The 71584-nt window shown below is 46.5% G+C and overlaps 2 long non-coding RNA genes across 3 annotated transcripts; both read left to right on the forward strand.

The window, feature by feature from the left end:
- Positions 1–29958: 29958 nt before the first annotated feature.
- LOC135303359 (uncharacterized) lies at positions 29959–34355 on the forward strand. Its single transcript, XR_010364862.1, has 4 exons — positions 29959–30339; positions 33345–33451; positions 33870–33950; positions 34307–34355. It is a non-coding gene; the product is annotated as an uncharacterized LOC135303359 (long non-coding RNA).
- Positions 34356–41266: 6911 nt separating this feature from the next.
- LOC135303392 (uncharacterized) lies at positions 41267–59185 on the forward strand. 2 transcript variants are annotated; one of them, XR_010364915.1, is made up of 3 exons: positions 41267–41530; positions 43228–43272; positions 56707–59185. It is a non-coding gene; the product is annotated as an uncharacterized LOC135303392 (long non-coding RNA). The 2 variants fall into 2 exon arrangements; XR_010364899.1 differs by lacking the exon at positions 41267–41530 and adding an exon at positions 41822–41931.
- The last annotated feature ends 12399 nt before the right edge of the window (positions 59186–71584 follow it).

Raw genomic sequence — 71584 nt, forward strand, 5'->3', positions numbered from 1 at the left:
ACCTCTGCTTCTGCCCACTGACCATGGGAACCTTGAGGGACTAACATAGCTGAGAACATGTCTGGACTTAGATGGGACAAATATCATCCTCACTGACTCTTCTAACCTTGGGTTCATGCCTGTAATGTCAGCTGGTCCCTGCAAGAAACTCCATCCTGAGACCCTGAAGATCTTTTGCCTCCACTCCTCTTCTTGAAGGGTTCTGAGAGCCAGCCAAAACTTCATTCCTGAGACAATTAGGAAAAGGCTTCTGATTTCCATTTCTGTCTCACGTTTGTTTTGCTAGGCAGAGCAAACCAAACAACTTTAGTCTCCTGTCACCAGACACTGCAGCCAGCTTTCCGCTGCACCTGCTCCGGTATAAAGTTGCATAGTGACAATTCCCCATCAGCAGTGATGTTTGGAGATCTCTATCAAGGCAGGTGTTCAGCAAATGGCCTCTTTGTAGGGGGAGTACCCCACTCTGCTAATTGCCAGCACAAGAGCCATAGGACACACTGACACCAGGCTTTGCAGCCTAAGGCTCTTCATGGGGTGAATGTAATCTTCTCCTGCACCTGTAAATGTGATTTAAGAATATTATCAGGCATCTACACAAACTGGGTGCAGTACAAAATATTTCTGCTCACCAAATGGGCTGGGCAGGGGGCACTTTGTGTTGTCTTTTCAGTGGTGTGGGTGAGAAAAACCATCACAAGTAGAGTGATAGCAAACACCAGATAAACCTGTGCTCCTGCAATCTGCTATATCAGCAAGTATGGAGCTGGAAACTGGAGCTGGACAGCAGGCAGAGACTGTCATTTGTGAAGGAAATGGAAACTTGATGTGTTTGGTCTTCCTACTACACTCTCTTCTAAGTGAGAAAGTGCTTCTCACTGTATTCCTTTCTGGCGTTACTCTGAAAGTATATTTAAGTGAAGTTTGCCTTTATCAGATGAGTTATAGGATCATCTAAGACAGATTATAAGATGTCTCCTAGAAATTAGTTTATCCCACCACTACTTCCCTACTGCATTTAACCATTAGGAAGGATCATCATAACAGGCATTAGTAAAATGACAGACAGGCAGAAATCTGCCTCCTTAGGTAGAATGACTTTTCCCTTCCCACTTCCCCTCCCAGACTATTCTGCTACATTAAAAAAAAAAAAAAAAAAAAAAACTGATCTGAGCTTTGCAGCTTGACTTTCATGTTTGCTCACAACCAAGGAGCTGAAAGGCCTTGGTTTAGAGAAAGTGAATATGAAAAAGCACCTCCTTGGGCAAGAGGATATTTCCAGTTTTTGTCACCTCGCGGGCCACGTTCATTTGTTACTGATGGGAAAAAGCATCGGCTGGATGAGGGAAAGAGATGATTCCCAGCCAGCTTCTGTTTGATTGCTCCTGCCAGGCATCTGCAGGAGATGTTTTTTTGCTGGAAGCCAAGTGGGTGCCATAGATAAGCTTTCTCAAAGGCCTGTCCCTCTCAGATCGTGCTCTTCCACTGGTGGTGCACAATAAAATAAACCCGGCTGTGCGCGCGCCATGTGCGCGGAGCCCAGCTCCCGGACGTGGAATTCCTGGTCCTCGCCAACTTTCCCCTAAAGCTTCGTTATTCCAATAAATCACGGAGCTGAATTATGGGGCTCTGTTTGGTGGGGGCTGCTTTTAATTGCAGTTTTAGGAACTGTGGGAAAGCAGAATTAATGCCATATGTTTTTTAGGCTTTCGGACCAGTCGCGAGGTCTCGCTTTCAGTTTTGGCTGGGATTCAAACATCACAGCGAACTTTCAGGTTCCTCTGTGTGAAGCCACAGCGAGAGAGGGGGAAGGGCAGGAGGGGAGATGGTGGCAGGGTGAGGGAGGGTGCTGCTGTGCTGCTGGCCTGGAGAGGCAGACAGGAAGGAGAGGGCGCTTCCAGAGGCAAGGAGAGGCACTCCAGGTAAAATCCATCTGCTCCTGAGTCTCAGCATGGACAAATGAGGCTGAAACTTGTGACAAAGGGGAACCTGCTGAGAAGGAGTATGAAAGATAGAGTGCTGTGCTCTTTTCTCTGGACACTCTCTTCCCTCACACTCCTTCTTTCGCTGATTTTCCTTCCCTCAAAGCCCCCAGTGCTGAGGCATGTGGTGCCTTCACTCCTCTCCTTACCGATGTCAGGCTGCGCTGTGGACCTGCATTTATAAACCATGAACTTGGAGGTAGTTCAGAGTGGGGCTTACATACCATAGGACTGATTTTGTCAACACAGGCAAACCCCTAGGATGGTGGGACAAACGTCACAAGACAGCCAGGCCCCCTCCAGCTGTGTGAATCCTCCTGGTCCCAGCCCCTGTGCCCCCTGTCTCTGTTCTCTGGCTCTTAGTAGTTCTTGCATGAGTCCAGTTGCTCTCTGTTCAGGCAGGATGTGACCATACCCAACGCTCCAGGTCAGCACCAGCCACCTGGCAACTCATCACAGTCTCTATCTGATAAGATTTTGTAGACTCTTATCAAAATCTTATCTATCTGATAAGATTTTGTAGACTCGCACACACTTAGCCACAGGCATTTGAAGATCATCCCGACACACTCGCTGAGGCTGAAAAGGGGTAATTTTGCCTTTTCTCATGCAAATCAGCTGACCCAGTTGCAGGTGATAGAAATGATGAAGCCTTTATCCTCTGAAAGCCTGGTCCAGGAGTGTGTTGGAACATCCTTCCCCTCCAAATCTCACCAGTGCTGCACAGAGCATTTGCTTTGCCAGACACAGAAATAAGAGTGCTCTGAGAAAACAAAAAATAGAGCATTTTGTAAGCTCTGGGCATGTGGGAACTGAGGCAGGTGAGAGACTGAATGGTGAAAAAAGTCCCAGCTGAGCACAAAAGACCCAGAGGCACCCCTATTTTCCCTGCTGTTGCTGGGACCTTTGATGTTGGAACACAGTCATGAACACGCTTTTCTCTCTGCTCTTCTATTCTTTCAGGTTCTTTCTCTTCTTCCTTTCTTTCGGGTTTAAAATATCCTGAAAGCAGCACAGACTATCCTCTTAGTCAGCAGTGTGGTGGGGAGGAGACAACTCTTGTCCAGGTGGGAACCCATCCAGCACGTGTGACTTTGCAACCAGTTGTTTGGAGCATGACTAATTAGTCACCAATGGTAAATAACAGGAGGATGACTCCTGGCCGAGACAGAGGTAAATAATTAGTTACCTCGTTTGTTAAATGGTATGAGGAAGGAGGGATCTGTCAGATGACTCAGCTCTGATGAGGAGGAAAAAATGTGTAACGTCACAGGGAATATATGGATTTTCCAGGTCTGAGGATGATGTTGCCCAATGTAGATGTTGTCAGCAGTGTTACCAAAACAGCTCACTATGAAATTTATCCAGCAACCAAAAAGCATCTGCCTGTAATAACAGAAGAGTTGTGATGTGCATTAAAAAGGGTCTGAGGGATTGTTTCTACCAGCTCTGAGTAGGTGTAAATACCTGATTTCTTCTAGGTCTTGCCAACTATTTGAAGTGATGTAATTTTTGTAGAAAAATAAAGACCTCGCATCAAAGAGATGCTTAACATTGTTTTTGACAAAATCACTATCTTAAAATGCATGCACACGAGGACATAAATGTTCATGAAAAGCTTTCAGTGAAACATTTCAGCAGATTCCATTTTCTCAGTTTCACTTCAGCAAAGTTAAAATATTTTGGTGACATAGAGAGATCTTGTTTCAACTTGTTTTGAATCATTTTGTATTGCATTGCAATATTAATTGAAATATTTTCAATGTGTGCTATATTTTATTGTGCTGGGATTTATGCTGCACCTCTCTTTGTTATGTTTAGTTTTGACATTATCAAAGTGAACTGTTTCAGTTGTGTCAGACCAAATGGCTTTTACATTATTCCTCCATCAAACGTTTTTAAATTTTATGGGTTTTATTCAGATTTGGAATGATAAATTGGAAGCAAATTTGTGCGTTTCATGAAGGACAAAAATTCTAATATGCAGCCAAGTCTGTCTGTGTGTTTGAAATGAAATTTTGTGTTTTCTGGGCATTAAATCAGCAACTTGGGAGAGCTGGTCTGTCTCCCAGCTTCACCAACACCCTGGCTATGTCATTAGGGCTTGACCACATGAAAAAAGTGCCTGTAAGAGGTATCTAGGATCACTCAGAGCACATCACTCCATATGAAGGATGAATTCTTGTCTGCAATAGTTCTCCAACCTGTATCACTCACCCTAAACTTGAGGTTTCACCCTGTGTGAAATGTCAGTTGTGGTCAGACGAATCTTCCTCCACGCTGACTTCAAGAGAAGCCCAAGGTGAGCACCCAGCTGAAGATGTCCAGCATTCCTGTGATTAATCCCCCCACTAGAGCCTGGTGCAGTGAATTTTGGCCCAGCCTCAGAACAGCTCACACTCATGCACAGAGGTTTTGGTGACACTGGTGTCCCTGTGTCTGCAGGGTAGCAGCCTCTGTGGGGCAAAGAGAGGCTGCAGACTGCACCCCAGACAGCAATGAGGACTTAAAGCAAAGCACCAGATCCAGCATTTGGTCTGGACCTGGTTTAAAGCCCAAAAAGTGGCATTGGGTTTTAAATTCCTACCAAAATTTAACTCCCTACACAAAAAATCCCTCAGTCTACCAGTCCATCCTATTTGTCAGCTGCAAAATGAGCATTATGCTGAAGCTTCTTGTCTCAGATTGGTGTATCCAGGTAGATCAGAATCATCTCTTTCCTTGTGTGAGTTCAGGGATGAATTTGAAGCAACTCAGACCTCATTACTACCCAGTATCACCCACGTATATCAATAGTTGTCCTTTGAATTTCCTGCATCGTGGAAATATTTTCTTTCTGAATGATCAAACACACCACCACTGAAATCCTTAAAACCACCCCATGGCAAAAGCAGATTGCTTTTTCCCTACCACTTTTCCCAGTCTGACTGTGCATTGTTTGTATATCTGCACTGACAGCATCAAGCCACTCAGGGTGTTAGGACAGCATTGGGCACAACTCATGAAGACTCATCCCACTGACAGCCAGGGCAAATCCCCACCTGGAGATTCCTGCTGGCAACAAGGTGATGAGCAAAAGGATGTCCCATCCCTCATGTGGCTGGCTGGGGAGCAGAGGGTGAGCAGTCAGGACGAGGAGGAACAGCCAGGACCACAGCAGATGTTTTCCCATCCTATCTGGTCTGAGCAGCTGCTTCTCTGGAGATGGTGAAAAGAGGAAGAGCTGTCAAAGACAGACAACACAGGGGTTTCAGTTGTGCATTTCAGTTCACCTCAAAGACCTCGCTGCTTTGTTTTTGTAGTGCCTTTGTCTTATTTTCCTTCACATGCAAGTGTTAGGAAGCACCTTCTTGCCTGGGGAGCCCCTCAGGAACTCTGCAGACCTGACTGTCTACTCCCTCCTCCCTCCAGAACAGGTTTGTAAATCACTTTATTGAGACAAGAAGTGTGATGGGTTATTTGCACTCCTCTTTCTAGCAGCCCACCTTGCTATAAAATGGTCAAACTGTGGCCAAGTCTGGGAGACAAACCACAAACCTCTTCTATATTCTCTGGCTTGTTTTCGAAGACTGTGCAATTCTTTGCACACTTTTTCCACCCCACCCCCCCTGCAACTTCTTGGGCTTGTTAAAAAACAAAACAAAAGATAAAAGCTCAAATAAAGTTGCAGCTGCTCGGCACCAGCCCAGCTCTTTATCACCAAAGGGGTGTGCAGGCAGAGAGGGGCAGCATGTGGCTTCTGTCCTGTGACTCAACAAGGGAAGAAAAGCATCAGAAGGGGCTGATTTTGAATCTGTCATGAAAAACTGTTTGACACCTTGTGTTCCTTGTCTTTCGACGTGATCTGGGCAGCTACCCACCTTCCTGCCCCTCCAGTTCAGCAAACAGCTCTCAAATGTGAGGTGTTTTCTGCTGCTTGCAGTAGTGTCTGCTCCATTTCTGAGACTTCTTCTCTTCATAGCTGCTACAGAAGGGCATTGGAGCTGCTGCTCTGGGTCACATCAAAGGCAGAAAAGCCAATAAATAGTATTTCCCAGCAGCCTGATGATCCTTCCCTTCCAACTGTTGGGCACTGGATGAAGCTTGAGCTGCATCAACAACTCAACAGAGGTTTTGATTCCCCCAGGCAAAAGGTGCACATGGTTTTCATAAAGAAATTGGAGTATGAACATGGCTGGACACACTGCTGCTCTCTGCCTTAGGCCTGAACCCCTTGGCAGCTGGGTCCCAAAGAAACAAAGAAGTCACACAAAAACAACAGGTTAGCAAGAGCTGTGGTTGCATCAGACAACATTTAATCAGGTGTTTTGTCTCTTTTCAACCCAAACCCAAGTGCTGAGTATGCAGAGCAAAAGGTCACAGCCAACAGCACCTTTGGGTTGACCAGAGCCACAGCACCATGACGTAAAGCAAGACAAAGAGCAGGTTTCTTCCTCCCTTTTTATTCCAGATGAGAGGTAGACAACAGTGAAATCAATCCTAAAGGACCTGGGATGGGGATAAACCTTCCACAGCAGCCAGTCTGGCCAAGGAAAAAAAAAAAGATAAATTTATTACCAAATTAGATCCAAGCCCATCCCATGTCCCAGTGTTCAGCAGATTTGACTCTGTGTGCTCTTTTTACCCCTCATCCCCCAATCCCCCCCAGATTTTACAAACAGCCTAAGGGACATTAACATTTACTTTAGCACCTTAATTATTAGTGGGGGAATATATGTGGACAACCCATGAAGAATTTATCTCCCCTTTCTGAAGGATAAGCTGTGTTCAACTTTACTCCAAACAAACTTGCCTCTTAAAGCACTAGTCTGTGTAGGGACACTCATTTTGAAATAAAAATGACTGAATTTCATCAAAGATTGACTTTCACTAGCAGGATGAAACTTGTTTTTTTCATACAATGTGCAACACTTGCACTGATGAGACAAACAGCCCAAAACCCAAATGTCTTTATTTCTGTGCAAAATTTACATACAGAAATGTCTCCAGAGCATTTACTTCGTGACTTAGAGAAAACAGCTAAATTTGGGGCTTCCATTTCCTCTTCTATAAAGTGAGGGGGATGCTATTTATGCATTTTTCAGTTTAAATAGCGTGGAGCAGGTGCATCAAGTCCACACGTGCTGAAGTCCCGAGATTTACTCAGTGGGCATCAGTGGGAAGGGGATTAATAACTTTGGAGGTGACACGAAGCTCTCCATCACTTTGGATGGCTGTAGGCACAGAGGTTTGTAATTTAAACTATATTAATAGGCTATGGAAGGAAACAGCCACCCACCCAAACTGCCTTTTTTTTCATTATTTAAGGAAAAAATTAATCAGGGCTGTTTAATGCATGCTGCTCACCCTCATATTTACTATGTGGGAGATTTACACATTATTAAAATCCTCACACTGGTCCATTAGCCCTGAATCTCAACACACCACATACAATATTTTTTAGACCTCTAGAGCCCCAACAACAGCAGTGCCTTATAGGGGTGCCTGCCACTTCCATGGAAAAAACTAAATTATAAATGGTAAGTGTGGAGTTAAAAGCAGGCTGGATTTTACATCCCTGTTGCTGTGAGCAGAGAGGCAATTTCAGAGAGAAAAACTAAAATAGCACAGCACAAACTAAGAGGAAACTACCTTCCCTAGCTCTCAGGAAACCAAAACCAAACAAGGGTTAACTGGGCAGAGCCAGCACTGACTGTAAGTGGGAGGCTTGGGCTTTATTTTATTGTTGTCATTAATTTCCTTCCTTTTACTTTCAGTAGAGGAGCACAGAGTTATTTACATTAGACTCAACTGTGCCCCACTGAGATATGTATACCAGAAGAAACCTCAGGAGTAACAGACAAAAGCAGCTGAAGGGACGTGGATGATTTCTGGTGCTAACACCAGGGCCTGGTGCCATTTTTTCCCTTTGAAGGACACTGTGACAATGCCAGTTCCCCAGTTCTTCTCTGGCCCATCTCTAGGGTGTCAGAAGGAGGGATGAGCCACTCTCACATGATGTGACATGAGATGCCAGTGATATTCCAGATTATTTTCTCTAATCATACCTCTATTGCAGAAATACAATATGAGTAAGAGACACTTAGTTGGAGCTGTAGGTTCCAGAGTTAATGAACTGGAGCAGATCATGGCCCTTGCTGCACACCTCTGCTCAGAAGAAGGCTCTGTGCCAGTTTCCATTTTTGCATATTGGGTAGTGGGTTCCTTTCCCTGAGAGCAGGGGGATGGAGGCAGCAAAGCCTACACGACTCTGCCTGAACCACTCCCTTTCTTTACACATTTCCTTTCTTCCTCCTATTTGGCTGTCTTGGCTAATTAGATTATTAAAACACGTGCCTTTTGTGCAGCCCCGGGAACGGTGGGGACCTGACCTCACCAGTGGCTCCACACACAAATGCTCACTCAAAGGAAGGGACGAGTTCCCCACAGCCACCTCCACCCTGTTCCCCCCTCGGCTCCCTGGGACCTTGTTTATCTTAACACCAGCTGAGTTTCCCAGGGAAACCCAGCACAAGGCATTTGCCAGATGATCCCTTTGTGCAGCTGAGCCGAATTCGCTGCCAGGCGGTTTTTGCCTAAATCACAATAAATTCACCAGGGCTCGTGGCTCCTTTCCTGAGGCTGCTCCTCCAGCGTGGCCTTGATGGACACAGGCTCGTGGAAAAGCTGGGAACCTCAGCAGGAACCAAAGCATTTCACACTCCTGGCACGGCCAAAAGTCAACGCCTCATTGCTGCACGGCTTCCCTCCCGCCCGGGATTCTGCACAGCCGGCCAGAGGCTTTATTTATGGGCTGGGATGCTCAGCAGTGAAATGGTTAGAACTCTTGGCATCAGGGGGTCATAATTACCCTTCCAAGTTAACACCCATTGAGATGAATGGAGCACACCCTTTTCTGAGGGTGTTATTGTTGCAGTCTGCCTGGCTGTAGACACAAAAGCGAGAATTTACCTTGGTTTGCAATCAGAAAGGCTGGAAAGCGCCTCTCCCTCTCTCTTGCTCTCTTTTCTTAAATAGGAAAACAGTTTGCTTTTTCAGATTTGTGGGGTGGGGAACATGGGGGAATGGTGAAGCCATATAATTTGGGTCTAGTGGTGCTGAGCACCTATGAAGTTGCCTGGCTTTGGAGTGCAGGAAAGGGCTGGAGTGCTCTTGGAATCAAGCTCCCCAGTTCCTGTTGGGGAAAGCAGCTCTGTTATCTTTTCCCCATATCTGAGAAAGGGAGCTGGAGCTGATCAACCCCCAAAACTGCAGGTGTTTCCCACATTTGGCTGCTGCAGGTATAGTCAGGGGCATAGTCACAGTACCAGCAGCACCACCACAGTGTCCAGCTGAGAGATGGAGATGGAGCTGGAGCTGCAGCATGGACATCCCTCCAAGGGTATCTCCCTGCCTTTCCCTCCAAACATCTCTGGCAGGTGCAAACCAGAAGTGAGGGAAAGGGGGTGAACCCTGGCCTGGAATGAAACACCTCCAGCCTATGGCTTCTTCAGACATCAAGTGTTGTTCTGGGTACAGCAGAGGAGCTGCCAGCCCCACAGTGGAGGAGATGCTCGCCCCACCTGCCTGCCAGAAGTGGCTCTCCCCTGAGCAGGAGTTGGCTGAGGAGGCAGAGTATCTGCTCTTTAATCCTCAATTCCCATCCTGGCACACCTTACCCATTTCAGCACCCGTTACCATTCCCTGGGAATCTGCAATCAGAGCAGCTAAAACCAGCTGGGATCACAAACTGGTGCCTGGAGGCCACGTTTGCAAGAGGAGATGTTTACTGAGCAGCCCAGAGGGACTCAGCTCCACTAGCTCATGTTTTGTGTCGGGATAACAAACTCACCTCAGGGGCTTGTGTGTACTTGAAAGGGTTCAGGTGGGAGAAGCAGCAAAACACCTGTCCCCCAGGGAAGATGCAGATTTTGCCATCAGAGGAGAGCTTTGGCATAGATAGTCTGGAGCAGTTCCTAGAAAAAAAATAAATTATCCTGGCACAAAGGTTTCCTCTCCTGATTAACCACAGTTATACATTTATCAGGGGGACTAAGGGCCTGCAATGCTGCCCACCCTGCTCACAGCATGACTAGAGTGAGTGTAACCCAGAGAGCATAACAAAAAGCAAGCAAAAATACCTTTACCACTCCACTGTGCCCCCCTTGCAGCTGCTTTCCCTCTAAGGTGCAAATGAGAATTGCAAACGCCCATGTGCCAGGGGTTATTTGCAGGAAAAATTATGCTGGCTAGGGGATTAAGGGTGTTTTCATCCACACTTTTCAGTGTAGTAAAACAAGGCTGAAGCACAGGCTGCCTGGTGTGCAGCAGGAGCAGCCCTGAGGCCTCAGGTGCTTGAGATTTACATCCCCTTGGAGCTTCCCCATATTTGTTTGTGCAGCCAAGGCCCCGTGGGGATACTGGTAGGATGCTCTGTGTGTGTGTGATGTAGACACACACCTGCATGCACAAACAAAACCATGGCTGGACAGATAATCCCAGGGCAAACCATTTTATATAACCTTCTCTTTCAGCACCGAAAAGCATCAGAGCTGGGGATTTGAGGGGATCTGGGCACCCCATGGGTTGGCAGCACCTGTTTCTGGGGATCATGCTCCTCCTGACCCCTCTGCTCCAACCACCTGGCCACAGCCAACCTCTGTACCCTGCAAAAATCACACCTCAGGCACAGCTGCCAGTACATGCAGCTTCAATTAGCTCAAAATCAGGAGGCAAGCCCCCAAATTCCTGAGGTGGGAAATAAAATCTTCTACCGTGGTCTCATTTGCTTTTCTAATGGTTACCCTTAATCAAAAAGGCTTCAGATACACTGAAAAATAAATTCCAGTTAATAAAGTCCTGTAAAGCTGCAGACTTTGAAGAGATTTGGTTTTAAGATAAATAATTGGCAAAGGACAGGATTGTCCAAGGAGCTGGAAAAAAAATCTGGGTGTCATTTCTGCCGAAACGAAACTGCTCCTGCTCCGGGTGCAGCCTGTAAACACCCGAGTGGCCCCAAGAGCCAGGGAGCTAAGTGAAATCACATGATCTCCTATAAAAACTTCAGGAATCAGATGTGAACTGGTTCTGTGAGCTGAGGATAATGCAGACACGTAATAAATAAGGGAGGAGAAACGTGGTTGGAAAGAAGCGCACTCCTAAGTAAATCCTTATCTAAACACGCTGCTCAGAATTGCTCAGCCTGTGCTGCTGGGACTGTGCTCCCCATTACTTTTCAGAGAAGCAGCAGGTAAAATATCATTAAAACCCTCTTCCCACCCAGTTACACCAAATCAAGAGGTTTTGCCAGCCTGAGAAATTTGTGTGCTTGCAACCAGAGATGCAAATCACAGTCAGCCTGGCCAATCCCCGCATGGCAGCTCTGAGTTTTGCAGGGATGACTTTGCTGTGTGCTGTTTATTTTTCCTGGTTCAGCTGGGAGTCAGGCTCTTCATGTAAAAGCAAAAGGTGATGCTATGCTCAAAAATAAAGTGCTGCTTGAGTGATCATGGGCTGCTTTACAGACAGCCTGAAAACAAGAACCCAAGAATAACTGGTGCAAATATCCATGGGCAAAACCACATTAGAATCAATGAATCATAAAATGGCTTGAGGTGGAAGGGACCTTAAAGATCATCTCTTTCCACTCTCCTGCCATGGACAGGAACACCTTCCACTATCTCAGGTTGCTCAGAGCCCTGTCCAGCCTCACCTTGAACATTTTTGGGAATGTGGCAGCCACAGCTTCTCTGGGTAATCTGTTCCAGTGCCCCACCACCCTCACAGGAAAAAAAATCCTCTTAACATTTAATATGAATCTCCCCTTGTCCTCTATCAACCCATGCAGTAATTACTGTGGACGTGTGCTGATCAGAGCTATGTGAGCATCACCCTTCAAATTCAAGTTGTTGCAACAAGTTATGTGTCTTTTGTCTTCAGAGCACTGACTATGCACAATGGCCACAGCAGGGTACTCCAGCCAAGGAGCACCCACAGCAGCTCAGCCCCAGCAACTTTTCCTCCTTCTCCCACAGTTCCTTGACCTGCTTCAGATCCCATGAGCTGTGAGGAGTCATCTGAGGGATGTGTGCACTGAGCTGCAGTGATGGGGCTGCAAAGCCTTGGTGAGACCCAGCTGCTGGCTCAGCTCCAGTGGGCCAGGGCTGAGCAGGGTGCACGGGTGAGTCAGGTTAGCTGATGGGAAAAGTCACCGTGGTTTTGTTGTTGGAGCCCAGGCCAGCACAGCAGAAGAGCTGAGAGCTCTTGCTCCATCTGTCACCAGCTTCCTCTGCGAGCTGGAGTGTTTATTCACACACCCGAGACTTGGAAAAGAGCTCGGAAAGCTGTTTTCTTTCCAACCCAGCTGACTGTGCCTCGGATTAAAATGATACCGAGAGAGAGAGCAGAGCAGCCTCCCTCTCCGTGCCCACGGAACAGAGAGGAGCTGTGCTCTGCTAATGTTTGCAGGCAATAGATCTGGTCAGACTCTAATGATCACCTTCCCTGCTTCGCAGGACTTCCCTCTCATGCTCATCTGCTGGGCTTGTATCCTTGGCTGTCAGCTGTGTAAATTTGCTGAAAAGCAGAACTGCACAAATAACTGATAGGGGTGAGGGGTGGCCAGGCTGGAAAAAATCAACGTATTTTCTGTGGGGTAACCAGAAACGGCATTTTAATGAAATAACTGTGTTTTGGGCCAAGCAAGCACTTTGTCTGACCACAGTGATCTCTTAAGTATTTTTATAAATTGCTCAGATAATTTGTTAATGTGAGAGAAGCTTCAAAGAGAAGTGAAATATTTCTGCTAAAAAAAAATAACGTATTTTATTTTTTTTTCACTCGGGAACAATTTCCTGAAATTGCTTTCAGTCAGTGAAACATTGCAGTCAAACCCATCTGCATATTTTTGAACAGAAAAAATTGCTTTCTTCCACCTTGCATCTTCCCTGGCTGTTAACTTAACTGTATCCTCACCCATTTCATCCCCTTTACTTGCTTCCTCCCTTTCTCCCATAACAAATGTGAATTTCCTGTCTTTTTTTTTTCACCCTGCCTAACCGGTTATCTGATCCGTGCTCTCTCAGCCCTGACCTCTCCTTCCTCCAGCTGACCTCCTGATATCCATTTATCTCCTACTCCCCAAACCCACCTTTTCCTGTGTTCTTTCCCATAGCCACAGATTGTGGAGCAGCCCCAGGGAGGGGTCTGCTGGGTGTTACAGGAATAAGAGCAGGGAAATAGGAATAAATCCAAACCCAAGCTGCACAGGGCTGGGAAAAGAGCCCTGTGGCAATATTCCCTATGCTCTGACAGCCTGAACTGAAACTCTGAATCCCACATCCTTCGATTGGAGGTGTGAAGTCAGCATTGTTCAGTGTTAAACTCCAAGGATGGGAATTTAAATTAACGAGGTCCCTTCATGACACTCATTAACCTTGCCCAGCGTTTGGTGCTGTGAATGGGGCGCAGGGACTCTGCCCTCCAGGTTGCTCTCCACCCTGGTGCGATGGAATAAAGCCTTTCCAGGCTTCCCAGCTGCTCCTCACAGCAAACATCTGAAGGTGGCTGGGAGCCAGCCGGGGCTGGGACGGAGCTGTGGCGCTCACACGGCCGGTATCTGATCACGTACGGCGAGCAGGGATCGCTAATGAAAGCCAGGGCTCCTCCGAGGGCAGCTCTGCAAGCCAGCAGGACACAAGAAAGGGAAATATTCCCTTCCCCCCTCCACAACTCTTTTGTTCACAGCTTGCTGCCTCCCTCCTTGCCATAAAACAGCAAAGCAGTGGGACATGTGAGCTCTTCTCCCTGGGATGCAGTGGCAGGACACATGGGAATGGTTCAAAGCTGTGCCTGGGAGGTTTGGACAGGACGTTAGGAAGCATTTCTTTACTGGAAGGGTGGCCAAACACTGGAACAGGCTTCCTGAAGAGGTGGTCCATACCCCAGGCCTATCAGTATTTGAGAGGCATTTGGACAATGCTTTAAATTTGATCACTCTCAAATTGGTCAGGCAGTTGGGCCAGATGATCATTCAGGGTCCCTTCCAAATGAAATCTCTTCTCTTCTCTTCTCTTCTCTTCTCTTCTCTTCTCTTCTCTTCTCTTCTCTTCTCTTCTCTTCTCTCCTCTCCTCTCCAGGACAGGTAGGGATTTGAACACTCACCCCTCAGCAATCATTTTTGGACAGGGTTAAATCTTCAAAGGTATGTTTTGGTTTTTTTTTTACTGTGGTGTTTCCCAATCCAAATTCCTGTTAAACCCAAAAATACCCCCAGCCACTTGGCTGCTCAATGAGCACAGCTCCTCACCCTCCTGGAGCCACAGGCAGAACCTCAGTGGCTTTAACCCACTGTCTTGGACCTTCCCAGGGGGATTGCCCTAAACTGGGAGCACCAGCCCTGCAGACACGCAGCAGCACATGGGGTTTTTTGGTGTGAGGGATTTTGCGGTCTTGGGGTTCCCCGAGGCACGGGACATCTCCAGGGTGGGGAGGTGGCAGGGTCATGTGTGCCACCACCCTCCCGGGCAGGAGAGCTCTGGTTAAACATTGTGACACCAGACAGGAACCAACAGGTGGCCTGAGGGAAATGGTGGTCACTGAGAAGAGTTTCGGTTTTGTCTAAATTTTCCATGGAAAAATTCCCCCTTTTCAGAGAAAAGCTACATGCCCAGTTGTTATGGGGAAATACAACTGCGTACATATACAAAAAGTATTATAAAGTGTAAACACTTTTCTGTGTGTATATGCACATCCATATTTGTATACATCTCCATGGACATGGTTTGATTGGAGTCGGTCTTTTCTCCAGCAACAAGTGCTTCCAAATTACAGTGAGTTTATTTGCAGAAAAAGAATTAATTTAAAATCCCCATAATGAAAAGCCAATCTTGAAAAGAAAATTTAAAAGGAAAGCTTCAGCCAGTGCTGCTGATCAGGTTTGATAAACCACCCTCAGAGGAACATTCACTGTTCACAGGGATGGGGTGCAAACAAACACTTGCAGAGGCTTTGGTGGTCCCAGTTATCAAAATTGAATAAATATGACAGGAAAAGGACTTCTTTTTTTTCATAAATACATCTGTGCTAGAGCTTTTCCTCATGGTGAGGAAGCTTTGCTGCTGTATCTCCCTGTAAATCATCACCTGGCACAGCTCCAGTGAGAGTCTCCACTGAACCACCCATCAACAGGTGACTCAGGTGTGCCCTGGCCTGACCTCTTCATTTAAGTAGGCTGCATTTCTCCTGGTTTTCTGGAGCTCCCCAGATCCTGCCTGGATGGATTTCCTGCTGCTGTGCCCCAGAAATGTGGCTCTGTGGTGCAGATGTGCTGGTCAGCCCTTGTGGACACTGGGTTTGTTGTTCCTCTCTCCTGAGGTCATCCTGCTGCAGGATTGTCCAAGTGCATGTACTTTGCAGGAGCTCAAAGCACTGTCACTTTTCACTGTGGCACAAGGAATAAACAGCTGGAGAGGCAAAACAACACAAGATCAGCAGCACTTCCCTGCCTGAGCTGGGTTTTTCCTTACACTCTGCTGACTTTATTAATATACCCCCAAAAATGTCCTGTATCTTTCTACTCCTACACCGGGTTTCTCTTCTAAACCCCTCACTGCTCCACCTCCTCTAAGGAAGCTTTCTTTTCACTGTGCAGGTTCCTCAATTCAAAGGATGCCTGTGTTACACAAAAAAATCCTGCCTCTTTGTTCTTCCTTCTACACAAGTTTCCTTTTAAGTGGCTGGAGAGACCTTGATTTCTCTAAGTGCCAGAACCCTTTGTCAGGTTGGCTCTCTGATCAGGCTCCTTGGTGGAGCTAAATCCCTTGCCAAGCTTTCCCACATTTAGCCAACAGCCCCTTTGAGCTGAGTCTTGAAAAACTGGCTTGTCCTCAGCAGCAGCTCCCTCTTTGTCCAACTGAGCTCCATTTGAATGTGCAATCATCAAAGTTTAATGAGGCTCTTTTGTGAGCCTTATACCAGGTGGAAGCATTTTTAGGTATTTTTTTTTTTCTCTTGTGGTTTTTGGCTCAAAAATCTGTAGGCAAGAAGAGAAGAGTGCAAAGAGCTCCATACCCAAAGCAGAGTTTGCTGCTTGTTACCTGCCTAAAATTCTGCAGGAAAAATAATTCAGACAAGGTGCAAGGAAAGACAGGGAGGATGGGTGAGCACCCACCACCTGGGAGTTGTTTGGGGCTTGAGCAGGATGTGGATAGAGACAGCAACAAACTGTTGAACTGGGATTGAGAAAGTTCTTGGCTTGTTTGGAGTTCAGAGCTCCCAGTTATACTGGTAAGAGGCAGTTGAAGAAGCTGAGATTGTTTAGCCTGGAGAATTGGAAGCTCGGGAGAGACATTATTGCTCACTACAACTAAAAGAAGGTTGTGGAGAGGTGGGAGTCAGTCCCTCCTCCCAGATAACAAGCGACAAGACCAGAGGAAATGGCCTCAATTTGTGCCAGGTGTGGTTTAGATTGGATATTAAGGAAAATTTATTTACTGAAAGGGGTGTCAGGCATTGGAAAAGGCTGCCCAGGGCAGTGGTGGAGTCATTGTCCCTGGAGGTATTCAAAAGACATGGATGTGGCACTTGTGGACATGGTTTAGTGGTGAACATGGTGGTGCTGGGTCAACAGTTGGACTCAACGATCCTACAGGTCTTTTCCAACCTTAATAATCCTATGATTCATCTTTACACACTTTGCCTCCAGCCCAGCTCTCAGCTGCTGCATTTGTGCCCTATTTCTGACCCTTCCAGGAGCTGAAGAGTCTTAATTATGAGTCCATGACCAGAGAGAAGGAGCTTTCCAAATCATTGTTTATCTACCTTGGAATAAACTCAATCAACCCTCTCCTGGAGCTCCACAAATGTGAAAAAAAAAAATCACTTTAATGAAACACTTCCTGCCTTTTCAGCTAGCTGGTGCCTCTGGTATGTCTGCTCTGATAATTAAATCACAATTTAATAATGAATTCCCTGTTGCTTCAGGGTTGACCTCTGCAGGTACAGCAGATTTCTCCAATTGAGCCTCTAGCCCAGGAATCAGGGAGTGGGGTGGAGATTGATGGCTGTGCTATGAAGATAAGTTACTTGCTCAGAAAAGGTGAGATGTGGGCTGGTACACGGTATTAATATGCATTTCATCTGGGCAGGTGACTTCTCTGAAGATTTTCTAAGATGTTTCCATCTCCAGCCCCTCTGGACCTCATCAACCCCTAAAGTGAAGTTCACAGCTCTCAGTGGCCTCCTCAATGGGCTCACTTCTCACCATGGTCCCAGAGGAGTGGCAGAGCATGCAAAAAGGGCTCAGGCTGAGGTGGATCTCCAGCAGCTGAGCTGTCACCAGGTGCTTTGTGGCTGCAGAAAGCACAGGCTGGCTGTGGCACTTTGGGAACACCAGGACCCAAAGGGGCACCCAGGCTTTAACTCAGCTCAGTGTCTTGAAGACTGAGGCAGAGTGGAAGGAAAATTAATCAGAAGTGAGGCAGGAAAGCCACAACACAACACACTAAATTCTTGGAAATCAGGCCTTAAAAACAGGTATTATTTCCTCATTTTGATTTTTCTTTGGTGAGAATTGAGAATAACAAAACCAGGTCCTGTTTCAGTAAAAAGTTTGGGCTGGTTTGATGGCAGGGAAATATCTTCAGCAGATCAGCAGCAGCTTGGGGCTGTGGCCTAACAAAACCTCCCCAGGTATGTCTGGAGAAAAAAAAAAGAAAAAAAAAAGATAATCTGTCTGCATTCATGTAGCTTGTTTACATCTGCCTGGTAAGAAGTGCTGTGACATTTCATTCTGCTGGCAGGAATGGCTGTGGAGGCTGACTCCTCCACCTGCAATTTCAGCTGCCTGTGGCCTTCAGGTGCTCAGTGTCCAGGTAATGAGGCACTCAGGCAGTGCCCTGGGCAGGACCAAAAGCCATTTTCGTGGTGCTCCTGCTGAGGACATCTCGAGTGGGGTTGATGTGTGACACTTGCCCAGAGCATGAGTGTGAGTCAGCGACTGCTGCTTCCCACACCTTCATCCCCTGTGCCACCTCACTGTGGCCAAACTTTTATCACTGCTCTTGGTTTCTTTATCAACTGCTCTGTCCAGGCCTCCCAGCTGGTTTAGGAATCCCCAGGCAATGGGACATAAAGCAGTGTCTACATCCAAACCTATCACACAGCCATAAATACAGCTGGCAGGAGACTCAGCCCCAGGGATTGTCTTGGTGCTCTCTCTCTGACCTGAGATGGCAGCTTGACCCCTGAAATAGCTCTTTCCATGTTCTGCAGTTGAATGGAAACCCCCCTAAATTTAACAAACTGTCTTTGTGAGCCTTATGCCCAGTGTGAGGGTGACCCTATCCTTCTTTGGGGGGTGGAGACAGGAATCAGATAAAGAAAATGGCCTCAGAACCATTGGTTTTCTCTGTGATACCAACAAAAACCATGGTTTTCTCTGTGATACCAATATTGCAACACTGTCAGTGCCACCATGGGACAAATTAGAATCTTATTCTCACAGGGAGAGGGGAATCTATCAATTAGGGTCACCATCTCACAAGCTCCACTGATCACTCCCAGTCACATCAGATCAATTTAAAAGGACCTCTGTGCAGCTTTTGGAGGTGTCAGGAAGAAAAACCTGGATGCTATTTTTATCTGGTTATTGTCCAAACAAAGTCAACGTGACAGCCTTCAGAATTAAGCAGGGCTTTCAAACCAGTTTGGCTGCTTTATTGCCACCACCTGAGTGAGTGAAGCACCTGGATGGAGAAGGCAGGTCCCAACAGACCAGAGGCAGACTTTTGGCAGCGATATTGAGGGCATCTCTCAGCAGTGGGGTGGTTAGAACTCACGGACATTTCCAGAGAAAGTGTTTTAATTGCTGAACACCAGTTAGCAGTGCCTGCTTCGATGGATGCTCTGATGTCTCCACTTTCTCTCAGCACTGCTATTTCCAGCTTTCAGGCAAACAGCACTTCACATTCAGCTAATTACTCCGAGAGAGCAGCAGGGTTTCTAGCGCTGCAGATTTCACACAGTTTCTATTAATATCCCCCAGGGCTCCCAGGTTTGTGCTTCTTTGGGATAACACTGATCTCTCTTTGCCAGGACCACTCAGGTCTTGTGCATCCACTCACTCCCGACCACTTAACATGGCAGCTAGCTAATAAATTCCCTTATCACACAGCCCTCCTGATAAAGCTGCTCTGCAAGAGTGATGAGGGCTGGTGCCTGGCTCCCTCAGACCTGCCTCTGGCTCCAGTGGAGGCTCCTGGCAGGAGAGGAGCAGATGCCTTGGGCTGGAGCTGTGTGGGGCTTGGTGCTGTCTCGCCCCTCGCTGTGATTCTTATCTTGCTGTCGCCAAAAAACCCACTGCCTTGAGCTAAATTCCAAAGCTTCAGAGGGCATGAGGAGGGGCAGGTGCCTAAAACCAGCACCCAGCCTGGCAGCCTCCTGTGTGGATGCCCAGGGAAAAGCAGGGACAAGAAACAGCTCCTTTTGCCCCCCGAGTGGAGGGATATGAGCACTGACATAGGAGACCCCAAGATATAACATTTTAGAAACCAGAGGCAGCTGTAAACCCCCTGATGCATTTGCAGCCCCCTCCTGCCTGCACGCAGTGAGGATTCAGATGGGCCACATTCATTCTGGTTTAAAAAGCTCATCTGGCTTTGCCTTAAATTTATGGGGATCACAGTGAATCAAAGAGCGCGCGGCTGGGAGTTTAAGAAGTGTTTTGTTCCTCTGAATTACATGAATCCTAAAAGATCTCTGGCATCAAAAGCACCCATTAACCCCAGCAACTTTGTTATTGTCATAAGGGACTTGTTTTTACTCTCTGTTGCACTTCCCAAAGCTTAAAGTCAACAGAGACAGGTCTGTTGACTCCGCTGCACTTTATTAGCCTGATAGCAGAACCCGTGACTATTCTCTTTGGAGTGATTATAGAAAACTTGAGATAGAGGGAGAAAATTTAGAAGAAGACAAGCACAAGTAAATACATGTGAAAATGTGAAAAAAATCTGCATCAGTCCATGACTCCCCTCGGTAGTCCTTGTGCTCTTGCAGTCGCAGCTTCTTTTTTGTAAAGTTTTCTTTCCCCGCTTTCTTGAATGATTAACAGGAGTAACTCACTAGTGAGAGCTGGGGAAACAAGGTAGCAAAAAGTACTGTGCTATCCCACAAATAGAGAAGGCAAAAAGCTATAGTTATAATCCCTTAATTACTTATAGCTACAGTCACTGGCTGCCCAACATCTTTAGACCAGTGGCAATCCTGAAACTCAGATCAAGACTTCATTGTTCTTCCTGGAAAAAAAAAACAACCAAAAAACCCCAACATTGTGTTAGTGTAAGCTAAAGAGTCACAAGCAATAAAAGGCTGTTTTGGGGATGGCTGGCATGGAGGTTACAGGCGACAGCTGGTGGGTGTCTGATGGGGCTGCCCTTTCCAGCTACCATCTGGACTTTGCATAGGACAGGCGAGAATAAGCTACTTATACCTTAATAAGGAAAAAGCCTGTAAAAATGGAATGGGGGGTGGTGGTTTGGCTGCAAAATCACTTTGTAAATAAACAGGAACGTGAGCTTGGACTTTGCTGCTCTGCCCAGGCTGAGGCAGGGACAGCAGCTGGAGACTGAAAGCACCTAGAAGTCACAGGGATGTATAAACACTCTGTCCCTGATGCATTAGTGTGTGTGAAATCTGTTTAACAAATTAATTTGGTTGTTATTATCGCTGTTTAATCACAGCAGGGATGGGAACACCAATGCACTGAAGGGGCTGATTCTTCCACCCAGACAAAAAAAAGGCAGAACTGTTGCAGTCTATTGGACAAGGGTGGATGGTGCCAGGGTGGCAAAGTTAGGAGGAAATAATACCGGAGAGAAACACTGCACCAACGTGCACTTGACAGGTGTATGGACTGCTGTCAGCACGCAGAGATGCCTATTTTCTCTCCCTTTGGGAGGAGAGTTGCATTAGGCTGGACCAAATTTACCCCCTTTACTTCAAAAAGTGTAATTTTACTGCACCTGGCATTTTCCCACAGCCACTTGACACTGCAAAAGTAATGTAAATTAGACATAAATAGGGAGTAAACTCACTTAAATACCAGTTTTCCTGCAGAAGGGGTCCAAAAGATGTACAGGAGTTGTTGACTCCAACCTTTGGTTCACCTTGGCTTGAAGATGACCAGGGTGAAGTTATCACAGCAGCAACGTGGAGAGCTGTCAGCCTAAAATAAAAGGTTTTGGCATGTCAGCTCTGCTCATAGATGTTTTTCCTTGCCCCTCTGCCCCTCAGCCCCGGGTGCACCTGGTCCTGGTCCTGGTGCCCAAACTGGGGGTGGGTTGGGTCCAACCCAGGCAGCTGAGCTGTGGGGGCAGTCGCTTTCCTGACAGCAGAGATGGAAGCTGCCACAGCTCTTCCTGCCAAAGCTCATCTGTCACAGCCTTAATTTGCTGCTCTGCATCCCAGACCTGCTCCCTTCCCCTCCCTGCAGCTGGCCAGGAGGAGACAAGGCTTGTCACCCTGCTGTGTTGGCACAGCCCCCGCCTATGGCAGCCCCTTCCCGTGGGAATCCCCGGCTGAGGAATTGCAGGTGGTTTCCAACTCTTGCAGTGTGGCCTTTCTGGCAGCCTGGATGCATGAGATGCCTCTCCTTCAAAATCCTCCATTTCATCCTGTCCCATTTGCTCTGGGGAGCAACATGACATGGAAGCCAATTTCCCTGTTTTATCCAATGCAACCCTTTGTCTTCTCCACTTTTAGCCTTTTTACCCCCAAAACCCTTCTCCATGCTAGCCTTCCCACGCTGCCCTGTTGCAATTAACTGGCAGCATCATTAAGGTGTGGAAAAAGCAACACCAGCAAAACTTTTGCTCCCTGAAGCAGTGTTTAAGCCAAGTTTCAATCCCTGTCTCAAGCAAGTCACCTTCATGTCAGCATCCAGCTGATGATTCCAAATGCTCTGGGCCATAACCCGAGCAGGGAGCAGATAACCAGCGACATCAGATGCTACTTAGAAAGCATTTTGTTCCCAATTAAAGCCAAAATATGTGCTAAGAGTTGCTGAGGGAAAGTGCAGAGCATCTGATTTCCCTCTTTTGCTAACACACTCTGAGGAAGAGGTGGCAGGTTTGTGGAAATGGCTGCAATTTGCAGTCAAACCATGAATAGGAATTGGAAGGGAGGAGACAAACAAGAAATGTACTGCACGGATTTCCTCCAGTGATGCTGGAGCTTATACAAACCAATTAGCCCCTCATCAAAGAGCAACCCTATCCCTATCACCATACTTTTTATTTCCTAACAGCTAGGTGGTTGGTGTTTTAGTATTTTTTTTAATTGCTTTCAATTTTTAATTTTCCTGGGGGAAAATGTACCTGAAGAGCCAGGCAATTGCTTCTCCGTGCTCTCACATGATTTTACCATGAGGTAAATTTATGGGTGTCAAATAAGTTGCTCCTTATGCCAATGTCACAGAAATACAAGTGTGTGGGAGGGCTGGTGGCTTCTGCGTAGTGGAGTTGCCAAGGATTGTGCTAATTAGCAATTGGAAAGACTTATATTTTAGAGGTGTGGAGTGATCCAGGCAGGCAAGTTGAGGCTTATCTAAAAACTGGTAAAGGCTGTTCTACATGGACTTTGGGCTTTTTGAGAGACCTCCAAAAATTTGTCAGGCTCAAATTCAGGTGTGTGCATCACTCAGCCCTGCCATGAGTATACTCAGCCTGTAAGGGCTCTGACTGTATCTCCAGCTGATAACTGACCTTAGGAGTTGGAAGCTGACAGAAACTGCTTTATGTTGTGCTCCATTCACAGCTCTGGGCTCCTGCTGGCCCCAGTGCTGTCTCAGGGCTGGGCTGTCCATTGTTTTACCCCTTGTGGCTATTTACAGTGGTGAAAAGAGGAAGAAAATGGCAGGTGAATGCAGCAGTGACAGAAAGAGGCTAAGATGAACCTTTGGGTGATGGGAAGGAAGTTTTTCACCCAGCTGCTGTGTCTGTGCCAGTGGTCAGTTGAAATGAATAAATTGTACAGCCCACGTGTGAGCTGGAGCTTTACCTGCAGCTGAGCTGCCTCATTCTTTCCTGCACCTCACACATAACCAAGAAAGAAATATTTTGCCCTGCTGTAGCCCCAACAGCATCCCATGGGGGACTCTAAGATGGGAGCATGTTGGAGAACCTTCTTTGTAAAGGCTTGTACTCCTTGATCCCTGTGGCATCACTCCCTGCAGTGGCCACATACCCAGAGCTGGAATTGCTGGGCTGTAGCAGCTCTGACTGCTTGACATCTAAATAAACCCATCCCAGGAGCCACAGCATCACCAGCACTGGAGAAGATATTTCTCTTTAGGGTGAGCAGCTAATCCAGGGTTCAGCAACCCCAGCACAAGGGAATTCTCTGGCCATGCACACTGTCTGATGTGCAGTGCCTCATGTTGGGGGGAAAGCTGGAGACCAGCTGAAGTGACAGAGCCTGAGGGAGCACAGTGCGTCATCCAGCACGTCCCCAGCTGCCAGAGCCATGGAAAGGCCCTTTTCCAGAGAAACAGCATGCTGACCTCAGCTCAGGAGCTCTTCTGAGCTGAACAGGCTGGAGCCTGCACCCCACAGCAAACCAGCAGCAGATTTGAGGTGAGAGGGTCTGCAAGGAAGGTGATGGGGGCAGAAAGAGCAGGTTGGGAACATCTCCATCATCACAACTGAATCCAGAAGGAGATGCATGTTGACAGCCTCAGTGTCTAGCTTTCGACAACTGATTTGGCAAATTTGGGCCTGTGCAAGTAACTAAGAGCAGATGTGTCAAATGGTTTTTATTTCCTAGAATTAACACTAGATACAAGAGTACTAAAGGAAGTTGCCTGCACATCCCTACTGTGGGAGTCCCCTGACCCTCTCATACCTTCTCTTTACCATTCCCTGACCAGATACAGCTTTCACTTGCACTAGAACAAATGAGATTGGCTGCAGCCACAGCAGATATCAACCAGCACACAGAAGAGCCGAGGAGGACCAGCTCTTTTCACACCATTTGCTGTGTACATGCAGATAATGAGTTTGCCTGTTACTTGTTTTTAGCTTCCTAAAAACAACTTTCAGCCGCAAGTCCTTCCAACATGGGGAGATCACCCCACGACACCACATCTCCCCTGATTTCCTCTGGAATAGAAACGCTTTTGAGATCCCATTAATAACTCTGTTCACACAAAATGTGACAGTTTTAGCTGTATTGGAAGACCAGCCTGACCCTGGCAGCCGCTCGCACTGTGCTCAGAATAGTTATCAGTCAAACCCTGGTACGTGAGTCTGGTGGCAGTGAGGATGAATCTGCTCTTGCAATGATGTGATCCACGCAGTGGAGAAGCAGCAAAGCACAGCCCCACAGAAACAGACAGGTGGAGGAGGAATTGTCTCGAGTTCAGGCACAAGTCTGAGCTAGCCATCCTGGACTCCCCGTAAGGTCCACAGGGAAAAACAGGTTCTTTCAGGGAGTGACTCATCTTGTACTAAAATAGGTCAGAGGAACTGCTCTCCAGCAGCATCTGACTCCTCTCCACAGGCTGCAAAGGGAACCCAGGGGGGACTAGCTCAGATTCAAGCAACTTATTTTCAGTTGTCCAGCATTTGTTGCTGTGAGTTGCAGCCAGCCTGTACAAACTTTTCTGGAGTCAGTGGAAGCCGTGTCAAAGGGCTTTGGACCTGACACTTCACAGTCTGAGTCAGACTCTGCATTTCCCAGAAAATCCCTGGACTTAAAGTGCTGGTCAGGGCTGAGCTAGAAGGAAAACATGCACCTTAACCCTGTGTTCTAGAAAATAATGACAGGCAGCACATCCAAACAGGGAAATTCTGCTTTTTATTTTTAAAAACTTGATCAGCATAAAACACTGCAGAGTTTGGCATGGCACCTTTTTTTCCTCTGTTATCTTTCCAGTGAAAATGAGGCCACACTTTTCACTGTCACAATTCCTGGGACTCTCATCATCTTTCAGCTCGATGCGTTCTCCTTCCTCCGGATTTTCCCCTTGATCTGAAGCATGTTGAAGTCAATGAAAATCGACGATGCTCGTAAGACACGCCAGAATCCCTTGCTGGGAGAAGGGCAACAGATTTCTTGCTAACTCCTCCCTTCACCCTCTCTCAGCAGAAGCCGATGACAGGATTATTTTTTATCAAGATGCAGATACCACACACAACCAGCACAAAAGATCAGTGATTAGCTTTTGAATAAGCAGCCAAGGTTGCTTTTTCCTGACCTTATCAATCTGGTATTTGAATTTCTAGGGAGTTTTAGTGAGTGGGTTTTCTTGGGAAGCTGAAAGCCTTCCTTTTAACTCTCACACAAAGTTCCTGCTAACTTCACTAGAATTAGTTTCTCATTCAGGATAAAACCAGATAGCTGTACATGACTTGTCTGAGTTCAGGAAGGCCTTCAGGTTGCCAGGGATTTCCTTTTCCTTCCTTTGCCACACATTTCAACACAGCCCATAAAATGAGAACAAGTTATTTCCTGTGTAGTAGAACAGGAACAAAAATATCCAAATGCACGTGGCTGCCTACCTACAAGCTACAAGTCTGAGCTTCCATGGGAGATCCAGGGTGTAATTCTGCTGCTTAAAGGCAGACATCTGGTCCTGTCTGACATGCCTGAGGGCATCTCAAATGTGTGCACAGGGCTGGCAGGTACAACACAGGAACTGCAGGAAATTCTTCTAGAAATCCCCACCATTTGGTAATCAAACTCCAGAGCCTTTTTTTTTCAGCTTGAGCAAATGATGGTTCATTTAGGCAACCAAAATGCAGTTTGGGCATTTCCTGATAGGCCTTGAGTACCTGGTGATCCTGTGAAACCACAGATCTGTGCATGAAGCAAGAGATCTAACTCCCTTTTACATTCTCCTTAAAATAAACTTTCAAAATTACTACTGAACTACTCAGACATCAGTTTCTTTAACCTGCAAGGGAAAAAGGGAATTTTTTCCTCTCCCTGTGTCCCTCCAGTACTGTTCCATGGACTGAGCAGGATACTTTTAAAACAAACATCTCCTGGGGGCTGAAGAGCTAGAAGTCCACAGCCTGCTTTGGGTCTGCACACCTCGGACCCTCCTTGCAGTTCCTGTGGCCTTTTGAACACTAAAACTCCACCAAGCCCACACCTGTCAGCCTGCAGGGGTTGGGATGAAGAGCAGGGGGCAGTTTGGAAAGCCAGGCCATGTAAAGTGTTGTGTTGGAAGCCAAACTCTTCCATGTCGTTCTGACTGGACCAGTGCTGAAGGACTGAGCAGAGGGGCCATTGCAAACAGGAGCAATGAAGCTCATGGGCCTCAGGATGAGGCATTTTGGCACAGAGAACAATCTTCCACATGTTCACCCCTCTGCTTTCCACCTTCTGACCTGCAGTGCTCCTGACAGCTCCCAGGCTGCCACTGCTGTAAGGCTGCAGGTCTTTTCTCTGGCAGAAGCAGGCACAGGACCTAGAGCTGGGATAAGCACTTTTAACAGCATTTGGTGTTCTTCTCACCTACCTTAGCCCTAAAACTGCAAAGCAACAGGAGCACCACATAAATTCTGGCCAGGCTTTGCCCCTGGACACTTGGGGAATCCAGGAGTTTTGTAGAAGGCAGTGAAAGCATTGTGGGATCCCTAGGGAGGAAATCCCAGCAGGGCTGGGTGAAGCACATGGATCCCAATCCCTGCTTGCAGGCAGAGGTGAAGATGAGCAGTTGGCTCTCCAATCTTCTTGATGGAGAAACACAGAAGCAGCCACAGCAGGGTAGTGAAGGGAACTCTGGCACATCCTACAAAGGAGAGCAGAGTGAAGTAAGCATGGAAAAGTCATGCTGTGGATATAGAAAACAGCCAGGGGAGGGTTTGCTTTGCCAGTCAACAGGTCTTGTCTGCACATTCTGCTTTTCTTCAATGTGGAGGAGCTTCCCAGAGAGCCCCTGCTCCTGTCTCCTGTGAGCAAGGAGTTCAGTGGGAAGCACAGCATTTATTTTTAGCTTTGTGCAGCAATTAGGCAATATTGTGGGGGGGAGATGTTCTCAGAAAGAAAATTTTTGATAGTTTCCTTAAAAGATAAGATCTATCCCATTCCAGCAGGGGATAATAGCTAGCACAGAAAACCACAGGGGGATTTTTGCTGCATGTCTTATTCTTGTGAAAGTCGCCTACTGACACCCTTGGATTTTGGCCAAGTGTCTACCTGAACAACAAGAACCTTCTTCCAAACTGCCTATCCACCCCAGGCAGGTACATTCCTTCCAATCCCCAGGGATTGGCAGACAGGTATTTCCTGGGTTTGGCTGTGATTCCCCCAGTTCCATGGCCTGCCACCTGGAATTCTCCACCCCACCCCTCCAGCTGCTGATGGGGTCCTGTGACCTCCTTGAGCAGCTTCAGACAGAGCCAGAGCCTTTGCCACAGCTGGGAGGTCTCACACAAAGCACGTGAGTGCTCAGCAGACCCATCTACTCTGTGACCTTGGGGAGGGACTGGTAACACCAGGGAAGGGAGGAAGGCCATTGTCTTGCACTGGCACAGCTGCTCGCCCAGGGAACATCTATTCAGGCTTAGGAGCAAACAGATGGTTTTCTCCCACTGGCCAATCCATTCTTTCTTTTCCTTCTGACACTGCCCAAAGGGGTCACATCAAGAATGGTGATTCTTTGTATCTCTAATATAGGTACATTGTCCTCCCTGTCCCACGCAGAGCAGAATTGACCAAAGTCAGATGGATAACAAAGCTTCTTGACCTGTTGGATGAATAAAAAGTGCAGCTTTCCCCGTCCAGCCTCAGATCTGCTCGTGCCATAGCCATTCCTGGCTGTTCCCCTGCACAAGGGGAAGTGGGAGGCTGGTGACAGAGCCAGGGGCTGAATCGAGTTTCAGCAGCTTGGGCACATCCGTGTGCTCTAAGCCAAGAGGAATGCAAACTGCTCAGCGATGAACAACTGCTGCAGCAGCCCACAGCCAAAAGGAGACACTCTGGGGCACGTCAGGCACTGACCCAGCCTGCCGTGGAGGGAGCTGTCAGATTGTGTTATCACAGGGGCAAAGCTGCATCTTCCGCTTGGGAAATAAATGTCGCTGCTTTGGCGTGGTGGTTGTAGAGAGGCAAGACACCATTACCCAGCAATTATGTTCTATCTCGCTGACGTTATCTCTTAATTGCACATTTGCAAGTGCTTCTACTTGCTGGGTGGTTGCAAGGAGGAAGGTGAAGTGGGGTTGCCTGTCTGGGAGATACCCAAGGGACCTACACCACTGCTAATTTTTGAGATATAACAATATGGTTGCACTTCTGCACCAGTGAATGGTTGTCTCTGCCTTTTCCCTCGAAAGAATTCCAAAGGGTACAATTGGTGCAGACCTGCTTATCCAGGACTTTATCAAAACCCTCAAAGTGACAAGGATGAACAGAAATACCTTGAAAACATAACTTTTGAGAAGAAGCATAAGAACAGCCATTCAATACACAGACATTGCTATCTCCTTCCCTTTCTTCAGGACTTTGTACCAATCCATGGCCATCCAGGAACATCTGTTCCATCATTACATTCCACAACATGACTGCTCGCTGCTTGACGTCGCCTGCAGGAACAGAACTCAGAACCACCCATCCTAAAAGCCATCTGACACTGCAGCAGAAGAATTGTCACTGGTGGCTGCCAGAACACGGCATATGACACATATTTTCAGGGCTGTCTCTTTCCAACGTACAGCAGCAACACTCACAAACATCTGCCTGTGCATTATAGCATGGCTGATTTTTAAAGACTGGGCCTTGGATCTTGAAAGACAGCTTGGCACATAGATGTGAGGAAAACATCCAGGAATTAGGTTTCTGAGTAGTTCAGCTGATGTGTGTGTCTCTTCCTTAATTCCAAGGTCTGTGCTCTCTCTATGAGACTTTGCCACCTCTCCATTTTTTCTGAAGGTATTTTAGGCCATTGGGATGCTATGGAGGTTTAGGACATTGGGACGCTCTCCAAAGGAATTAATTTTAATTTTTCTGAGTATTGCAATTAGCTGGGTGCCTTCAGCCTCAGTTAACTCCAAATTCTGATGGGTTGTACATTGAGTTTTCTGTAATTGATGTAGTGCCATTGGTACAAACCCATAGTGTAGGTGTCTGGCTAAAGCTGGACCTCATTCACATGGGACAATCTTTCCAAACACGCCAAGCCTGAGGCCAGTGTTGGTGGGGTGACAGAGGAGAACCCCAGAAACACCAGCCTGAGCACCAGTAACAAAAGTGAGATGTGTTTGGCTGTCCTTGGCTCTCACAAGACTGAGCCCAATGACCTTGCCTCTGGGACCTGAGATACCTCAGCTTATAGACCCTCTTGGTACTGGAGCCACCAAGAGATGGGGACATGTCATACCAGAAGGATGAGGTTGATTGAAACCACCACTGATGTGGCAAAGGCTGAGAGCTACAAGACAGGCTGCCACTGTCAATGCTGCTTGCTTTTGATGATAAGAGTGTTATTTTAATTAAACCTTTGGTGGCTTAGACAGTTGGTGATCTTTTCAACTGCATTTTGACTTGAAAACTGAGCTGAGAGCCATGTACAGGCTCAGAGGGAGTGAGCTGACTTCAATTCCCTGGTGGGACATTGCCTGATGCTTCTGACCTGACAGATAACTGGTGTGATCACTCACCTTTCCATATTTCACTGCTGCTTAAAACCTCTCTGAGATTATAATAAGTCTTTTTAGCTCATTTTTTTTGTTTGTTTTGTTTTGTTTTCCTTCATACATTTGAAAAGTAATTATGCTCAGCACTGTGGTGCTATTGGGAATCTGGTCACTGCAGTCCCTGGGCACATGTCAGCGCCTTGTCACAACCTGGAATGTTTTCTGCCAGGAATGATGAGATGCGACAGTTCCCATTGAAGGGTATTCCTCCCAGATAATTCCAGTTTCCAAGGTCCCGGGCTTTGAAGATAAACTTGTTGCTTGTTTGGTTTCCTAGCAACTTGTGCTCCGCGGCAGAAATGCATTCCTCAGACCCCGAGCTCGACCTCGGTGATGCTTGGAGCTGAGATGTGCTGTGCTCTGCCCCGGTGAAAGCAGCTGCCTGAAAACACAGGACTGGAATGAGAAAGCTGGGGCTGGAACAGCCCCTCTGGTTAGATCTGGTCTCCCCCAGTCACTGTTGCTCAATAGAATTCTCTTTGTAAGTTAAAACAATCCATCTGGCCAGCTGTGAAGGTGGAGGTAGCTTGGGCTTGGCTGGTTGTCCAGGCTCTTGCTGGGGAGTTTGGCCCTGATGCCACAAAGTGGCTAAACTGATAATCTCCAGGTTCAAACATCACAGCCTTTACTGGAGCTTTATCTTCAGATGAGAAGCCCAAGGATCCATTTTTCCATGAAACATGGTGAGGCTAATCATCATCCCCAGTGAGACCCCTCAGGGATGAATCTAGAGAAAAAAAGCAAATTTGGTCACCTGAAAGGCACAGGAGTCTTAGCCTTGGTATTTTTATTGAGCTGTTGAAAAGAACAAAGGGCAAACCCACCCTAATCTGCACATTGCCTGGTTATCAATATTTATTTCATGATTTCTTCTAGTTATTAGAAGCCCAGCTCCACTGCAAATTTAACTTAGGTGCTTCAGCTCCAATACCCCAAGGAAACCTTCAAGCTCAGATTTAGTTTCATAGGTCTGCATCAAGATGAGTGAAGGACAGACTAAAAGATACTGAGTTTGATTCTCTGTATCTCACTCAATCAGAGATTTTTGCAGGCATTGCTCTCTGGATGCCTGTTGGAAAAGATTTCCCTTCCACTTGTGTCCCAGTCAAGAAAGTAAAAGATGATCAAGTCTCCAGCTCAGCAGAATAATGGACAATCCTGTGCCAAAGCCACTGTCACCTAAGTAGCTGCAGCATGGAATAAAAAAGTATCTTATTTTTTAGACAGGGAGGGCACTGCTAAACACAAATGAGGTCTTGGTCTTGGGGCTCAACAGGGTCTTCTGAAGCCCAGTATTACACTTTTATATAGGCACCTTTTCAGAATTTGTCTAACAAATTTAATCAGAGCTGTCAATGACCACAAGAAGATTTTTGTCTTATTTCAGTTAACTCAGGGCTTTCTTTCCTGAGGATAATCTTTAGTGAATATAGCACTGCATTGTGGTCCAGGGAGCAAACTGAATGTATTGTTCAGATTGAATTATAGCATATTACTGTCAAGGGTATTCCTTCAAAAAGCTGACACCTTCTAATTACATCTGTGAGACTCTGAGAAAAATGGTATCCCAGGGAAAAAAATTGCTTGGCACCCACTTTGTTAGTTTTAGCCTGATGTTCATTTCTAGCCATTCATATAGGGCTGAGTCATACAAGAGAAGCCTGTAAGAGAATCACAAACAATCTGTCTGGCTTGAGGAAATTGGGAGCCATTTCAAGTGTGCATTGCCTCACTCCATAGTTAGTGGCAGGGGCTATTAGAGACTCTGGGGGCTCTGAAAATAGAGAGGGCATTTTTCTACCTGAATAGTTCTGCAGATAGACTGGAGATGGGACAAAAACAAGTTTTGTGAGAGAAAAACCATCCCAGGCAGAGCCAGAATCAGATGCATCATCGGAATCGGATGCAGTCATCCCTCACCTGCCCAGGGCATCTCTAAATCTCAGCTGACAATCTTTTCCTTCTGTCTTTAGGCAACATTTTTCACCTCCCCTGAGCTAGTTTGAAACCTTTAATTCCATTCTGCCTGTTCTTCCAAGAATGTGGTGCGACAAGTGGAAACTCATCTCCACATGGGGGAAGAAGCAGGCGGGAAGAGGGGGGAGCACTGTGTGAATATTAAAACATTTGCAGTGTGAAACGTTGCGTTATGAACAACCACAGCACACCTCGGGCTAACAGCATGGTGCCAGGGCTGTGCTGGCACAGGGGGTGTCCCAGGAGAGCTGGCAGCAGTGCTTGGGGGGATGCATGCCCTGGGCTCAGCAGGAGCTGATCCAGAACTGAGATGCTTTGGCTGAAGATGCACAAAACCCCTGTGTGGTGCAAACCTGCTGGTGCAGGAAGCTGGTTCTCCCCATACTGGTGAGGCTGGTGTATGCCTGGAGGCAGCATTACAATTCCATTTAAATATTCATTCTCTTTGTGTGCATGCTCTGATTTACCCACCTTTGCTAAGGGACCCTCTTACTTCCTGGCCCACATTGCTCTGTGTGGCAGAGAAAAGTTTTTATTCTTCCAATGCCATTTAGTGGCAGAGCTGCAAAGCTTTGGCCCTGCTCTGGTGGCAGATGGGGACCCAGGATGCCTGTCCCCTATGGCTGCAGAGTGGCAGGGAAGAGGTCAGGTCTGAGCAAAGCACCTTGTTCCTGCTCCTGGTGCTGATAAGGTACCAGAAAGGTTGTGCAAGCCCTATCAGAAGATGAGAATGTGCCTGAGGCTGTGGGCTTGGTAAACTCAGAGTAAAATGGTTACTGGCTGATGAGTAGGACATGGGGTAGTTAAAGCCTTGGAGGTTTCTGTGGGGCTTTGAGCCATCACAGCTTGAAGGGGGTAAAATGCTGTAGACATCCAAGGCAGGGAACATCACTGCTGCATTAGTATGGAGTGAAAAGGGGACACAGAATACATCCAGGGAACAGGAATGGAGAAAAATGACCCTGGCAAGTGCTGGCATTCCCTGGAACCTGTGTCTCTGTTTCTCACACTGATGTACTTCATATGGTCTTTGGCTAAGTCACAGGAGGGTGGCTTGCTCCAGGGCCTGAATTATCAGTGCATTTCACATCTTGGTCTTGAAAACCTTGCAACTCTAACCCTGACTCTATTACCCTAAGCACAGATAAAAGAGCTGAGATTTGTGGTATGAGAAACCTGATGTGCTGTAGGGAAGCCAGATGAATCCAACATACTGAACAAACTTGGAATGCTCAGCTTCAGAGGAGTTTTAAGGTGGAGTGAGAAAACCAGGAACATGCTCAGAGAACTCAACCAGGAGAGAGGCCACTGCTGTGGGGATGAATCTGCTACAGGGACAGGGGTGACTTTGCCAAATGTGAGATTTTGGGAAGGAGCTGTGGGTGTCCCAGAAAAGCACATTTCCTACTGTCTGCAGGCAGCACCAACACACTTCCCTGTCCAGGAGCTCCTCCAGCATCACTGCAGATTCCTGTGAGGGGTATCCAAAGGGACAACCTGACCAGGGTGCTTCAGTTTCCCAACAGTGCTCATGACCTTTGTGAGGGGCTTGATCCCTGCTCATGGTCAGTGCCAGGTCAGAGCAGACAACTCTCATTCATTGATGGATTTGCTTTATTATTTCACTTCCTGGCCTAATTTCTTATGCTGTGTCTGTCTGAGAAGACACAATATCCCTGGAGTGTGCAATGGCTGTGAACTTGGTTTTCAGTTCCCCTGGGCACAGCAGTTCTCATCTGATGGCTGTGTTGCTCCTGCCTGAGCATGGAGCTGTGTTTCTTCTGGATGACTTTATGGATTACTCTATCACAGATGAAGGTGAGAGCTGTCTGCTTTTTGAACACAAGGGGACGATTCAGATCTTTTGTGAGGGATGATCAACCACAGTAAATAAAGTTGCTGCTTGTGGGAGTAACAATTAAAACCCATTATAACCTGCTTAACTAGTCAGGGACTGAAGTGCCTGGAAGAACTCGCTCTGTCCTCCCTGAGTGCTGTTTTGCTTGGCCCATTTGCCTGATTTGGGAAAAAGATTGTGTTCTAAGGGGGTTAGCTTGAAATTCCTGCTCTCGTGACCGGGGCAGTTTCCCAGTTCCTAAGGACGACTGATACCACAGGAAAAAATAAAAGTTTCCCAAGTGATCCTTCAGCATTGAGTATTTTGATTCATGGGACATGCAACACCTCATGTTCAGGACAGACGACACATCACAAATTAAACCAAACTATGTTTCAGCTCAACCTCTGAATTTACCAAACTGCCATCTGATGCTTTCATTGGAGTCTCACCTGGAAGACACATGAGTTGGTGTGACAGGTAATTGGTGTGGGGGGTAATTGCATGGGCTTCTTGCTGGCTCAAGGTTTGGAGAAGGGAAAACAGGGGCAGAGAGCCCATGTCTACATGGAAAAGGCAGGGTCTGAGCTGCTGGGGCCCGTGGGTTGATGACTCATGGGCCTGATTAATGAGTGTGAGCCCTGGAAACTGGCTGGGTGTCTGATTGCCCCCGGTGCCAGGCAGAAACACTCAAGAGCCACCTCAGCCCTTCTCCCTTTTTTTTTTCTAGAAGAGTGCACACATGGCAAGGCTTATCTCCACTATTATTACTCTGCTTTCAAGAACTATAAGGAAAGAAAAGACATGCATCTTCCCCTCCCTCTCTCTCTTTTCAGGAGACCTGCTCATGGCCACGTTTTTTTGCATGCCTTCCAGATACCATCAGAAAGGAATGGTTTTTCCCAGGTCTTTCATGCAGCTCAAGGCATTTATTTGGCTTTTGTGGCTTCTTTGTGTGTTGCAGTGCTTTTATTTGGGGCAGCCCTGAGACAGGTGGGGTGTCAGTCATAGTTTGCCAAAGCCAAGGGCCCCGTTGGGTTCATGTGCTTATGGCATGGCCACAGCATAAAAATGGGAGCTGGGGTTTGATGTGCCCAAATATGTGCCTGAGGGCTGCAGGGTGACCACACCCCATGGCTACTTGTCTGGGATTTGGGGGTGCCTAGGAATTTTGTCCAAATGGGCAAAGTCCTCATATTCCACAAGGATGGGAAGTTAGGAAGGAGAAAGGGGACACACCATGGGGAGCTTCTCTACCAAGGACAAAGCTGCCCATGATGTTCTGGCTAAGAATGATTCAGATCTTTTGTGCAGCTGAGTCAGTGGGGGGGAAACTGCCTTCAGCACATGTCCAAGATGAGTGGAGAGGCACTGGAACAGGCTGCCCAGAGAAGCTGTGGATGTCCCTTTCCTGGAAGTGTTCAAGGCCAGGCTGGATGGGCCTCTTGAGCTATCTGGTCTAGTGGAAGGAGTTAGAAACTACATGACCTTTGTAATCCCTTCCAACCCACTGTGATTCTCTGACAAGTTCCAGTATGTCCATCCACGTTCCCTGGCCATCAGACACACAAAGACAAATGTTTTACTTCTCTGTGCTCTCCAGAACTCCAAGACAAAACAGGAGAGGTGTATTTAAATGTTACACCCCCTGCCTGCCACAGTAAGGCCAGCAGTAATTTTCTCCCTGCTCCTGGAGAAGGGACTGAAGTTTTCAGGGAGGAAAATGGCATAAAATAAAATTTGAAATACATGTGTTGGAGATAAAAGAATGGATGTTCTTAGCTGAGATGCCATTGTTTATTTTGCTGCAGGAGGTGTTCACTAAAGGTCTGGTTTGCCTTCCCTCTCCTCTCTGTGCTCTCAGCAGCATCTCTGATGTGCCCTGCAGGACAAAATTCTCATCCTCCTTCCTCTCCATCACATAAGATGTCACCTTGAAAGAAGGATGGGTTGCAGGACTAAAGCTGAGGAATGGGTGAGTCTTTCTGCTGGGCTCTTGTTCCCCCTTGCCAAGATGGAGCTGGCAGCCAACAAGAGAAGTGTGGAGAGGAAATGGAGAGCAGAGAGGTTTGTGTTGCTCTGTGATGTGAGATGGGACAGGCCTGGACCCACAGTGTGACTGGTTTTGTCCAGCATAGTGACATGATCAGTGTCCCACTGGTGACACCACATGTGCCCTTGGCTACCATGGGAGGAACCACAGACGTGGTGGCAGGGCCATCCTTGTCCCCACACAGATCCAGGAGCTCACCCACATTAACCCAATCCCTTCTCTCCCTGGCTTCTGAGCTCACAAACCCTGAGGCTTCTGTGACTCCAACAAAGAAGATGCTCAGATTTTTACCAGCTCGGACACAGCAGCCTCATGGCATGAGGGGTGAGCCAGGGACATCCCTGCAGGGCAGGCAGGGCTTCATTCAAGTGGTTTTGGTTTTTGGCCAATTGTGCCCTGTCCCATACAAAGTATTGTGATGGAGGGAGCCAGACTTAGGTTAAAAAGAAATATCTTTGGTAATTAACAGGTATGGTTGGGGGACTCCTGAGCACCATTCATTTCTCAAAGCTTGAATTCCCAAAGCAGGGCAGTTTTGCCCAACTTGCTTTTAGTGACACATCCACGTTGCTTTTCCAGGGGGATTTGCTGCTGTTCACATTGCAGTGACACTGAGGTATTTATGGTCTTAGATTTCTGCTTATCTGATCCACCCCTGCCCTCCACACTCCTGGTATGGTGCCAATACTGAAACACTTTTCCTCCCTCTGTTTGTGTCCCCCAGAAGAGGTAATATCCAAACACAACAAAAACCAGGTAGGTCTCCCAAAGAACGTATGGAGATTAATTTTTTTCAGTTTCAGCAGCCTGCAGCAGAGGCAACGCAGTGATTTTTTTTTTTTTCTTTTTTGGACATGGTTTTAAAGAATAAAAATCCTTATGGTGTTTAATGCAGCAGAATAAAGCATTGCTGTGACCATGTCACCATGGCTAAGGAAATTTCAAGTGGGACTCCGGCCGTTCTCTGAACGGCAGCAGGATCTGAGTTACTGTCCCACAGGGGCTTGCTGTTGGAAAATAACATAATTGACTTTGTCCTGTTTCCAGTTTCACAGAGAAACGAGCTGTAAGAGCACGCAGGGTACCGGGGCTGGCTGCTCCCGGGGTTTTGGGAGCCTGATAAATGCAGTAATCAGCACAGAATGTCTCGCTGTGCTTTCCTCCCTCCTGCCTGGGGACAGCATCATCAGGGGCTGGGCTGCCCCAGCCCCTGGGAAGCCACCAGCTCCCTCCCCCCGGGATCCCAGCATGGCTTTTAACCCAAATAGCTGACCTTTCATTAAAGATTACCTATTTTTACTGCTCCTTGGGATGGGAAGAAGAAAGGGCTGAGGTTTGCAGAGGCAGGCCAAGCCAAGCCGAGATGTGGGGATTGAGAAATTACTCTGGGCAAGTTTAAAAGATTAATTTTTTTTGATAAATTAAGGTAGTCCCCAGTTAAGCCTAGACATTATTCTATTTTGTCTGCTAGTAAAAAAGCAGGAAAGATCCTGGCACCCAAGGACTACTGGATAATGCTACATCTGTGCTAGTAAGTCAAAAGTGCTTGAGACTTGGTTGTGGGCTCTCAGACCGCAAACACAAAAGGTCCTGTGTCCATTACACCCCTTTAGGCTCTGAAATATGGCAGACACATTAACATTTTGTCTTGGGAGTGGATCCTGGCCTGTGCTAATCTGCAAGCTGTCCTGGGGAGCTGTTTGGGGCACTACTGGCTGGCGTGGGGCAGGACGGCTGGGGGCTGTGCTGCTGGAGCTGCTGCCAGGGCAAATCCCCAGGATTCCAGCCCAACACCAGGGGACTTGCAGAGGCATCACCCCACAGATGGGGCTGCTGTCCCAGCCCTGGTTACCAGGGGCAAATGAGGCACAGAGACATGGGGTGACCTCGCAGAGGTCCTGAAGAAGGATTGTCAGAGCAGTCTGTGGGCATGCGGGGCCAGCTGGGGGAGAAAGTCCATCCTCAGGCCAACACCCAGGAGATCACAGCTTTCCTGTCTTGTCAGACTGCCTCACATCCCCATTTGCAAAGCAGAGGCTGTCATCTTGCCTTGAGTGTAGGGCTGTGAGGAGTCAGATACAACAGTGATATGCATCATACAGGCCATATCTAGATTAACAGGTAATTGCTACAACTAGATTAGCAAGGCAGCAATAGGAGAGTACAAGGAGAACAAACAGGCTGGTGCTGTGGGCTCAAGATCTACCCCAGGTGCAGTCCACAGTGGTTACTCCAGGTCAGATTTATTCCAGTCACCTACACTGAAAATCCCCACCCTGCACACTGTTTGAGGCTGGCAGAAGGACCTGCTACTCATTTATTACCTTACATTCCTAGGAGGGGTTGTGACAGAGCTTCTGATTCCATTTCCACTGAGGAGGAGAAAAAAAAAAGATAAAAAATATTAAATTGTGTGCATCAGAGCTGTTTGCAAACTGGATCACTCTGGAGTGGGGGAGGCCAAGCCAGAAGCTGCTATAAAAGAACATTACTGCTCTGAACCAAAATGCCAAAGCAGAGGCAGCCAGAAGCACCTCGGGCTTAATCCAGCATTCAGCAGAAAGATTCTCATTTACTGCAGCTCTCCCTGAGTCAGGCCCCGAGGGTTTGTCTGTACACAAAAATTAATCTGGATTAGGATGGGGCAGGAATTTAAGTAGCTCTTCTGGAATAACTTCACTTCATAACAGACAAGCCTCTGGATGTTTGGTTAGGAAGCGTTGTGTTACATCACATTTGGGATGATGAAATGCATTCTGAAGAGAAGGTCCTTGTGGTATTTGGTCACAATTACGCAGAAAACGCTCAAAAACACATCCATTTCCTGCAGGAGGAGAAACAGAGCTCCCTGCAGATTTGGAGTTCTTTCCAGGGCTGACTTGCCAGCACAGCCCAAAGGGGTTTCATGGTTCCTCTGCTTCCATTCACTGAAAAAGTGCAGAAAACCTCATGTGCCCAGCACAGCAGCTCCCCGGACAGCAGTGGGCAGGGAAGGTGGAGCATCAGCCCAAACTTGTATGTGGCTGTTACTTAAAATCTGTTCCACACACGCTGGCTCACATAGAAGCACTTCAGAGAATCAGTTCAGAGCCCTGTCTGAAGTAATAGATGCTGTGCAGGGGTGGCTCTGCATGGATACAAATGCTCCCTGCAAGTGAGCCTGACTTAGACCCTCCTGTAGTGCAGGTGGGTCCTCTTTTCCAATATCTGCATCTGTGCTTGCTCTGAGAATCACACATTAAGTGGAGGAAGAGTAAATGATGTCACTAAGCTGGACATGAGCAGAGTGATAAAAGCATAACCATCTACGGAGCACCAGGCCTCCTTATCCCACTGCCCAGAGGAGAGAAAGGCAAAAAATGCCTTGATAGGTGCAAGCCTTCCTCCTGCACTGAATCTATTTTTTCATCCAGGACTTTTTATCCTACCTAGCTGCTCTTGCACAGTTTTATTTCCAACCAGGTTTCAATGGCCTGGTAAATATTTCTACCAATACACACCCGCTCCCAAAGACTCTGTTTGCACTCAGCTTGAGTTAATTGTTCATAAGCAACAGTCCATCGGCATAAAAGTTTCACATATCATTTTTTTAGCTGCCTTCCTATTTATTCTGCGAGGTGATAACATTGGTTTCTCTCTGGCTTTATCAGACTTGCACAAGGACAAACGAGGAGCAAAAAGGAACCTCCCTTCTCTCCCGTGGAGCGGAGCCTGCAATCAAGCAGCCAAGGCAGAGGAACAAGCCCTTGTCAGTCTGTATGCACAGCCTGGCTGGCAGAGTACATTTTCCTTAACATGCCTAATCCCACAAGTATGTGGTGGCTTGCTCTGCAGAAACCTCAGCTTTTCAGGTGCTAGAAAATATGCATGTTCCATGTTACTTGGTAGTTTGCTCACATCCCTGCTGCTTGGAGGCGAGCAATTGCTGACCCTCTCAGCTTTAACCTACTCTGAATATACCCCACCAACCAACACTGCAAGGAATAATAATGTACTTGTGATTTCTTTACATTTTTCTGCTGTAAATCCAGAAAATGAGACCTGAATTATTCTTTTCTGTTTGCTGTGGCAGTCATGTAGTCCTTGCTTCCCAGCAGAGTGACCTGTGTATGCTGAGCCTCCCCACAGCTTCCTGGGAAGGAAGAGCTGGTGAAGTTGGGGTTTGATAAAGGAGCTTATCGCAACCACAGAATAAAAAGTTATCATTGCTTCCAGGGTCCAACCCCCCTCAGGTTTGGAGGGGAACTAAATGAGGGCACTCCCAGCAGGTGGGAAGGATTTCCCCCCTCTATAAGACTCTCTGAAGTTTAAAAAAAGCCCCATACAAGTGTGCTCTTTCTGGGATGAGGTGGAAGAACCAAATTGCCACATTTTTGTAACCTACATGAAAGGGCTCACACAACTGCATCCCACTTTGCACAACAATCACCTGCCCTGTTCGAGTCCAGCTTCATCCCCTACAGTGTCATTATCTCCCCCAGCCAGGCTGCAGGATGATCTGCAGAGTCCCTCATCTCCTTTTCTTCTGGAGCTGTTCCACTCTGTATAAACACCACTCATTGATGCAGCTGTTGGGAGACTTCCCACATCCCAGGGGAGTGCTCCAACCACAAAATTATCCTCACCCTTGCTCTCGTCCAGTGGGTATTTAATTATTCTTACAAAGTGAAGTAATTCCAACTTGAAGAAAACAAGAGGCACCCGGGTCAGAGTACCCCATCATTATCACAGTAGGGAGCACTCTCCTAGGACATGAGATTTCCCAATCAGACGCTGAAAACACCGGGGGAAGCTGGGAAAAGAAATGTTATTGTTTTCTCCTCCATTTTGTGAATAGTTCCTCAGAATTCATGAGAAAAGCAGAGTTTGAGATAGATAATTATCTGTATGTGTATGTTTCTGGAAATGCTGAAATGAAATGCTTCAACATTTCCAAATTATTATTTTTTTGCATTTAATCCAAAAAACATTTGAGAATGTGCATCATATTTGGCAAATAACCGTGGCCACCCTGAAACCACATTTTTAGCAAATAAATGATTCACTGAGTAAATTTAGCTCATCTTAAATGTCTATTTATATCACGGGAACACACCCTGTCACTGTTGGGACTTCACCATGTTGAGTACTATCCAGAGCTCACAGCCAGACGTGCTCTACCACAAACAGCCTGAGAGGGAAAAATAAAGCCCTGCCTATTTGCTTTTTGCAACAGCACAGATGTCAGCCTCTCTGTCTCAGAAGAGCTGTGCCCCATCCCATAAACCTACCCCAGATACCTCACACCATTTTGGGGCTGGCAAGCAGACCATCACCTTGCCAATCTCCTCTCTGCCACCAGCACAGCAAAGCCATCCATCTCTTTTTCAGTTCCCTTTCCCAGAACAGAGACATCTCAGAAAAACCTTTGCCTTCCACTGGAAATATCCTGTGAATGCCGAATGGGTTAATCCCCTTTAACCAGCATCCCAGTAATGAAAGGTTTCACTCTTTGTCACCTAATGGTCTTGTGTCTAAAATAGAAGCCGAGCTGCCTTCACTCGAAATGTTTTTAATCATTGTGGAATAAAAACCTAGCCTGGCTAGTGCCAACCAAAGAGATGTTTGTCTGCTCAGCAGATTTTATCAAAGCTTCCTTGATGTCTTTGCCTTTGTAATGCTAAGCACTTCACTGTTTGGCACATTTAAAGTAGGATGCGGTACATGTGAAGCATTTCACAGAGTGATGATGTATCGAGTGTGCTTTAGGAAGTAATGAAAGCAGCAGACTCATGATTTTTGAGCTTTTAATTACTTATTAAGTGGCATGACATAAAGGCTACGGGGGAGATTTTTTTTTTCAGCATCCAACTTATTGGCTTTGAAGTCGGTGCCTAAATACCCTTTGTGCCTTTGAAACTTTCCGTCTGCTCACAGGGGAACGTGCTGCTGCTCTGGGCTTTGTTTCACGCTGACCACATTTGTTCGGGGGAGAGGAGCCCAGGGATGGGAGCCTGCTCAGACACAGGTCTCTGCCTTTGCCATGGTGGATAAAGATGAGGGACAGGCTAAATGCCTGTCCTTTGACAAAGGATATAGAGAGGGCCCTCAGCACAGGGCCTGGAGCAATGAGTTCTGACCTGGCCTCAAAAATGCCAGCACTACAGGGGGGAAATAACCATAGCAGCCCCCAGGGTGCTTTTAATGAGCTGAATCACAGTCCGAGTCCAGCTCTCCATCACTCACAAGGCACTGGCACAGCTGGTTTTAGCAGATGTCCCCTCTGACAGAAAGGGCCCGGCAAGGCACAGTGGTTGGCCTCGCCACCATCTCCTTCAGGCCTGGTGTCACCGCTGCGACAAGAATGCCAAAGCTTCGGGAGCAATAAAGTCAGGGGGGGACAGAAAGAAGAAAAGACCTCAGATTTAGGTTTGGGGATTTGTGGGTACTCAAAGCTTTCTTTTTTTTTCTTTTTTTTTTCTTTTTTTTTTTTTTTTTAGCATATTCTGAAGGGAAATACTTTCTTCCCACTTATTCTCGCGATAAACCAGAAGTCTGTGGCCTCACGTGAGGATGGAGCCAGATAAAGTATTTTTCATGATAGTGAAGATGAAACCAGATCCTTCCCTGCCCACCGTTACCAACACCCATTGTGTCACAAGATGTCCTAGTGAGCAGGGATCTCTTTGTTCAGTCAGCAGGTGACCCAGCACTTACAACACCTCTTTTTAACAAGTTCTGATTCCAAGAATCCCTCATGGACCACAAATCCAAGATGCTCACTCTGGCTCCAGAGGCTGCTAAATTCCTGGGGGTCATGTCAAAGCTGGAGCCAAATATATGGGGAGAAACTCACCCTGCAGGTGCCCAAGGCACCCTCTCATCCTCTGGTCTTTGAAAAGGAGGTGTCATTCTGACATCTTGAATCAGTATCAAATGCTCTCTTCAAAGAGAAAGAAAACAGGGAAAATAAAGAAGAAGAAGAAGAAGGGGCTGCTGCTGAAAATCTGCCCCCTCCACTGATGGAGAAATGCAGTGCCAAAAGTGCAATATGTGTATTTTTATCCCCACTGGAGGAAAAAGCAAAGCCACAACTTCCCATGTTCAGTAAGTGACCAATACAAACATACAAGAGCTCAAGTGCATTTCTACCCCCTGGAAAAGTTTTCTTTAATTAGGACAGACACAGTGCTCAGTCAAAGCAACATCAATGACCAGGCACACAATTTGGTTAACCCACTTCTTACAATCTTTTCTACTTGTTCAGATATTCCAGAGGGAAAAAAAAAATTAAAAGAGTGGGAAAGACTAAAATCCACTATGTTTTAGACAGCTGGGGATTTTTTCTTTCTATCATTTTTCTCCCAAAGAATGACAAATACCAGCATGATGCTTTTTTAATTTTCTGAGTCTGCAAAACATTGTCTCTAACTGGATTTTTCTCAGTACTGGTCAGATCTGCACAGGGTCATCTGGGCAGGCAGATGCAAAGGGATTTGTTCAGGAATGGAATGACTCAGGCTGCTCCCCAGTATCACAAGCAGGACATGAAAGGGTTCTGTCCTGGTATTTCCCTGAAGGTTTATTAGGTCATATTATTTAGAAAATGTACTGCATAAAACAATAATTAGGTTTTTTTAAAAAAATCCTGAAGTCTATATTGCTCATGATAGCTTAATTTGCAGTCCTATTTTAGGTATAATTATTTTGCATTTATTACTGCAGGTCCAATAAAGAGCAGAGGTGAATGCTGTCTAAAAAAATAAAAAGGTAGGTAGAGGGCTGAATATTAACATCTTCATTTTACTACTGGGAGCTAAACATCAAAGGGACTAAGGGCCATGTAAAAAAAAAATAAAATTTAACATAAAGAGCCTGAAGAGTCCATTTAGCAGAAACCCAAGTCTGAAGGTGCTGTGAGCATTTAATTTTCAGTTTTTCAGTGTTTTCTTGGACCCAGAGCTGTCCCTGGACACAGTCAGCTGGAAGTGGCCTAGGGTTTAGGTCATGATGAGCTCCTCAGCATCCAGAAATGAGCCATTCCTCTGACTAATTCCCCAGTGGGATCCCACCCCCTCAGTTCTCCATGCCCAGGACCAGCCTACCCACAAAACGGGGCACTGATATCCCTTAAATCTTCCTGTGACATAAAGCTGGAAATCCCAGGAGGTGGGAAGGAGGGTTTGATGTGCTCCACAGCCTGAGGACAACCTCAGCCCTGTCCATCCCACCAATGTCCCTCAACAGCAGGTCAGCAGGGTGGGGACACTGCTCACCCATCTTTTGGAACTGGGATGTTGCATATTGAACAAGTCAAGTGCAACTAGGTGCAAAGGAGAAAAGAGGTGGTGGCTCTTTGCCCCTTTCACCAGATCTCCCTGGACTTGTGGGAGAGCTTCCTTTTAACAGGAGTTTTGGGATCTCTCCAGTTGTTTCAATCTCTAAAGATCAAGTGTCACTATGGCTTACGTTGAAATATGGAGGATCCTTTATCAGACTGAGCCCCAAACAGCTTCATTTCTTGTCATAAGTCAGTGGTACATGAGGGACTGAAACTCACAGCTAATGTGGGGGGATTTCTGCAAATTTGAATCAGGAATTTGTCCTCCTTCACTTGTTGCCCACTAACATCCTTTTTCTGAGGCTCCATCAAAGCACTGGGCTTGTCGGGGCCATTCTCTCACCTGGGACTTTCTTAGTAATATTTATGTAGTAGTTTACTCGTTGCTGAGGGAAGAGAAGTGAGAGAATTTCCCCCAAAAGGCCTGAAGGAGAAGTTGTCCTTGGCACGGGTTGGAGGGGTTGGTGTCATGGTCATGCCTGTCACGCTGCAGGTCATGACAGGCAAAGTGAAAACCACCACGGTGGTGACACGAGCTGAGCTCTGCTGGAAGGGAGCAAGGGCAGTGGGAAAAGTTGGAAGTGGCTTCACCACACCCTCTTTTCACCTTTGCAAGGAGCAGCTCAAAACCAGTCCAGGAAAGCTGAATTTTCATCTCATTCTCAAAATTGGAAGTGTTTCTGTTTCCTTTAATGCACACACACAATTCACGCTATGAGGATGTACCACAAAATAATTTGGGCCCAAAATATATTCCAGCCATGCCCAGTTTTCACCCATGGTACCTCACCAAGAGTCACTCCAGATCAATGTCAGTGTATCTGAAAGCAGGATCTGATCTATCATCTCTTCCAATGAAATAAGAATCAGAGGGTTTAGACACTGATGAGCTATTTTCTCACCCAGTTCTCATACCAATACAGAGGATGAGGGATCCCATCTGTAAAATAATTTATGTTTATTAGAACACTGTATGGTTTAGTGGGTGTCAAATGGGAGCAGCTCCTCAGTCAGGCCAACTGCCACAAGATCAGTGAGCATAAACAAGTGAGATTGCTTGGTGTTACCCATGGCAGGAGCCTGAGATTCCTTGGTGTTACCCATGGCAGGAGCCTGGAGCTCATCAGCAGCTTTGTCTGCTCCAATCCCCGGCATTAAATCTGGAAAACCAGGAGCATGCAGCCTACACGTGTGGGAGAGCATGTGCGGGAGGGAAGGTGAACCTGGCATCGCCTTCACTGGGTATTTAAAGAGCTGCAGAGACTCCAGAGTAGTTTCCCATGTGGACACACACATATGTTCACACTCCCACTCACTTCAGTGTCTCTGAAATGAGAGTATTTTTTTTTTTCCTTTTGAGTTGGTTCCTCTTTAGCGGCATTTGAAAATGAACTGCAAGGAAGGGACTGCGATTCCAGAGAAATAGTCTGGTGCCCAAATGCTTCCTTTAGATGGCTGTATCCAGGCAGCATCATCCAAACTAGTCACCCCCACCTGACTAGCTACTAGAGACACTGAGGTCTCGAGCACAATTCATCTCCTCCTACACAGATGACTAAAATATAGCGGGGGAGCTGTACCCCAAAGTGCCCATTCCTCTCCACTGGCCATAAGGGTGTGTTTGAGCAGATGATTCAGAACAAAAGTGCCCATGCAGGAAGAGATGATGTGCAGATCCACATGTCTCTCAGAAGAGCCCAAGCCATGCTTCTCTGCCCTGACCCACCTTAAAATCACAGAATCACAGACGGGTTTGGGTTGGAAAGGACCTTAAAGACCATCTTATCCAACCCCCCTGTTGTGGGCAGTGATACCTTCCATTTGAGCAGGTTGCTCAAAACCCTGTCCAAGCTGGCCTTGAACATTCCCTGTTGGAACCATTAGCCAATGGCCCTATTTAGGACCATTATTTGGTCCTAAAATACATTAAAATCTTTAATCCAGTCCTATTCAGGGGTTTTGTGTTCACTCACATTTCTGCTGTGTAACTTCCCAAGCAGACAAGTTTTGCACAGGGTTCAGTATCCCCAAAATCCTCCTCTGCAGAACTTCAGTTCTTTTAATAAAGACAATTTTAAAAAAGGGTTCAGATGAGACAGGATCTGGAAGCTCCCCTCACTCCATGTGCACATACAGTCGAAGAATTCACAATTCACATGAGCAACACCCGGAGATAAGATTACACAGTGTGGGCGAGCGCTGTAATCCTTCATTCTGACCCACAAAGAGGGTATCTTTTATTATCCCATCTCGAGGCTTTCGGCTTCAATGGGCTGTGGTTTGTACATCCAGAGGTTTCTGCTCTGGTTGTCTTGACTCTAGCCAGGGGCTCATGGGGCAGAGTTAAGACTTTGAGGGTTTTCTTTACCAGGGCATGGAGTGATTGGACAAGGGGGAATAGCTATAAATAAAAAGAGAGTAGATTTTGATTAGATATTAGGGAGAAATTCCTTACTGTGAAGGTGGTGAAGCCCTGGCACAGGTTGTCCAGAAGCTGTGGATGCCCCTAGAAGTGTTCAAGGCCCGGCTGGATGGGGTTTGGAGCAACCTGGGATAGTGGAAAGTGCCCCTGGCAATGGCAGGGGGCAGGACTGGATGATCTTTAACATCCCTTCCAATCCAAACTATTCCATAATTCCACATTCCTTTAAGGCTTCTCCCCTCAGGATGCATGTCTGCAGCTCAGTTTGCAGGATCAAATATTCGCAGAGGAATAATTCAGCAGCATCTGAGAACTATTAATTCAATATTTAGGTGACAGCTTTTAAAAGAAGATTTGAGTGCACCACAGACATTAAGGAAACCTCACTCTTTGTGCAGGCTTAGTGAGAGTCCAGAGAGCAGCTCCAGAGCAGGTGACGAGGCAGCAGCCAGGACAGGGCCAAGCCTCCTGCCTCCTACCCCGTGCTGCTAACCACAAAGCATCCCCTCCCCTTTGTCAGGAAGGCTAATCCTGTAATGTGACTCTTGAGCAACGCTTAGGAGCCTAAATAGAACTTCATTCCAAAATAGCGCGTATGAAAATGAAGATAAGGCTCAACAAGTTGTAACAGATGCCTGTTAATTAGTCACTGCAAGGCACTTTCAAATGCAAGCTGTGTTTGGTGCACCAGCCATCCACAAAGCTGCTGTCCCCTCTCTTCTCCAGGCTTGTGTGAAGAGAAGGGATGAGCCTGGGCACCCTCATGTCCCTTAAACTCCCAGTCTGGCTGCAGCTGCTTGCTTTCTGACACTGGGCTCAGCCCAGCATTAAAAAAGCAGGAATTTGGGTTTCACACTTGCACACAAATCCCAGCATCAGACAGTTCTGTGAGTGTAGGGCCAACTCAGGAAAAATCAGCCAGGACTTATGTGTCCTTATATAAGCACTGACAGCACACACTGGTATCATTTTATTACTTTTGTCTTGATGCTTGCATTTTATCTTCATTTATATCTCATATTTCTGACCCCAGCAGTAAACAGTTTTTCCCTCTTTCATAACCCTTAATGATACAGGTTCCTTTTTTTCTCAACTCTTTCAGATTACCATTTAAATTAACTATATAAATCAGGCTCTGGCCTCTATTACACGGGAAAACAATTGGGTTCTGTTTAACTTAGGAATCTGCAGTGTTTATAGATAGACAACCCCGAAGGTAAGTTACTAAACTAGTTTCTAGTTGCATTGATCTGTTGCCAGAATACATAAATTATTAACTGAGAAGTAACTCCAGAGAGTGTTGTGTATTTAAGTTCATATTTGGTAGGGCTGGGGATATGTGGCTTGGCCATAAGTAGACACTAGAAATATTAATCACTTTCAAGTAGAATTCTATATTTTAATTGCCGAGAGGAGACTTCTTTATTTCAGTGTCTGAGTAAGAAACCTTTCCCCTGCTTAATTTAAGTTACTGCAGTGCAATCCTATGGGAAAACTCCCACTGATTTCCCTGAGGACTCCAGCGTTGAGTCCATGGGAGTCTGACCATTTATTTTGGTTGATCAGAGTGCCCAGATCCCTCTGCCACCTAAATCTGTCTCTCTTGAACTCCAGCTACTCAAAATTTAGTGTTCTGTCACTGGAGCACTACGTGGAGAGTGAGATAATAGAGTTTTCCTCCCAAAACGACACGAGGCACTCAAAATACTTGACAGTGCCAAGGTCTGGGTGAAGAACACTCTTTTCTGCTCTTTTGTGTTAACCAGGAGGCTGACCCGAGGTTAGCTGTCCTTGAAAGCATGGAGGGTCACAGAAAAATTTGCATTTGTTCCCTGGCTGCCTTTTTGAGGACTGAGACAAGTCTTTTCTTGATAATTAGGGGATGTCACTGGGGCATAGCACGTGCCCATCGAGGAGCACAAGCTGAGAAAACACATTTTCTGTTTATCTTCCAATTCTCTTTAATTTCTGAGGTGTGTGACTTCAGTCCTCTGGAGGTGAATAGGACAAGATGTGGCATCCTGGCTGCCCCATGGGGCCAGCCTGACTGCAGAGGATGGGGCTGTGAGGAATGCAAGCTGTCTGCATGCCACTCAGCCCCTGGGTCGATTCTGCACTAATTCCAACTTGCCTCTCCCACCTCCTTGGAATAAATTCTTTCCCAGCTGAACTGCACTCTGGCCAGCAGCTCAGAGGGGAAGGGAGGTGACAGCCTGAGCAGGCTTGGACTGTCACCTCCCTTCCCTGTGCAGGTATCACTCCACACTTGGCCTTGTCCTGGAAAATCAGGGAAATTTTTGTCTCCACAGCATGGGGTGTCAACCCACTTCCCACACAACAGGGAGAAATCCAAGTGTGATGACTGTCACCAAAAAGAAACTGTCTTGCAGGAGCAGCCCAGAGCCATGAGGTGCCCCATCCCTCTGCTTGCAGCAGGTCCATCCCAGAGCAGCTCAGGGAACAACAGGAGAGACATTTGCATGGGCAGCAAGTCAGAATTAAACAGCCACATCCAGCCACATCTTGTCCAGGCACCTACGTACAGCATCCCTGCTGTGAGAGAAGGGTGTTCACCTTTTGTATAATCTTCACCCACGCCAGAAGAAAAGCACCTTTTTGGCTGTACAGGTGCCACAAATATTTTAGCAAAGCTCTGTGGTTCTTTGCAGTTCAGTGTAAGCTTTTAACTTGGGATTTTTTTCTGCTTCAGAACTGTGAGGGGCTGAAGGATGAAACCCATGGCCTTTGTTTGCACAGTACTTGAGGTTGTGCCATGCTCATGTCTGGATCCTGCTGCCTCTGGAGCTGTCATTGAGCAATGCAGAGGTGTGGATTTCAAGTGGATTTAAGCACTTAAATGACTTTAAGCAACAGGGATAGACAGATTTGCAGGATATCACCCAGGAAGTCCACAGAAACTCAAGTAAGGGAGCCCAGTTATCTAAAGATGTGTGACAGCTCTCAGGCAAACTTTTCCTCACCAGTGGCAAGACTGGCAAATTTCGTGGAGCTGAGTGCTTCAGGAATCAGTTTTGGATGCCCTGCTCATTTTATGTCCTTCTCTCATAGTTCCTTCTCCAGGGAGGCCCAGTCTTCTGAGGTGTAGCACAGGGCTTTGAGATTAAAAAGAGAAATGTCTTTCTTTCTGTATTATGCATCTGTGGTTCCTAGAAATCAAAATAAAATTGACCCTGCGCATTTAAGAAATTCAAAGATTTGGCTTTGCAACTCTCAAAGGCCCAAAAATTTAATTTGATCTGGACATTTTTATTATATAATGGTGTGGGTGACATCTGGACTGAAGTGCTATTGCCAGGGTTTTGTGTTTTAGTTCTATTCCCCAGCAGCAGCAGAGGGACCAGGGTAAAGTGGAAAGTTTTGTGGTTGCAGTTCTGAGTACCTTGATAGATTCCCCCTTTGTGATTTTCTGCAAGTCACTTTATCCCTCTGCAGAAGTTCTCCCAAATAAAACAAGGGGGAAAAAACCTTTCCCTGCACCAGGACCAGTTTCTGAAGATGCTGTCAGGATGTGAGAGGCTTAGAGGCCACCGAGATGGGGAATGGTCCAGGTGCTGAGCTCCACTTGCTGTGACTGAGGTGGAGCTGCAAAGGTTGAGGCAGCCGTGAAGCTGGAGACAAAACTGAGACAGAAAACCTGAATATTGTGACAACTTCTGTATTGATCCTCCTCTTTGTCTCCCTGAAGTGCAGCAGCAGAATTGTGGTTAAGAGCCATATCTGGAGAGCTTTTGTGGTAGTGAGTGAGCAGTGATCTCCAGAGATAAGGGGCAAGGCAAACACTCTGCTCTGTGAACTGCCTCTGCAGACAGCTGTTCTCTGCCTCATAAGCTATTAATTACCAGATGTTAAAATTTATTTATTTTTCCTGAAAAGAATTCTGACAGCATAGGAGAAAAAAAATAATGGAGGGGAAAATTTTTTTTTTGAAAAAAAGACTACTCATTTAAAAATTCCTCTTCTCCCTCCAGTTTTAAAAATGCTTCTGGGTTGCTGAGCTGTGAAATATGATGTCTTTTTAAGAGTTCTAAGATTTTTGCCCAGAAGGAAGAAAATACTGTTCAGGTTTGTCTCTCGAGGATTTAATGATCACATTGTAAATTTCTCTGGAGAAATGAAATTGCAGTCAATGGGTAATATCCCATCTAATGCTGTTTTCCCCTCTTTTCTTCCTCTAAGGCCTAGCCTCTCTCTTCAGACCTCTGGGATTTTCTGCATAGTGGGAGGATGCAGAGACACAGGGTGATGTGCCCTTCACAAACCAATTTAACACATTCAAATATTATTCCTGCTCCAGCTTAAATCTTCCTGCTTGATCTAAACCCCTCTGTGCCCTAAAAACAACACTGTTCAGTGTCCTCAAAGGCCAGAGCCACTGAAATAAGGGAATTTTTCTATATAGCTGGTGTATGATAGTCCAAACATCTGTGCTCCTGCATCCCAGCACGTTTCAGAGGGATTCATGTCACTGGAAGGACACAGGTACTGGAGAATAATGATTTCCATTTTCTCCATCATCTCTGCAAGGCATGTGAAACCAGCCTGACTCTTTGCTCAGAACAGCCTACAGGGAAACCTGTGAAAGAAAGAGACAAAGGGGCACAAAAAAAGCTGTTATTTGTTTAAACATCAGCCACCAGCCATGGAATCAGAGACTCACAGGATATCCTGAGCTGGAAGGAACCCACAAGGATTGTTGAGTCCAACTCCTGGCCCTGCACTGGACAGCCCTAAGAATCCCATCCTCTGAGTTCAGCTGCTCAGCTTCAATCCTGGACACAGGCAGAGCAGCAAGAATCCTTTTTGGAAGCTGTGGGGTTTTTTCCCCAGAGTCACATGTAGAACAAAGGGAAAGTCCATTTTTGGGGTAGGAACACTCATCTGGCAATGGCCAAAATCAGTGGTTTAGTGTTGTCCTTCACCCTTTCCTGACCTAAACCCTTCCTACCATCTTTAAGCTCAGAGCTTCTAGCTCTGGTGTTGGCTTTTCTGTCTTTACCCACCTTGCACCAAATTTTTGTCACAAATACTGCAAGATAAGGAGGAAGGATTTATTATTTGCAAGAGCATTGGTACCCTTGGGCTGAGGTCTCTCCCAGCCTCAGGATTTATGCATTTTATTATTTTCTAACCAGCAGCAGTGTGTGACTCTCAGCCCTTTGTTTCCCAGGCACCTTCAAGAAAAAAAAAAAGCACAAGACTCCCTTGTTATCTGGTTCCTGCCTTGCAGCACAAATCAGATTTCCAGCTATGCCCTGCTTTGTCCCACAGTATTTTTAGGTCACATCTTACCTTATTTGCTCATCTTTTTCCTGGACAGGGGTTATTTCCATGTGTGAACAGGCTGACCTGGCCACTCACAGCTGCTGCATTGGAGAACACCATGGAGAAGGTGAAAATGGCATGAAATGTTTGAAACCCTGGCCTGAGATGGATGGAACACCTCTTATCCAATCACCAGGGCTGGTGTGTGGTTTGGGGAAGGAAAATGGCTGGATCTAAAGCAGGGGGGACCCCTGCCCTCTCCTCACACCCACTCAGTGCTGAGCTTCAATTTGCAAGGCAGAAGATGAGCAGGTTTAATACCTTTGGGCAGATTTCTTCTTTGTTCTCCCTGTTTCCTGCTGCCTTGATAGTCACAAATGCCACAGGTTGTGGGCAGGAGAGGTGGTGGGGCCCTACACAGCTTTCTCACTGCCTGATGGGGCTTAGGACAGGACAGGACAATCCCCTCCTTCAGCTTGGGGGATCTGGTTTCCTTCTCCTTCCTGTGAGTCAACGTGCCTGATCACAAAATAAATATTGTACAGTATTCCTTTGGAAAACACAGGGCATCCGTGCTGCATCTTACCCCTCTGAGCAACCCACTGCTGCACAAGGGCACCTTGAAGGACTTGTTAACATCAGGGTGGGACACCAAGCCTTGGATGTTGTCTCCTGACCACTGGCTTTGGCCACAGCTTAACACAGAAAAGCAAAAGTAACTTCAGAGTGCACCTGGAGATGGGCCTAAGCCACAGATTCAAATGTGAGTGAAGACAGAAGGTGTTTGGCCCAGTGCTTTGGTTCTAGTCCTTAAATAAAGCAATTTAACTTACAGAGTGCCTGGCCCAGAGGAGCTGGTAAGAAGGAATGGAAATCCTCCACCAGTAGTTGTGGGTTTCATCTGGAAATCTGTGGAGAGTGCTACAGCCTCTGCTATGAAGACATTGGGCCAAAGCATCAGCCTTGTCATTTAAATCACTGCTGCAACACAATTTCACTTGACATTGGCACACAGCGTCTCCACACACCTACATCACTGTTTCATAAAATGCTCAGCCTGGCAGGATGCAATCCCAAAGGATAAATTAATAATAAGCCACATATACAGACACGAAATACTCAGAATTGCATAACAGTTCCAGAGATGAACAATCCATATCAAGTTGGGAAAAACTACTCTGTTTCAGATCCCCTGTCAATGGGCACATTCCTACTTTGTGCTGCCAATATTTGCTGGATTTAGTGTGGCATGGATTGGATGTGACTCATGGTAAAACAGGCAAACCCTGCCCAAACTAGAAGCATCCCATTTAGTGTGTTGAAAAGGCACCAAATTAGCTATTTCCTCAACATTTACATAAATTTTTTTGCATGAAACACGCTTCAGGGTGCATTCCCTCTCTCAATCTTCTGATTTATTAATCTTCATGGCATGGGCATAATTATTTTCATGGTTCTGCCATGGTTTCTGCAGGCAATAAGTCTAAACAATTATATCACCTTCTTCTCTTGCTTCCTCTGTAGCCTCCCAAAGCCAGTGCTCTCCTCCTTTGGGCAAAGCCTGATTTCCTCCTTTCTGCTCCCAACCCACCTGAAAGGAAAGGGATTAAGATGGAGACAGTTGTGCTGGCTGCAAGTCTGGCTGTGTGGTGAGGAGAGACGGGATGGCTGCAAGGTTCCCACAAAGTGGAGGCTCCTTCCAGCCAGGGCTTCTACTTGGCACCCTCCAGACACAAGGGTGGAAAGGCAGGAGCAGCCAAAAGCAGCTTCAGTCTCCTCTGTCAGGGCAAGGAAGGTGATTGTGGGAGAAGAGAAGGCTCTACCCAAGGGGTTCAGAGTCAGTCAGAGCCTTTCTGTAAAGGGTGTTTTGGGTACTGCCAGTAGAAAAAAACCCCACAGCCCCATGGCCTCACCCTGTGCACATTTTCCTGTAGCTTCTTTCTTCAGGTGTCCCTGGCTGAGGTGCTGGGAGCTGAAGTGATGTCCTCAGGAACTACCTGAGGAGCAGGGACACAGGTGAGTTCCCCTCACTCCTTGCACCCATCTGACCACATGGCCAGGTCCTCCTCCTTCTGCTGGGCTGGTCTTTCACCCTCGACACCACAGTGCTGGCAGGGTCTCTAAATGGTCTCTGTCAACCAACTTCAGCCCTGTTCTTAATTGATTTGATGACATTTTCTGTCCTGGGGCAGAGCCACGGGTTTGACTCCAGGTGGGTGTCATGTTCCCTGTGTGTCTCCAGCATTTGGAGTCTTGTTTGATCATTTCAAGCTATCAATGCCTGCTTGGAGAAGCCAGCCCATGCCTGCTGGCAAGGAGATTGTTTCAGGGCCCTGTTTTGTGAATGTCAACTCCCTGGACCTGCTGGACAAGGGAAAATGGGAGACCAAGCTGACTTGGGCTCCTTGTGCTTTGCCCCAAATAGAAACCAGACCAAGAAACGATTGCACAGTGATGTCTGTGCCTAAAACATCCCAAAATCGCACACTTTGAGTAATCAGAGCTCTCTTTGCCACTGAGAAAAATAAAAAATATCACATATTGGCTAAAAGCCGAGTGGCAGTGCTTGCAGCCAGTTGCTGCTGATGCCAAACGAACCTGGCTGGCAATAACCAGCTGCATTCCCACCCAGAGAGCCAAACTTGCACCCAAAATCAGAGCAGGCATGCAGGCAGCAGAGCAGGGGACTCTGATCCCACTTAGCACATGGCAAACACGAGTTTTTTTAGTGGATTTCTTCCAAGCTCCTGCCAATAATGCTAAAATCATAATCTGGCCTCTAGTCACTGCTTGGTTCCAGGGACATGGAAATATTTTCTGCTTGCTGCTGGGTGAGCTCTCCTCACTCTGTCTGTCATTGGGATGTTTTTGCCCCTCACAGCAGTGCTCAGAAGAAGATTGTAGACATGAAAGAGGAAAAGAATTAGAGCTGTTACAAAAAAAAAAAAAAAAAAAAGCCAGCTCTTCCCTGTGATTTTTATCACAGGCAGACAGCAAACCCACACAGCTGGGTGCTGGTGTCTGCCCAGCCTGGGAAGAGCAGGGAAGGGCTGCTCTGGGCCAGATGCCGACCTGTGCTGGCTGTGGAGGGCAGGAGAGCCTGGGCTGCAGCAGGGCCTGGCAAGCAGCAGCCCCCAGAGAGCCCCTGTGATGGCTGCTGACACTATTCCCAACCAGCCCTGCTCAATCCTGTGCCAGCTGGATGTGCCAGCCCATCCTCAGGACCCAGGGGATGGAGCTGCAGCACCCAGGCTGCTCAGTGGGGTAGACATTGTGAGGTGTATGGTTCTTCCCAATGTGCAAAACTCTGCTGACCTTGTGGGCATTTCTCTTCAGAAAGAGAGGTGAGCTCAAACTGCACCAGGGGAGGGTCAAGCTGAACACCAGGAAGAATTTCTTCATGGAAAGGGTTGTAAAGCATTTGAACAGGTTGCCCGAGGAAGTGGTGGATTCAACATCCCTGGAAGTGTCCAAGAAATGAATGGCTGTGGCACTTGGTGCTATGGTTTTGTTTGGCCAAAGATTTGACTCAATGATGTCAGAGGTCTTTTCCAACTTTAATGATTCTCTAATTCTGCAGTATTTCAGTGTACAGGGTGCCTGGTCCCAGCATCTTCCTCCCTTGAGCTGTCTTTCCTACTACCTCTCACCCAGTGCTGTGCCTTCACAGTGCCAAGGCCGGAGCTTTAGTGCAGGCAAAACCTTCCCTGAGAGTTTTCCATCAGCGTTCAGCCCTTACACCAAGGCTGAGGGATCCAAGCCCCTCTTTTTCCTCTCAGAGCTGGAAGGTTCAGGCTCAAACCCAGGTGTAAAGCTGGCTCTGCTTCACCTTGTGGCAGGCTGTTCCCTCTCCTCCTGGGACCTGACAACCCTGTTAGTGGCAAATGTCCTCACTGTCATTGGTGCCAGGCAAATCTGCCCTTGGGCACCATTTGGGCAAATGGCTCCAGGGCCACCTACTCCAGAGGCTTTTTCCTGGTAATTTTGCTGGCACAGTGTGTACTCAGACAGGTCAGGTAGCTGTAGGGCTGTCCCCAAAGCCTGTCTAAGTGCAATGGCTTGCACCTGGCTTGGGATTCTTGACAGGGAAATGAGTTTCCATGCCATTAGCAAACAAACTGAGAGCAAATTGCATCCCCTCGTGCTAGACATCCTCTGCTTCAGGCTGAAGGAAACCTCTGAAGACAAACGCAGAGGAGGACACAGAGTGATAGTCAACTCTGCAATGTGCTGCTCTAGAGAGGAATTAAAAACAATCCCATGTATAAATAACCCCCATCAGTGTCCCCTGTACTTGCTGTTCCTTTGTGACTTTGCTGAAACAGGAGACCGAGGGTCCTCCAGCAGCAGCAGCTCAACACAATTCGCAGGGCAGGGAAGCAGTTGTGAAAGAGTTTGGGAGGAATAAAAACCCAGTTGGAAACTTCACTACCAATATTTATGACGCAGAGCCAAAGGCTCTCATCAGGATTTGGTAAGACAAAGTCCTGCAGTGTCCCTCATGAGAGGGCTGGGGACCTCAGCTGGTTTCTCTCCCAAGGCGTGATGCCAGGCGTCTTGCACAGTTCCCAGTTTCCATGTGCCTTTGCTCATGTTTGCAGGCTTTTGAGAGTTGCAAAATTTCCCCTTCCACCGTCATCCTGAGGAGGGTGGACACTAGCACTGTTCCCAGCCCCAGGGTCAAATTGCTCAGCCTTTGAAGATATTTCCTTGGAGTCCTTGAGCCTGAGTTTCTTGGCCTCTTTGAAGTTTCCCCTTGATGTTAGTACATCTCTGGGTGACTCAGTTCCCTCCCTCTCCCAGTGAGATCAGACCTTGTTTGCCAGCTTTGTCTTATATCCCCCTGCTCAGATATGTGGTCTTGGGCCACTGAGTTCAAGGGCCCTGAATTTATGATGGACTCTGCATGCACCAGCATCATTTCGTTGCTTCTTGTTGGTATCACATTTCCCTGGTACAGGGGTCTTTGAGGAATCCCTGCTTTCTGGAGGTGAAATTCTACAGCCCAGCTTCATAGGTCCCAGGACTCCTACCAACCATGAAAACCCTCATTTGTCCCCAGTTTTGCTGTGTGGGACTGAAATGAGGATGAGAGAGCCAAAACACCTCTCCTAGAATTATGAGGAAAATCCCTTTGACCTTTTTATTCATCCTTCAGGAATGACTCCTTCACTCCTGGGGAACTTTTCCAGCTGCAGTTGTCTCCTGAGGGCTGCCGTGGTCACCTTCAACAGCAGGAATGATCCTCGAGCTCTTCACACTGCCCAAGGCTGGCACGAGCTGCACGTTGGGTTTTGTTGTCCATCATGCAGCCACAATGAGCATGCAGAGCTCACAGCCACACAGAGCCAGGTTTAAGCGGAGTTGCCCTTATCTGACATCCATTGATTTAGGCCTTTAATCTGGGAAGGAATGTGCTGCAGGTCACAGGAAGCTACTGGATAGTTCCACAATCCTCATCGTGTCCCAGTCTTGCAGCGTAAACCTCTCAGGCATGTTTTTCACCAATGCAGATATTTGTGGAAACCAGTCCCTCAACTCAGTCTCCTTACACCCTCTGACCCCTGAAACCTGGCATCTTTTTTGGAAAAAGCAAGGATTTAAATGCTAACAGCTGGAGGGCAGAAAGCAGAGCCCATCCCTACTCTGCTGGCACTGCTGGAATCACGGAGTGAGAAGGATGAGATGGGGAAACCCAAGGTAAACAGGCTCATATTAGTGCTGGTATCCCAAGCCAGCAGTGGCTCTGCTCCCACATGAGAGTAACCCTCCCTGAGCTGGGGAGCTGGACTGCTTGTGGAGCTACAACAAAGGATTCAGACGTGTTTCCTCTTGGAACAGGATGAAGCGAACCGTCTGCAACCCCATCCAGTGGGCAGGTTGTCATCCCCCCTCTCCCTGCCTCCCTCCAGAGAAGCAGCTCTGCTTCTCATCCACATCCACCCTCCCCTTTGAAAGCCAAGCTTCCTGCTCTGGGCTATTTCTGATCTCCAGAGCCAGGCTGCCAAGTGCCCAAGGATGATCTGGCCAAGGGGGGCTGGTGGGGCAGGGCAGGGACCTGAGGTGCTGGGGGGCCATTGAAACAACTTTCCTCATCGAAACAAGGCAAGATCACAGAATCATAGAATGGTTTGGGTAGGAGGGGACTTTAAAGATCATCTACTTCCAGCTCTCAAGACACTTTCCTGGTCATCTGTGTCCAAGCAGACAAAGTTCTCTCACCCCCGTCCCAAGGCAAAGAAGGAGTTGCCATATTTTGGCCCTCATTTTCAGATGTTCTGGTGTTTCTACATGTGCATTTATTCCCTCCTATTCACACGGATGTATAACCAGGCAGCAGCTGTAATGTAATACCAGAGTCCTGTATATAACTCTGAAAACACCACTGGAGCAGCCCTATTATCGTGAGACCAATCTGAGCAGGAAATATTATCATTACCAGGGGGCATTATTTTTTCCAATCACACTTCATATCAGTTGTCATCAAACCCTGTGTTTTATATAGTGTTACAATAGCCACAGTTGCCATGAATTGTCTCTGGATGGACTGTAAGTATTAAAAACAAAATAAGAAGCATATGTTGGAATGTCTGAAACTAGCAGACAAAACTCCAGGCTTTGACAACGTTACGGGTTTTTTGGAAGGAGCCAGATTTTAGCAATAACATTCCACTTTTGTGAGTCTACCCACCAGCATCTAACCTGCCCTATAACATCTCACTCGAGTTTACAATTTCCTTCACCTCCTGTTCCTCTCTAATGTAAACTCTCTGGCTTTTCTCGAGCGTGTGGCTTGGAAGAGGAATAGCTCCAGCCTCCCAGGTGCCAACTGGAAATCTTCCTTCGCAGTGGACGAGCAAGAAAAAATGCACAATCTAAGGAAAGTGCTCATCCACAGCTCACTTTTTCCCCTCCCTGCTCCTGTTCTAGCTGTAGCAAAATGTCAAAGGCATGATGCACACATTCCTTTGAAGCCATTCCATCGCCTGATGATCCATTTTGCTTATGAAAGGAATGTACGCTGGGTGCTGGGATTTTTGTTGGAAGGCCTCAGCAGCCGTGGAATAACTGCAAGGAACACTGCCAGGTTTCCCCCCCTTCCCTACACATTCCAAAACATCCATCCAGCGAGCAATAAATAGCAAAAAAATATTAATTACCCAAAGGAAGAATTCTCTCCTGAACAAATATTGGCTTTGTGACAAGAAGGAGCTTGTGAAATGTGTGTTTGCCTACCAAGCCCACTCAGTCTATTTCTGATTCCCAAAGAACATAATGACCTGTGTGCCAGATTTTATTTGGGCTTTTTTTTTTTTTTCTTTTTTTTTCTTTTTTTTTTGCATGGCCAGCAAGAACTGTAACAAACATTCAGGAGGGAAAACACTCCATTGTTGCTTTTGGTCTTATGGTGGGTTTTGTTCTCTGCTTTTAACTGTGCTTCACTTCTGGAGCTGCACAGAAAAAAAAAAAAAAACCAACCCTGTTATTATTTTTTAACTTATTCACCAGTTCTCTCAGCCTTCCCTGAATACATTTACTGCTTAAAAGTGTTCAGTAAATGAGCTTGAGAGAAATCAGTTTTGAGCTATTATATACCACACACAAAAACAGAAGCACATGCACACTTATATATATATATATTTTTTATAGATATATTTTATATATATTTTTATATATATACCTATACATACATACATATACATATACATATACATATACATATACATATTTTCACAGTTACATGAGTAGGGGCTTGATCCTGGGGCCACATGGGTTAATTAAAAAAGTATAACTATAGAAAAGCCTCCAATCCACACTCCAAAGCAAAAATGATGGTGTCCATCCTGTGCAAAGTGCTGTGCACAAGGGTCAGTCTTTGAAAAACTTGTTGCAAATGAAGGTGTGCAGCTGATTTTCCTGATCCTGTGGCAAACCCCACCCACCCTCATCCCTGCCAGCAGGAGCTCAGCTCTTGGAGCTCCTGCAAAGCAGGACCTGTGGTGAGCATGAGAGTGGCTGGACTGGGCCAGAGAAAAGGTCCAGCCTGCCCAGAGCCCAGCAGAGCCAAGCAGAGATGGCTGGGGATGGTGGGGGGGTGAAAATGCTGTCCCCAGGGTCTCCCCCAGCCTCACCTTTCACAGCTCAGGGGCTGCCTGAGCTCACTGTGGGGTTTCTGTCTTTAAAAACCCTTTGCGTTTGACTTCTCCAATCTCCCTTGAACCTGCAAACTGAGAAGTTTCTTGCAGATTGGGAGGGAAAGAGAGCTGGGGAAAGGGGATGTTTCTGCTCCCACTTTGGTTTGCTGGATGCAACTCCCTTCTGCCAAAAGGAGTGTAGGTCACCCTGCTGTAAAACTTCCATGGCATTTCCCCAGCAGGTCCCACAATCTTCACAGGCTACTTCCCTTTAAAACAGGCTCAAATATTTTGGTGTAACAGGAGCTAAAATACCATGTTGGTCTAACAGGAGCTAAAATACCATTTGGTCCTTGCCTCACTTGTTTTGGGGCTATTCTTTTGGGAAAACAAACAAACAAACATACAAAAAAACATCACTTGGACAGGCACTTGGAGAAAACCAGGAGGGAGTTCAGGTCTGTGTAGCCCCAGGGCTTGGTAACCACAGTCCCAGGACATGGAATGCCAGCCCTCTCCTGCAGAACAGCACAGCAGTGACATTTGGAGTTTAAGTAAAATGATGGCAGCCTTCCTGAAAGCAAAGCCTGCTTCAAAACACTCAGAGGAGACCACCCAGAGAAGACATGCCTGGAGTTCCCTGTGAGCAAATCTCTTACATCCTAAGCTATCCCTCATCTAAGTTGCCCAAGGCAGGACAAGATCCATTCATAGGTTGTGCCCTTCCCTGCTGTGGGGAGCCGGTTGTATTGTAAAGGCAGTCAGCAGTTAGGAGCAGTTACATAGAATTATTTATCCACATAGAGATCTTTTCATGAACAGAATAGTAAATCTTTTCATTCAAGAATTTTTAGACAAAAGCTATTTGTTAATGTGACATTTTTCAGCTGTATCAGTGCAAACATCCATCCATTTGGTTTTTCACACACAGAAAACTTCTTTCTTGCTGTTTGCAAAAAAAAAAAAAAAAGAGAGAGTGAATGAAAACTGAAGGTATTTGTATTTTTGTTGTTGTTACTGTTGTTGTTTGGGGCATGTTTTGCTGAAAAATTAAAAAAAAAAAGTCAAAATAAGATGATGCTGTGAGTCTTTAATTTAGAGGAAAGGTCATTTTTAACCACCTAAAATCACTTGATTCAATAAGTGTTGCCCAGATCCAGTGTCAAGCTTTGCTAATCAGATTTCAGGAGGCATTCAGCACAGTAAATCACGCTGCCATGTCTTATCAGCCAAACTAAACATTGTGGTTCTACCACGAGGAACATCACAACTGGCTCTTGGAGGACCCTGAGCAATGCTGCTGGGTTTTGGGGACGTGCAGAAAAGAGGAGCAAAAAGACAGGGAGACCAGGAAAGGGATTGCAAAGGTCAGTAGCATTCACTGGGATTCTTCAGGGCTGAGATCCACCCAGCTTTATCTTCCCTTCCTCACCTTCCCCAGAGTGGCTGTCTAATAGGAGGGATGCCATCCTCTCTGCTTGTCATGTTTGCTCTGAATCTGTGCTGTGGAGTTACAATTTTTGATCACTGGTTTTTTTTCCCCCTCTGTGCTTGTCTACTCTTTCAACAGGATTCTTTTCCCCTCCACCAGCAGACGTGAGAGTGGATTACAAAGTGATTCAGCTGGATAAACTACCAGGAAACGAAACAAACGATTAAATTGTTTTCTGCACAAAAATTCAAAATTCTGGCTTGAATTTCTACTGCTGGAATACCACCTGGGGGATTATGTGCAGTTATCTCCAACTGCTGGGTATTCATCTTTCCTCCTAGAGTGTTTCTCTGATCATCAGTGGGTTGCAGCAGAAGATAAATTTCTTTCAGTTTGATGCTATTCCTGGGGCTTCTGTGGCGTTCCCACACAAAACTTTAATTGTCATAAACACCTTGAGATTTGCTGCGCATAAAGAAATGAACTGATTTGATAAACAACACTCATCACACCAAAGTAAGCACAGACTTGATTTCTATCATGCAAAATCAGATGTGGTGTCAGAGTCAGAATAGCAAACAGGAGGTTTCATGGGAAAGGCTGCTTGTTTGCAGCAGGTAGGATGCCTTTGAATATTTCGGGTGTGACTCATTCTGTGAGAGGAGACACCCAAATTGCCCATCTGAGCACGTCTCCCCAGTCTCCCTTTGCAGACACTGGAGATCTCATCAAGGGAGACTGGGATTCCTCCACAAGCAGGCACCTAAAGCTGGCTTGATGTCCTGTGCTCTCAAGCCTGACCATGGCAGTGTCCCTGTGGTGGTGCCTTGCCAAGGCTGACCTAGAACAGAGGCTAGACAGAGTTAAAGAATAAAGCAGGGATTTATTAAAAGGCCTCAGTGGATCCATCTTGGACAGTACAAGAGCCCAGCCAGGGCTACACCCAAGATGAACCAAAATGGTCACAAAAAAATGGATGCCTAGTCACAGGGTGTCTCACTTTTATAAGTTCTGATCTATTTGCATATTGGAGTTAATTGTCTAATTACAGCTCCAGCCCATGCAGTCCCATCCTACTTAGTTTTCTCTCTTTGGTTGTTTATGCTCTTGGGGCTGAGATTTGGATCATTTGTCCTTGGTGCCCAGCTAGAGAAGGAATTGTTTTTTCTCCCTGCTCTGTGCAGAGAGTTCACCATCCCCTGATATGAAGCTCAGACCCACACACTAAAGCAGAACAAAATCCGAAAAATAGAAAAGCTAAAACCTGAGGCATCAGTGGTTGGCAGAGGTGCTGGGCTGTAATGCATGATGAGGTGAATGTTTTGGGTTTTTTTGTGTTGGACCAAATTCTAGAGTTCTGGCCTGCTGCAGGGCATATTAACATCAGAAATTATAAACCCAGACCTTGTGCCTCTTCAGGGACAAACCTCTTGGTTCTGTGTCAGGTTTAACCCCACTCAGATCTGTGTTCATTGTGAACTTTCTCATTTGGTGCAATGCATTCATGAACACCTGGTGGTTTTTCATGTTCCCATCACTCAAGAGGTTGCACCCTCAGCTTGCTTCGGCTCCATGCAAAGCCTTGACTCTGCAAGGAGGATTTGGCCAAAATCTCACTGTCCTTGGCCAAACCTTGAGTTGGCAGCTGGGTTTCTTTGGGGTAAGATATTCCCCTCCCTGGCGCTGGTGTGCAGCTGAGTGGGGATCAGAGATTGTCCTCTCAGCACACCTTGGGCACTGGGGGAAGGACAGACTCATCAAACCATACAATGGTTTAGGCTGGAAAAGACCTTTCAGATTGTCAAGTCCAGCAGTGCCAAGTCCACCACTAAACCCTGTCCCTCAGCACCATAGCTACACATTTTTTATGGATCTTTAGGGATGATTACTCCTCCATTGCCCTGGGCAGCCCCTTTATATCTGACAACACTTTCAATGAAGAATTTTTCCTTATATCCAATCTAAACCTCCCCTGGTGCAACTTGAGGCCATCTCCTTCTCTTATTAGACAGCCATGGCCAAGGGGAAGGTGAGGACATGGAGCTAAGGCCAGATGGATCTCTACCAAAGGATTAATTCCTCTGCTTCACAAGCTTCAAAGGGAGTAACCTCCTGTCTTGCCAGCAGGAAAACATCTCTTTTTGGCCAAGGCAGTCCTGTGAACCTCTTGGAGTAGTCAGGAGTTGCAAGGAGGAGCAGGTGTGGTTTAGCTGGAGGATAAATCACCATTCCCAGCTGGCCCCTGGAGCTGTCAATAGCCTGACCACACCTGGGCATTTCCAAGAAAATGTCCAGTTTTCACCCATGCACTGCTTTGAAATCCACCAAAATGCACCCACCACCATCTCCACCTCCTGCTCTTCTTGTGTGGTGATAATCTGTGTTTGAGCTGCAGAGACCTCAGGCATGGCATGAATCTTCTCCTGCTAAGGCAGAGACAGACTGTCTCATCCCTGTGTCCTGCATCCTGTAACACAATGTAGTCACTAATAATGAACCTGAAATTCATGTAGCATCAGACTTTCTAAAACACAATCTTGGCCCAGCTTTGTATTCTGAATAAATTAGGGGTTATTTTGCTGTTGGATTGAGTTTTTGGGGGGTTTTGTGGTTTTTTTGTTTTTGGGTTTTTTTGGTTTTTTTTTTTTTTTTGTTTGTTTGTTTGGTTGGTTTTTGTTTGTTTGTTTTGTTTTATTTCTTTTTTTTTGCTTTCTTTCTTTTTTTTTTGCTTTTGTTTTGGGTTTTGGTGGTTTTGTTTTTCATTATTATTTTATTTTATTTTTGGTGGGCTTTTTTGGGTTTTTTTAAGCAAAAGAAACCCAAACCCATTGAAAAATATTAGAGGGAAATTGCAAATGTTATGCCTGTCTGAACAGGAGTCACTCTGGGAAGCACACTACAGACACACTAATTTCTGAGAGGTTCCCCCCCACCTTCCCCCACCCTGTGTGTAACTCAGACAAGGAATGTTCTGGTTTAGCTTATTCCCATCTTCTAATGCACACACACTGCTTATCAGAGATGCACTAGTTAAGGTGGAGGAAATTAAGGTGACCTCTACTAGTTCAGGTCTTTATGCAATTTGAGATGGTCATTAGTCACATATCTTGGCATGCAGTGAATTAAGGGCCCTGACTTAGAGTATCTCAGACCTTTTGTTTTGTATTTTGCCCTCCTTTGTGTGGCTGAACACCCAAGAAGGTTGTTTTATTCATCTGACTTAAAACCGATTGCTTTATATAATTTAAAACAATAATATACAATTTAAAAATCTGTATGTCTTCTCTGGCTCTTTTAGCTAATTATGTGTGAAAAGTCCTCCCAGACTTGGTGGGAAAAATGTTTCTCAGCTATTAATCAAGCCATTGATTTAGGAATTTTGCTCAGGGAAAGAACTTAGCCCTCATGCAGGGAAAGGACCATAAATCTGGGAGAGGAAGAACTTCTGGGGCTCTGTTACTCATCCTCTTCCTGCCTGTGTGAATGGAGTGACTTTTGCAGACCAGATGCAGCAGCCAGCACCACAAGAGTGGCAGGGAAATCCCTTCTTCCCTCCCAGCATGAAGGAGACACAATCTGAACGTGTTTGGCTGCAGCCAAGGAGGAAAAGGCAGAAAACAAGTTTAAAAAAAAAAAAAAAGGTAAGATTTTTCTCCAGAGGTAAAAATCACCTCTTGGCCCTGCAGTTGTGCTGACAGAAAATGGAGAGCAGAAAATGCTGCTGTTCATGGAATGTCCTGAGCTGGAAGGAACCCTCAAGGATCATCGAGTCCAACTCCTGGCCCTGCCCAGGGCACCCCCAAGGGTCACACCGTGTTCCTGAGAGCATTTCCCAAACAATTCCTGAGCTCTGTCAGGATTGCTGCTGTGACCACTGCCCTGGGGAGCCTCTTGCAGTGCCCAGCCACCTTCTGGGTGAAGAACCTTTCCCAGTTAAAGCACTGGGACGCCCACACTGGTACCACACGTGGGTTCAAACGCTGCACAGTGAGATGCCACCACACTTCCCTTTGCAGCACACCTGGACCCACAGCACCTTCCTAATCCCAAGGCTTCCCAGACCACTTCCTCCTCCTCCACCCCTCACCCCACCCTGGCAGGGCTTTCACCAAGGCTGAGGTGCCCCTGGGGACAAAAACCCTGCCGAAAAACTCAGTAACTACAAAAAGGAGCAGCCAGAATTTCTGGGGAAGGTCTTGAATTTGTGCCTTTATGGCTAAAAAGGGCTGTGCACAGCTGATTTGGGTGAGTTATCTCACTGTTAAACAAATCTTCCTGTTTGGGAAACATTGCTCAAGAGCAAAGGGGTCAGGAATTGCTTTTAGAAGCTGGTTTTTTTGTGTGGGCTTACACACTTTTTGCCTCTGTCCTAAGAAGCACAACTCCCACTGACTTACTAGAAATATTAAGAACTAGTGACTCAATTTCTAAGAATAATTTTGGGTGTTTCTATTTATAGGTATCAGCCCTAAGCTCAAAAGCACTGGCAACACCCAATCATCTATTTTTCCATTATGCTTTGATATCACACTGAAATAGCCTGGAAATCAACACTTTCCACTGTTCCTTGTCTCTGGATATCTGCACTTTCCAAACCAGATAGCTCACAGCACTCGATTGCTCAGGAAGGGACACGAGCCACCAACTTTTTTCAGGAAGTGCCTGGAAGCCCAGTTTAAAATAGAAATGGAGATGCTGGTGGACAGATGCAAAGTTGTCCTTCTGTGGTGGATTAAAGACATTAAAGAGCATTTCTGAGGGGCAGTTGGAGGGCTGGAAGTGTTACTGGTGGAAAGGGTATGGGTAAAGGAAGTTCTTTTGTGGAGCTGAGGTTGGGGAGGCAGAAGATGGAGAAGGAAAGGATGGAGGGACAAGGCAGGGCATGGATAAGCAAACTTGAAATTATTTTAACCAAAGTACCTTCAAAAATGTCCCCAAAGATGAATAATCAGACCCACTCTGATCACTTTTGACTGCACTTTTCAAATGTAACCCATGATTTTTAGAGGAAAGACAGAATCGTAGAATTTTTCCAACTAAGGAAAAAGAGATCTCTGAGATCAATGAGTCCCACCACTAACCACTGCCAAGGTCACCACTAAACCCTGTCCCCGAGTGCCACATCTCCATGTCCTTTAAATCTCTCCAGGGATGCTGACTCCACCCCTGACAGCATCAATAGCTGCCACATACCAAAAAATCTGGGCTAGAAAGTCACTCTTGAGCATTTACACCAAATAAATCTGTAGTGAACACCTGTAACCAAATTATGAAAACAGACACCTACAGGATTTAAAAACTCTGCAGAAAGAAGAAATATCTACTTGTTACAGACATTTAGTGTCCCCTTTTTAGAATTATAGCACACTTATGGCTTGGGGGCAAAAACCCTGCTTGCCCATGTTTACTTTTCAGAGGGGTGATCCTGTTGGGAAGGTGTTGGGGAAGGGATGGGCTGCACTCCCCCCAAGGTGCTCAGCATCCCCAGAGCCCAGGCAAGCCCAGCTCACCGAGGGGAGCTCACAGGACAAACCCTGAGGGTTCCCTCCCCTTCCCCCGAGCTGCCCCGGGCCGGGTGAGAGGCAGGATGCCGGATGTCAGCCGTGACTCATTCTCTGGGAAACGGAGCGTGGTGTGGCTTTCTGAGGAAAGAACCCATGAGTAAGGGCTTTTTTTTTATTTGCCTCACTTTTTTCCCCCTCTTTTATTTTTTTTTCTCACTTTTTATTTTTTTTTAAATTTTTCAAGGGGTATTGAGCAATGCAGAACAGGTTACATCAGCTTGTCAGGGAAGAAGGGCACTGCAAGAGCCACAGTGCTTCCCCTTTGTTCAGAAGCCACAGAGTTTGATGCTGTGGTTTGGGGGGGTGTTGCTTTCACAGGTTATAAAAGCTCATTTTGACTAAAAAGAAATTACAAAATAAAACACTGTTGTTTCTCAGAAGTTGCTGTCTCTCCTGAAAGGTGGATTTGAACAATATTTTTTCAATCAAGTGTTTGGCTGCTGCAGGATGTCATGAGGAGGCTGGGATACACATGGATCAAAACAGGTTTGAACCAGCTTTGCAAAACCAATGATGTGTATTTCCTTACATGGCTTCAATATTTATTTTTTTTTCTTACCAGCTCTGCTTAATTACTGGTTTAGATGGCAAAACCAGTCCATCTCTGATTTTTAGGAGAGATGAAACAAGCCTTCCAGTAACAGCACCTCCCTGCCACACCAGGTGCTGTGAACCTGCTGCTATTAGGAATTATTAGTCACGTAGAGACTGTCAGTGGCCCTAACATGCCTGGATGGGTTATGCTTTTTCGTTGGATAATTTTTTTTATCCAATAATTTAAAATAAATAATAAAATTAAAACAAACACACAAACATAAACAACACAAGACTATTTAATTATAAACAAAAAACAATAATAAAATTCTTAAACTTTCAAATTTTCCAACTATCATCTCAACAAATTATAATAAAAAAATAATAATTTCAACTCTTACTTACAATACTCCAATATTAATCAAACCAAAACCAGCTTTTTGTGGGGTGTCCTCTGCTCAACACCCTCTCTGAGCATCCTCCTGCCACCAGCCAGCCAGCCTGATCCAGGGGCTGCTTGCTTTCTGCTCCTGGGTATGGTGATGGGTATGATTATGGGTATGGACATGAGTTAGCACTGTCCTAACCCTCACAAAACCTCCTTTTGGTGAGCCAACAGCCCCAGTTTGGGAGGAAAGTGAACTCCAGGAGGGGATGTGCTTGGTGTCATGGGGAGGGCTGGTGGGACCTGGCTCTTCTGCCAGCAGGGAGGGTCTCAGAGGTGATGTGAGCCCTGTCCACGGTGAGCTGGGGTCCTGCCAAAGAGCCCTGCCAGTGGCATTGCCCAGAAGCACTGCAGAAAGACAAGAAAAAGTCAACCAAGTTTTCTAATAGGTGCAGGAAGGCTGGGCTAGCTATTCCACCTACTCACATAACGCCCAAAGAAAGGGTTTAAAAATAAAAGGGAGGGAGCCAGGGCTGGAGGGACAGGACAGCTTCAGTTAATGGGTCTGGGGAGGGGATTAACAATATCCCCCAAAAAACTCCCCAGCTTTTGCAGGAGAGGTCACCCCACTGGCACAGAGCTGGTTAAGGCTGGTGCAGGTGTTCTCCTGTAATAGGCACTGTCAGGTGCCTTTGCAGCCTTGATGACCATCTGGTTACCATAAAGAATGGTTTATGGGATCTCATCCTGGCTTCTGATGACTGTAACAGAAGTATTGAGGGCCTGCAAGGTACAGCTTCGTAAAAATAACAGCTTAATAATGAGAACGACTTTCCCCTTCCAAACAGGGCAAATTCAGGTGTGTTTTCCCCTTTCTTTAGGATTGTAAAATGAGACAAAAGGGACTCAGTCTTCCAGGAGGGGAAAAAAAAACACAATCCCACAAACTTCTTAGAACCTAAGCAAGGTGCAAGCACATCTCTCAGCTGTCTGCAGAACAAGACTGAATCCCAGCTTCTGACATGAAAAAGGGGAAACTGAGGCACAGAGGTGAGAAACAGCAGGAACAGCATCATCCAGGCAGCAGTGGTCAGCACAGGAGCCTCAGCTCTCACTTGCTCCTGCACTCCTGTAATTAAAGACATCAGCACAACTACCCAAGTGTTGTCACCTTTTATCACAGCTCTGTCTTGATCTTTCAGATTATTTTTTGTGTTTCCAAAAAGCACTAATGCTCTTCAGTTCCAGTTTCTCACTGGTTTGTAGACTATCAGGGCACTTTGTAAATAAATTGCTTTCTCCTTTCAATAAATGCTTGCTATATCTGGCCCAAAATGTTTTTATTTTCTCACAGAGGTATGGAGAACCTTCTGCTATGCATTTCTTCAGGACACTGAAATCTTGTGTAAAATCAATGGTTTGGAGGTTTTCATTGGGCATTACTTTCAGAAGTATTTTCTGAATTCGCTCTTGCAAAAAAAACCTGAAAACCAAACCAGAAAAAAAAACAAAAAACAAAAACAAACCAAAACAAGACAAACAAGAAAAGCTGCAGACGTTTTCCATGCAAGTATTTTGAAGGAAAGATTGCAACTGGCTATTTACAGGCAACAGAGACAGCAATTTCCCCTGCAAACAGGGGTCTAGGACCATCCTTTGGAGGCACCTATTCCTACAGAGTGGTGGGCTGGACAGACAAGCCCAGGGCTGATCCTTGGAGGAGTGAGATCAGCTGGAACTGCAGCCTCCTGTGGAGCAGGGGCATCCAAGCACCTGGTCCTCCCCAAACCCTTCTTCTGCACATCAATCAGCAAAGAGTGGAACCATCACAAAATGACACCTGACCAAGAGCCAGGGCAAGCTGGGGACTCCAGCCTGACCCTCACAGCACCCACACCCTGCCTGGACAGCTCAGAGAATGGCCCCTTGCATGGGGGTTTGGTGGTCCCAGAGGCAGGGAGGGCACCACTCCCATCCTTCATCTGCCACAGAAAACTCCCCCTTTTTTTCCTTTTTAGAACCAAGCCGCCTCCTGATGTTCTGAGGTGGGCTAGGGGAGCTCTGGAGAGGGCCAGGGCACTGGCGACCATTGGCTGCACGTCTGGGAGGAGGTAGGGGTGGGATTATCTTTCTTTTGGCTCGGGTTTGACCTCTCTGCCAGCAGATTGTTCTGATTTTCCACATGGAGGGACCTAGGGACCCTCTCGAAAGTTCAAACTCCCGGTGCCTTCCCTGCCAGCAGCAGCAGAGCTCTGGGCTCAGCACTCACAGGGAGCTGGGCTGCACAGCAGCGTCACTGACCCAGATTGCTTCATGCACAAATTTGGACATGTCATGATTTTTTTTTACGCTGGACCATGTGGTCTTTCTGCTAGTCAGAAATTTCCATGGAAAAGTAGGAATTCGAGTTTGCATTTTTTTTTGTTGTTGTTGTTGTTTTTTTGCCACCTCGCCAAAAGACCTGAGGGAAATTGCTGAGATGATTTCAAGTGGAAACAATTCTATTTTTCTTATTGCAACAGAATTTTCTTGCAAAATTTGCGAGCAGTTAACAACCAAAAAGCTTAACAAGTGAAAAACAAGAAACAGGGTTTTTTCTTTCAGATTTTTCCTCAACTCAGAAAAGCAAAACATTTCCATCTTTAGTCAACCTGAATTCATACAATTTTTTTTTTTTTTAATTTGCTTGAGTCAGCCAGCAAACCTGAAAGATCAGCTCTTTGCACAGCTCCATCTGACAACGTCCTTGACTTCCTCTGTGCTGGTGCAAAACCCTGGGCCTGGCTTTGCCAAGTATTGTCCATCAGCGCAGCACAACACAAAGCTAAGAAACACGAGGGAATATCCAGCACTGTCCTTCTGCCCTTTCCAGCTCAAAGGAAGCACTGGGGCATCTAAAACCAGAATTTCCCAGCCCGTGGCTGGAGCACGGAGTCTCCACGATATCTTAATAACAGGTCTGACCCAGCACAGGAGTGCTCTGTGGCATGCACGTTATTGCTCCATCTGCCCTGGCTGCAAACATTGATTATTCTCTGTGACACACGGTGTAAAATTGCACTGAGGGAACCACATCTAGCTAGTCATTTCCATTCAGATGAGCTGAAGGAATTAATGAATTTGGAAGATCTCAGATCTTTGGAGATAGGGACAGGCGATGGCACGCTTGAAAATAATCGCCCTCAACTGTGCACAAGCTTGAAACCACCCTGCTAATCACAGGCAGGCAGAGTGCTTATCGGGGCAGAGGGAGAGCTCAAGCACCATTCAAACTCTCTAATAATGGTAAATGATTCCGCAAACGCACGTGCTCAGGGCTCGGACTGCTTCCAAAGCTAAGTGCTTGTGAAAACTTGAAGTGCTCCACTGGTTTTAAATCACTGTGCAGGGCTGACTGATTTAAACTACCAGAGCACTTCTCTTTTCCTTGCATTTTTTTTTCTCCCCCCTACCCTCCCCTTTCCCTATTTTTTTTTTTTTATGAACACTTCGATTTGGAAGCAAGTCAAACCCTTCAGTTTAGCGGTTCGAGACCATATTGAACCGATTTAGAAATATGTCAAAAAAAGAAACAGTAAATTACGGTTTAAAACCCTTGTGTTTCAGAGCGTGTAAGAAGCAGAGGCTGCAGCTAGAGCTGAGATGTGTTAGCAGGGGCTGGAAGGCAGGGCTGGTTGAAGGCATGGATGCTTATCTGTTTGATCACATACCTACTGCAGGACAGATCTGCCCGTGTGCTGCTCCCTGCCCTGCACCTTTGATGTGCTGGCTTTTTCCTCTGATCCTCTGTGGCCTCTTGCTGCAGCTGGAAAAATTCCTCTGTTGTAGGTGCAGCGCTAAAAAGGGCCCGAAATTTAAGTGCTGTGCATGGAAGTGGGAAAGGATGCATCCCTCATACGGGGTTTTTAAACGAGCAGTGTTGGAGTCTTGGCAGCCTCTAACACTGACAGCGTCAAAACCCGAAAGTGAAACTTTCTGCTGGATTC

This window comes from Passer domesticus, chromosome 1 (assembly GCF_036417665.1).
Source record: "Passer domesticus isolate bPasDom1 chromosome 1, bPasDom1.hap1, whole genome shotgun sequence".
Lineage (NCBI taxonomy): Eukaryota > Metazoa > Chordata > Aves > Passeriformes > Passeridae > Passer > Passer domesticus.